The following is a 72,089-nucleotide window of genomic DNA, read 5'->3' as shown; positions in this document are numbered from 1 at the left end:
GGAATGTGAAAAATAAACACAAGCATGTAACTGATTTCCTTTGTCCTATCTTCCAAATCCACTTATTATTAATTGTGTCATCTAAACAGTAAGTTGCAGCAAAAATCATTTAAATTATTCTATAATCCAAAGGAATACATTAAAGATTGGCACATCAAAATGAAGAAAGATTATGTATAAGGTGCAAAGTCACAGAATAATTGAAAATCAATTGTGGACCTGGAATACAGTTGGGTAATTGACACATTCTTGGCAATCACTTCGGGTATGGTTTTCCGCAGACAGAAAAAGCATCATCCCTCTTATGTTGTGAATAGCACCGCAAAGAACTCCTCCTTCCCAAATTCCACCATCATCACCATCAGCACTTCAGTAAACAATTTCTATGTAGCTGAATTTATGGTGCCTGAAATCTGCCCGATAAAATCTCCTTTGAGATGATATTTTTAATTCTATTCAACAAATATTCATTGAAAGGCTATTATGGGTCAAGTGCTAAACTAGACTACAGAATGGTCAGTGATGTATTAAGTCACCCATGCCCTCAAAAAACTTATAGTCCAAGTGGATTGAGCAGGTTGTACCCAAATAAGGATAGGCTGCATAGTTTAATGTAAAACAGAGTGAAATAAGAACTGAGGAAGGAGTTAAATGCTACAGGGACTCAAAGAAAGAGATATAACTTCTGGTTTTGGAGATATGGAACTATTAGTGAAGAAAGTAGTATTTGAGGTAAGTTTTGCAAGATGAGCAGAATTTCAGAACATCTTGAGGTCAGGAAGAATGTCTTCCTACTGCATATCTCCATCTCAAGGCACATATTCATACTTATAAAACAGAACATGTAAAAAATCCAGACTTAGGTGCTTCTTCCTCTTATGTCCTGTATTGTGGTTAATGATATCAGTGAGGGCCTAAGGTTACGAATCTGAGATTTGAGTTTAACTTCTCTTCCCTATCCTACTCCATGCAAATTGTTCCATAGCTTTAGTCTCAGAAACATTACCTGATTGCCATTTTAGGCTTAGAAGATTTCAAGAGTTTAGACTCTAGAAGATTTCAAGAGCTTGGACTCTCTAGCTCCAGTCTTCTCCTGATTTGCAGCCAACCTCCAAGATGGCCCCCAATGATCTCCATCTCCTGTTATAGATGCTCTTGTCTAGCACCCTTCCATATCATAACAAGATTGGCAGCCCTTATAGTATATTATTTATAAGATTAGATTAGGAAAGACACTCTAATGTCTGTCTTGATCATTCTCTTATTCTCTCTTGTTCTTTCTTTGAATGTCATAGGGACACTATTCAGAGGCCTATGTGATAAGCAACTGAGACCTCTTGTCAACAGCCATGTAAGAGAGCCATCTTAGAAGTGGATCCTCCAGCCCCAATCAAGCCTGCAGATGATTGCAGCCACAGCCAACTTCTTGACTGAAACTTCATGAGAGACCCTGAGCTAGGACCATCCAACTGAGGTGTTCCTGCTTTCCTGACTGCCAGAAAATGTGTTAGATGATAAATGTTTGTTGTTTTAAGCTGCATAGTTTTGGGATAAATAGTTATGCTGCAATAGATAACTAATACACTCTTGTGGCTCTTAAGTTTTCATATTAATAGTGGAGTTACCTTCCTAAGAAAGAAAAAAAATTATCCATTTTCCAACATTCTACGATTTAGCACTTCTCATGTTGCATTGTGATAATCTCACTAATGTATTTCTCTATTTAGTACAGAACTTGATGAATAATAACTTTTTAAAGAATTGAAATATGGAGCAAAAAGCATGGAGGAAAGGATATATGGATTATATTTAAATAACAGTTTGACTAGATTATGGAGGAGTAATTGGATATTCCTTGAATAATTCAATATGAAGATATGATGTACAGATTATCAAATATGAGAAGGGAGGGATTTGTAACAAAATTTAATTTAAGTGCAAGAATTTGTGTTATTTCTGTCATCCAGGAGGGAAGAAGAGGTACTTGAGGAAATATGTCAAAGCATTAGTTACTTGGCTGGAAAATGTAAGATAGGGAAAGAAAGAGGGGTGTGAGTGTGTGTGTGTGTGTTCTTGGTACAGGATAGAAACAGAAGTATAAAGAAAAGACAACATAGGAATCTTACGCCAGGTATTGATAAAGTGAAAATTACAGATGAATGCTTTAAAAAACTGTGAATGCCAGAGACTAATTTTTCTATTTTTGAATCTAGCAAATTAAGCAGCAGCAAATGAGAGAAAAAGCATGGTTATTGAAGATCAACAAACTGGTTTGAATCCCAGCTTGCCACCTTTTGGCTGTGTGGTATTAGGGAAGTTAATTAATCTGTATGAATTACAATTGTGTATTTTAAAGATATATTTAAAAAAAACAATACTTTCTTTCCAGGATAAATGTAATGAAGTTTAGCATATAGAAAGGTCCTTGCATGGTGCTAGGCACCTGAGTGTTCATACCAGGGAAGGTCAATGAACCCCCCACAGCACTATCTATCCTGGTCTACATGTGATTGTGAAACTCTGATTCATATTCTAGACCTATTAAACAAATGCACAGATTTATTTAAATTGATGTATTCACTTATTCATGTAAAACGTGCTATAAAAAGAACTTCACCAAAGGAGTTTGGCAGAGCTCATTCTGAAATTTTAGTGCTGTTGGATTTTTTATAGGAAGTGGTCATTATTAGTGCCTCAATTTCTAAATTATACAGCTGATAATTCTACTATCCCTTGTGTTTATGGTGCTTTTCAGTCTTGTATCTTTTGATGGCTTTCCACTTTATTCTTGCTGCCTGTGAGTCTAGACTAGTCATCTCTGAGCTCTTTAATATACTGATAGAAAGGTTAGATGACCTCGTCTCACAATCATAACTTAAGTCTCAGGAATGGTGGTGTTTGTTCTTAAAAACCCTATTACTCTAATGAGACTCACCCAGGATTTTTGAATTAAATACCACTACGTTTATTTAGTAGAGAATATTTTTTAAAGTTTTCATTTCCTATAATGCATAAAACCTGTCCATTATTTTATGTATGTATACAGAGAATTTGATTTCTCCCTATTTACATAATTTTTAGAAAGCTATTTGTCAAATTATAATTTAAGAGTACTGAAACTACATATTAAGATTGACTTAGGATCAATGAGCCATTATAAAAACAACACATGAGCTGTAGTTCTTTATAAGAGAGAAGCAATTCAACACCTTATATTTCAGCTTCCTGCAATGATATAACAAAATCAGCTTGTGAAACTTTATGCTTATAGTGGGCTGGATATATGAAAATGAACTCACAAATTCTTTTCAGTGTGTGGTGATTGAAATTTACTACTGATTATCAAGTACACAATTTTTTGGCAAGGAAAAGGTTAATGACTTCTCTCGCTTGCCTCTGGGAGAAGTAGAAGGTCCTTTTTTTACTTTATCATAGAGTCATATCTTGGAATCTACCCATGCCTCTCTGTGATACAAATTGGATTTTTATATAATTTTCCCCCAAAATTCTGTTTATAGCTTAATGTAAAAAAGAAAAAGAAACTAATAGGGTGGTATGGGTTGGGGAGGGAGATTTTTCTCCTGGCTTTCTCTTTTTATTAGCCATCATAAATGCTGTTGTTTTTTTTTAAAATCCACAATTCATAACCAGGAGCAATAACATAAAAATCAATAAGCAAGGAGCTAGGGTTTTGCCAGCCATCCCAAAGAATTTAAGCCTTTTTTTCACTTCTAGTTTAGAAGATGCCAGTTGAAGGCTAAATCAATGCCTGCTATGTGACTTTTTTGCACTATTTGCTGAGGTAAAAGAAAGAATTGTGCTTTATTTTGTTGGTACCTTCTGTCAAGCAAGACTGGAAAATCCCCAAATAGGCAAGTGTCTCCCTTTCACTTCCTAAAAGGTCTGATATGGTTATTCCTTGCTTCGTTGTTAATCTTTGTAAAACATTAACTGAAGACTCATTTAGATATAATTTCTTCCCAGGATGTTTATAAAATCTCCCTGGTCCCAGTGCTTAAAAAAACAGACTTTGCTGTCAAAAGGTTCAGGTCTAATGGCAGCTCCACCTCTAGCCAGTGTGATGAGCTCCTGTTATTACTATTTCCTCATCTATAAACAAAGATTATTTCTATTTCCACATCATAAACTTGTTGTGAAAGTGAACCAAGATTATATATTAAAAACATTAAAAACTCAATCTCATCAGGGCAACCACTTTCTCCTCTCCATCATCCACCCTCAATAAATGCTTTTTTCTTGCTTTCCTCTCACTCTTCTCAAACTGCTCAAGTTGTATTTCTATTACTTGGAGCCAAAAGTGACCTTACAAAGACAAATTTTGCAAGGAAAAAAAAAATGAAGGGAATAAATGTATGTAAAGGTTCTAAAACAGGATGCACAAAGAGTTTTTACTACTAAATTTACTAGTGCATATTGTCAAGACTTTCGATTAAATTTAAATAGAATTGTACCATTCATTTACTGAATTGCTTTAACTTCTTATTATATTTGCTCTGCTATTATATTGTTATGGTAGTGCTTTTGTTTTTATAGTAAATAATAAATCATTTTCTTTTTGCTTTCAATAAAGTAACTGCAGTTTTTGTATATGCAGAGAGTCCTTTTAAATAGAAGCATAATATTTCCTGGTAAATCTTTTGTAAACTAAACCTCATTAGAAGCGGAACTGGTACTGGAGTAAACTGAAAAACAAAAAATGCCTTTTTTCCTCTGTTTCTCTTTTCTCTGTTTCTCTCTGACCTTCTAATTCCTGTTTCTCTCCTCCAGGCGAGCACATGTTTCAGTTGTGGTATTCCATTTAAACTTGCTCCAGGCTCATAACACTGCATGCATTTTCTTCTTTGCTACTCCTCCTTTATTATAAATACTATTATTTTATTTATAAGATTTTAGCAAGCTGCTAGGAGAAAAGTCTCTTGAAGTAAGACATCTTAACGTGTAAATGACAGTGCAAACATTTCTAGGTGGTGGTTGTTATTATTAAGAAGAAATAACTATATTTTAGAAACATTATTTTGTGAGGACACATAGGGGATGCGGAACAAGATTTTTCTGTGGCTAATTAAGTTGATTGAACTGAGGAATATTTAATGACTTTTGTCATTCCCGTATCTTAGTATTCTTTCATTCTAGACCCTGAAATCTTACAAATTGGTTACTATACTACTGAAAAATTTCAGACCAGTGTAGAGTTTATGGGGGAAAAAAATCATTATTTTAAAAATACTGTAAAATAAGAAAGTGTTTTTATTAGCATTAGACTCTTTCTGCCTTACTTTACACTAACTGTGAAATTTTCTTGTACACTTTTTACATGCAAGGAACAATGAACATGCTTTATAAGAGGTGACCAAGATGAGCCTCAACATTTCCCTCAGCTTGGCCAAACTTGAGACAAGCTTCTTTCAATCTGTAGGCTTTTGACATCGCTTTCTTAAGAACATTTACTGTAGAAAGCTTGTCATTGCAAATTCTTTCTTTGCCCCTTTGAGATGTTAATTTTGATCTGGGAGCCATCCCTTTGAAATGTAATCATCAAGGAAGACAGTATTTCTGTCTCCCGGATCCTATCTCCTGGTCACTGTGGGAGGGTAGAAGCCTACTTTAAGTGGACACTTTTGTTGCAAGCTACCTTTTGTCAGGAGGGCAGGAGAGTTTACTTTTCCTTTAGGTAAGGCCAATTAGCAAACAAAGATGACCTTATCTCTCCCCACCCTCACCCCACCCCAGTTCTTAAAAATTCTCCAGCCCTTTGTTTCAGTAGACTTGAGCTCAGACTGAGTTCTGGCCTATCTACCCTACTGCGATAGCCTTAAATGAAGTCTTCCTTGTCTCTTTTACTTTGTCCACGCAAGTTTTCATTTGACAGTTGGTAAATAAACTTCTTGAACAATATGTACGTTCTGTATTAGAATGGAACTGTTATACCTGCCAAGAACCTTTTAAGGTAGAAAGATTTCTTTATTTGAAAGGATATGTACTTATGTCATTCTGGAAAATACAACACTGGTTCCCGTTTCCAGCAATTACCATTATCCTCATGTAAAACACTTTGAATTATTATTATTTTTTAAATTTTATTATTATTATACTTTAAGTTTTAGGGTACATGTGCACAATGTGCAGGTTTGTTACATATGTATACATGTGCCATGTTGGTGTGCTGCACCCATTAACTTGTCATTTAGCATTAGGTATAGCTCCTAAGGCTGTCCCTCCCCGCTTCCCCCAAACATTTTGATTTCTGTTTTGGATTCCTGGAAGGAAAAGATCTAGCTTTTAAAACATAGATTCAGATGCTCTACTTCCTTTTTTTTTTTTTTTTTTTTTTTTTTTTTCTGGAGACTGTCTCGCTCTTTTTCCCAGCCCACAGTGCAGTGGCGTGATCTAGGCTCACTGCAACCTTCATCTCCCAGGTTCAAGTGATTCTCCTGCCTCAGCCTCCCAAGTAGCTGGGATTACAGGTGCATGCCACAATGTCTGGCTAATTTTTGTATTTTTAGTAGAGACGGAGTTTCACCATGTTGGTCAGGCTGGTCTTGAATTCCTGAACTCAAGTGATCCTCCCACCTTGGCCTCCCAAAGTGCTTTGAGATGTCTCTAATAGGAAGATACTTTATAATTTGTGGGATAAGAGGTAGCAGTTAATTGTAGTGGCTACTTTAAAGGGATTATCATGGTCAGCCTTTAACTCCAACCTCTAAAAATGGCAAAGCTCCATTAATGTTTAATAGTGTTTTTGTCATCATCCGTAATTGAAAGATTTGTGCAATTTCAATTTTTGTTATTGAGAGTGGTAGAAGGCAGACAACTCCTAGGCAGATCAGGGCACACACCCAGTGAAATACCACCTTCAAGGCAAAAACAGTTTAAACCCTAGCTACAAGTCCTAGGTAAATCAACAGACTGGATTGTGAAGCTGTCTTCCCGTTTGGCACACCTTCCTCGGATTGATCCCCACCCTTCACCTATTTTACATATATCTATCCTTGCCTAATTGTTTTTTACATTATAGTGCTCACCTTTGAGTGGTGCCTTTGTTTCAACCTTTTTTGCATACTCACAAACCAATCAGCACACACTCCCCTATTCTGAGCTCGTAAAAGCACTTATCTCAGCCACACTGAGAGAAACCACCAGACTTCGGGTGGGGGACCACCCTCCTGACCCCTGTCTGCTGCGAGCTGTTCCATCGCTCAATAAAATTCTTCTCTGTCCTTGCCACCCTTCAATTGTCAGTGTATCCTCATTCTTGGATGCAGAACAAGAACTCAGGAACCACCAAACGTGGGTATGGGCTATAACACAGGTGTGCTTGGTCACGCTTGGCCCAGCCACAGACCGAGCCAGTGTACAAGCTAGATGTGGCCGAGGTGGGCCAAGCAGGTGGGCTGCCTCCTGTAGCAGGCAGCGTGGCCAAGCGAGGCCCGGGTCGGGACATTGCTGGCCAGAGGTCCCTGGTTGGCAAAGTGACCGAGAAAAATCCTGCGTCATTATTTTTATTGAAAAAATATTTGTGGGCTTATATTATGTAGAACTGAAAGTTCATCCCCAGCAACATGTCAGAGCCTAAGCAGCAGAGAGTTGTTGGCTTGTAGGTGGTAAAGGAACTTACCAACAACAGTATAGGTTTGAAAAGGAAAGTTTTGTTAGAAAGAACGCTGCAGCAGAGTGCAGCAGGGTGCTTCAGGACGAGAGGACTGAGTGCGCTGCAGTGGATTTTCCTTAGGGGCATTTATGCACCTTAAAGTGGGAATTTAGAGGTAATTTACAGGTAACATTAGTCATATAGTTCTGAACTTAGAGGTAACATTAGTCACATAGGTCATGGTAGATGATTACATTTGTAGATATTTTAGTGCCTTGATGTCAGCAAGATTGCACAATGAGTTTTGACATGCTCACATTCAGGAGATGAATAGAAATTCTAATTACTTATAAATTCTTGAGAAAGAAGCTGGATACCAGATGTGGCTTTAGATAATAGGGAAGTTTAATTACTTCCGAATTTCTTAGATAAGGGGCTTTGCCTCCAAATGGTCTACTTGATGGCCACCAGGTAATCTTTGCTCTCTCCTCAGTTTAGAAGTTTAAATTTTTGTTGCTGTTGTTTTTGACTCTTGTCATTGACTCATGGTTGGACTTGACTTCGAATCAGTTGATGACTTTTTTTTTTTTTTTTTTTTTTTTTTGAGACAGAGTCTCACTATGTCGCCAGGCTGGAGTGCAGTGGCGTGATCTCGGCTCACTGCAACCTCTGCTTCCCGGGTTCAAGCAATTCTTCTGCCTTTGCCTCCTGGGTAGCTGGGATTTCAGGCACGTGCCACCACGCCCAGCTAATTTTTGTATTTTTAGTAGAGCTGGGGTTTCACCATATTGACCAGGATGGTCTCAATCTCCTGACCTCGTGATCCACCTGCCTCGGCCTCCCAAAGTGCTGGGATTACAGGCGTGAGCCACTGCGCCCGGCTAGTTGGTGACTTTCTTATTACTGACTTTCCTGCCAAGATGCCCTGGGAAATCACAGGCTATCTGGAAACTACTCACTATTAGTAATAATGAAGAGTGATACTCTAACCTATATGTAATAAAGAAAGAGAAATGTATGAATAAATATGAAGTTGTAGGACACAGAATCAAAGAATACTGCCTTGTTAACACACAACACATACTTACATCAGACTTCTAGAAACTACATTTGCTGTGTCTGTTGATTGCTGGTGTTTACATTGTTATTCAACAAGTTTAAATATAAATAAAGATACACAGCAATATATAAGTATACGCATGTGTATGTGTGTGTGTGTACATATGCATAGACATGCCCAGATACAGATATACATATGATTGTTGATGTTGGATTTTGTTTCTCTTGTGTGATACAGAATGAGTAGAATTTGTAACAGCAACCCTGTTTACCTCATATATCACTAACAAATTTTGGCATCATATTTAGTTTATTGCTCAAATCTAAGGTAACCAACAATCCTAGATTTAAATTTTGTGGTTTTTGTCTTTGAAGGAGTAGATATCCCGAGATCCCCAGATGTAGTTGCTGCACAAAACAAACAATTAAATTACCAAAAAAAAAAAAAAAAAAAAAAAAAAACAGGAACAGTGATAGACTGTGAGTAACCTTGTGAAATATTACATTGGGACTTAACTAATGAGAATGCTTTATGACTAATCAGTATTCAGCCATATGTTATACTTGACCATTTAGAAGTAAGTCCAAAAGCTTAGCAGATTGTGGTAACTTGGATGGAGAGATTTCTTCCCAAGGAAAAGAGAACCTTTTATTCGCATCTGCCATGTGTGATAATAATTTGCTAAAAAAAAAAAAAAAAACAAAAAACAAAAGATAGGCCAGGCATGGTGGCTCATGCCTGTAATCCCAGCACTTTGGGAGACCGAGGCGGGCAGATCACCTGAGGTCAAGATATCGAGACCACCCTGGCCAAGATGGCAAAACCCGTTCTCTACTAAAAATATAAAAATTAGCTGGGTGTGGTGGTGCATGCCTGTGGTCCCAGCTACTCTGGAGGCCGAGGCAGGAGAATCGCTTGAGCCTGGGAGGCGGAGGTTGCAGTGAGCCGAGACTGTGCCACTGCACTCCAGCCTGGGCCACAGAGAAAGACTCTAACTCAAAAAAAAAGATGAAACTTATCCTGATAGCATGATATAGCATGTTCTCTCTTTTCACTTGGGAACTGAGTACCAGAGCTATTATGCATCTCCAGTAAAAGCCAACATGTGGTATATTTCATACCAAAGACTCTATTGTGTATGGATCCTACATTATTAATCGTATATGAATCTCTTTGTAAAAACTGACTTTTCCCTATAACTTTTGTTAATCTCAACTCCAGAGCTCTCAATTGGATTTGCCATAGCCTGCCCTGTCCCATGTGTCTGGGAGGCAACTAGATTCCACATACACACCCAGGCCACTTTTTATTTTGTTCTTCTGATGTTTAGAGGTAAAATTGTAGCTATAAATATAGGAATGATCAAATATTTTTTTCTTGTACTTAGAAGAATTTCAAATAATATTCTATTAACATAACTCTCTGGGGAAAAAAAATTGCATTTACCAAAGGCCAGCATATTTTAAGTGGGAGTTTAAAGTTCAGGTAAAATGCAACAAATTCTTTGTGGACGTTCATAAATCCTAGAATTGTGAGTGAATAAGACAGGTATTAGTCGTTCTGATTAAGGAAGAAAAAGATGTGTTGGTTTGTTCGAAATACAATAATATTTTAAAAGACAAAAAAGTGAGGGTGTGAAAGAAAAGCAGTTTGTAACAGATCAGTAAAAGTGAAATGCTGCGCACAAACCCACTTTTCTAGGAATTTTGCTTGAGAAATGTCATCATACAGAAGCAATGATACAATCTATTATATGGCTCTCTTTTCTTATATCCAGCAATCTCCAAATGTATTGTTTTTTAATCTGGAGATTCCAAGTGAGGAATAAACTATATTTTTTTGAATCACCAATAAATAGCTTCTGCAGTCACCATTTGCTAAAATATGGGGTTCAGTTCACATTTTCAGTTGCTGTAAGAATGAAATCTAGGAGTCAATTAACATTAATTATGCTGGACCAAAATTAATAAAGATAAGGTAGTGGGGTTGCCACCTTATCACCTGGGGGTGAGGGCGGGGGTCAGGGGTGAAAGGTCCTCTGATGAAGCCAGTAGGGAAAATGGACTGATGGGTTTAAAATGTGATTACTCTGTTGTAAATTTAATAAGGATATTCTTTTAGCAAGAAGCATTATAGAATTGTTAACTCTTACAGACAGGGTGATCTTTAAATGTTCACCAGAAAACATGTTGTGGGTTTAGAACTTGTCAGAATGATGGATATTCTGCTTTTCAGAGTCTTCTGTTCTATAAATGTTCACAGTATGCTTTGGGAGGGAAAAAAATCACCCCCAGTCTCTTATAATAAAATAGGTAAGTAATCAAGCAAATAAACAGTTTCTTATTTTAGTTACGTAAAGTCAACCTCAATGAGTACTGTTGCATTAGTTGAATCTGAACTTTAAGACATTAATGGCCTTGTTTAAAAACGCATGCCCAGTAAAATTTGTATTAGGAATAGATGATAACTCTGCCTCACCACCTCTCTGAAGTATTTTCTTTTAAAAAATAATGGAAAAAAATTGAAGTAAAAGAAGAGAAATGAAAGAACATTTATGGAATTCTTGAACACAGTGATACCTCAGCCTTTTATATCTGCCCTCAGAATCTGATTTTTAAACTTGGAGGCTTATTAGGGGATAAAAATGTAGAAATCCTTGGCATTTAAACATTTTAAAAACCTACAAAAAATAACAGTCCAAGTCTGAAATTCTAGTCACAGCCAATAGAGAATGTAAAGAAAAAATATTTTTTCTATTGACTCCTGATTTTTTTTTCAATGATCTTTAGTTACCTGACAAATTGGGAGATATGTTACTGTCCTCCATACTTTTTCTTTCTTTTTTTTGAGATGGAGTCTCCCTCTGTCACCCCGACTAGAGTGCAGTGGCATGAACTCAGCTCACTGCAACCTCTGCCTCCCGGGTTCAAGCGATTCTCCTGCCCCAGCCTCCTGAGTAGCTGGAATTACAGGCACCCACCACCATGCCCAGCTAATTTTTAAAAAAAAATTTATAGTACAGATGGTGTTTCACCATGTTGGCCAGGCTGGTTTCAAACTCTTGACCTCAAGTGATCTGCCTGCCTCAGCCTCCCAAAGTGCTGGGATTACAGGCATGAGCCACCACACCTGGCTATTTTTTTAAAAGCTAATTTGTTACTGGTATGTAAATATGCTACTAATTTGGTACATTGATTTTATATCCCCAAAATTCAGTAAATTTGTTTATTAGTTCTAAGAGTTTTTTGGTGAAGTTTTTAGTTTTTTGTTTGTTTGTTTGTTTTTTAACATATAAGATTATGCCATCTAAAAAGAGGTATAATTTGACTTCCTCTTTTCCAATTTGGATGCCCCATATTTCTTTCTCTTTGCTAATTGTTTTTGCTCTGACTTCCAGTACTGTGATAATAAAAGTGGTAAAAGTAGGCATCCTTGTCTTGTTCTAGTTTTTGGAGAAAAATCTTTCAGTCTTTCTCCATTTAGCATGATGATATCTGTGGTTTTGTCATATATGGCCTTTTTTGTGTTGAATACATTCTTTCTATACCTATATATAGAGAGTTTTTATCATGGAGGATGGTAACTGTTATCAAGTGCCTTTTATGCACCTGTTGAGATGATCATTTGGCTTTTGTCCTTCATTCTGTTGATGTGATGTATCACATTTATTGATTTACATATATTGACTTTTCCTTGTATCCCTGGGATCAATCATACTTGACTATGGTGTATTATCCTTTTGATCTGTTGTTGAATTTGGCTTGCTAGTATTTTGTTGAGAAATTTTGCATCTATGTTCATAAGACACAGTGGCCTATAATTCCCTTTTTTTGTTGTGTTCTTGTCTGGTTCTGGTATCAGGGTAGTGCTGGCCTTGTAGAGAAGTTGGGAAGAATTCTCTCCTCTTCAATTTTTAGGAATAGTTTGAGAAGAATTTATGTTTGTTCTTTACCAGTTTGGCAGATTTCAGCAGTGAAGCTCTCTGATCTAAGGTTTGTCTTTGTTGGGGGACTTTTTAGTATTGATTTAATCTTGCTACTTATTATTGATCTGTTCAGGTTTTTGATTTCCTCCTGGTTCCATCTTGATAGGTTGTATGTGTCCAGGAATTCACCAATTTCCTTCAGTCTTTCTAATTTATTGTCCTATAGTTGTTCATAGAAGTCTCTAACGATCATTTGAATTTCTGTGATATCAGTTGTCATGTATCAATTTTTCATGGCTGATTTTATTTATTTGGATCTTCTCTTATATTTGGTAGTTTGTCTAGCTAATGGTTTGTATATTTTATTTTTTTCAGAAAACATCCTTAATTTTGTTGATCTTTTGTATTTTTTTTTTTTTGGCTCTATTTTGTTTAGCTCTGCTCTGATCTTTGTTATTTCTTTCCTTCTACTAATTTTGGATTTGGTTTGTTTTGCTTCTCTAGTTCCTTGTGAAGTATTTTTAGGTTGCTTATTTAAAATTTCTCTACTCTTAATCTAGATGTTTTGCTATATTCCACGGGCTTTGGTATGTTGTATTTTTATTTTCATTTTTTTCAAGATTTAAAAAAATTTCTTCTAACTTTTCTTATTGGCCTATTGGTAAATCAGAAATACGTTGTTTAATTTCCATGTATTTAGATAGTCTTGAAAATTCCTCATTATTGATTTCTAGTTTTATTCCATTATGGTCTGAAAAAATACATGATATAATTTTGATTTTAAAAAATTTGTTGAGACTTGTTTTGTGGCCTAACAGTCTATCCTGGATAGTGTTCCATATGCTGATGAGAGGAAAATGTATTCTGCAGCTACTGGATGAAATACTTTGTAAATATCTCCTAGGTTCATTTGGTCTCTAGCATAGTTCAAATCTAATGTTTCTTGGCTTTCTGTCTAGATAATCTGTCTAATACTAAATGTGAAGTGTTGAAGTCCTCAACTATTATTGTACTGGGGAAATCTCTCCCTTTAGCTCTAATAATATTTGCTTTATATATCTTATTGCTACAGTGTTAAGTGCACATATATTTACAATTGCTATATCCTCCTGCTGAATTGATTCCTTTATCATTATGTAATGATCTTGTCTCTTTGTATGCTTTTTGACTTAAAATCCATTTTATCTGATATAAATATAGCTGCTTCTGCTTGCTTTTGGTTTTGGATTTCATGGAATATCTTTTCTCATCTCTTCATTTTCAGTCTATGTGTTTCTTTAAAGGTGAAGTCAGTTTCTTGTAGGTAGCATAGAGTTGGGTCTTTTTTTCTTTAAAATCTGTTCAGTGAGTCCATATCTAATTGGGGAATCTAAACTTCAACATTTTTGTTGATAGGTAAGGACTCACTCTTGTCATTTTAAAATTGTTTTTAATATCTTTTATTCATTTTTTTTCCTCTGTTATTGTTTCTATTTGCAGTTTGGCAGTGTTTATGGTTATAACTTTTTTTTTCTGTTTCTCATTTTTGTACCTGCTCTACAGTGAGTTTTACACTTTCATGTGTTTTCATGATGATAGAGATCAGGTTTTTGCCTTCAGATATAGGACCCCCTTAAGCATCTTTTTGTAGAGTAGGCCTAGCAGTGCTGATTTCCTCAGTTTTTTGCTTGTCTGGAAAATAATTTATTTCTTCTTTATTTCAAAAGGACAGTTTTGCTGTGTATAGGATTCTTGGTAGACTAAAACTTTTTAAAAGCAGTTTAAATATATTATCTCATTTTCTCTGGAAATGTAACATTTAAGCTAAGAAATCTTTTGTTAGTCTGATGGGCATTGACTTATATGTAACTTCATCTTTTTCTCTTCTATTATTTATTTATTTCTGAAATCTCTTTTTGTCTTTGACTTTTGACAGTTTGACTATAATGTGCCTTCAAAAGGACCATTTATGAGTTGAATGTATCTAAGAAGCTTTGAGCTTTCTGTATATGGATGTCCATATCTCTTTCAGAACTTGGGGAGTTTTCATGCTATTATTTCATTAAATAGGTTCTTTATTCCTTTTTCCATTTCTTATTCTGAAAATTCCAAAATGAAGACAGTTGTTTGCTTAAGGATGTCCTGTATGTCTCTTAGGCTTTCTCTATTCTTTTTTCTTTTTCTATTATCTTTTTTTGACTGACTGGGTTATTTCAAAAGACCTATTTTTAAATTCAGAACTATTTTGTTAGGCTTGATGTAGTTTATTGTTGAAGCTCTCAGTTGTATATTTTATTCAATTTATTAAAGTCTTCAGTTCTAAGATTTGTTTTTTTAAAATGATGTCTTTTTGTTAAATTTCTCATTCAAATTATTAATTGTTTTTCTGCTTTCATTGAATTGTCTGTGTTCTCTTGTATCTTGCTGAGTTTCCTGAAATTATTACTTTGAATTCCTTTTCAGGCATTTTATACATTTTCTTTTTGGGGGGTCTGTAACTAGAGAATTCTTGTGTCCCTTTACAGGTGTCATGTTTCCTTGCTTTTAAAATACTTCTTGTGTTACTACATTGATATCTTTGCATCTGGTGGAACAGTCAGCTTTTCCAGTTTTATGAGGTAGTTTTTGTAGGGAAAATCTTTCTCCTATAGATATGTCCTATAGTGTTGGTCAAATAGAGTATTTTGACTTTGGTTCTGGGTAGGTGCAATTGTACAGTTTCTGTATGATTTCTTGAGTTCTAATCCACTTCAACAGTGTGTGCTAGTGCCTTGGTGGCCTAGGCTGCAGTTGTTTACCAAAGCTGTGGTATAGCTTTGCTGGGGAGTGCTGATGCCAAGTAGTTCTGTCTTGGGGCTCTGGGCAGACACGCATGAGGCTGTGACAGCTCTGTTGCTGAAGGGGGTGGAGATGCTGCCAATGGCAGGCCCAAGAGACTGGTTCTCAGGTCCTTTCAGGGGTGCATGCAAGGGTGTGTGGCAGCTCTGCAAATGAAGGCAACAGGGCCACCAGTTGTGGCAGTGGGACCCCTAAGAAATACACAGGTGCACCCGGTGGCTCCACTGCTGGAAGGAGCAGGGTATTCAGTGATAACTAGCCTTTGAATTTTTAAAGGACACTGTTTAAAGAGAGAATGCACATTTAGATATTATTTGTAGAATAATTTCAAATTTTGGAAGTAAATTATATTAATAAAAATTTTATATTACTTTTAGTTCCATCTGTGATTTGAGGTTAGGCTCCTTAATTTACGAATGTCACAGGGAGTACATTAAATGGTGGGAAACAAAGTTCCTGGACTCTAAAATAGACAGTTCTCAGTTGCCTCTCTGTCACTCTTTCTAGTCTATGCAAAATTTTATAATGATTCAGGGACACACTGACATGGTAGCCTCATGTGATGGACTCTAACTCTCAGGGCTGCTGGACTCCTGTTTTAAATTTCACTGACTTTCCTAAACTTACTACACTTAGAATCAGCTGAAGAACTTTATTTTTAAAAAATTATTATTTATTCATTTATTTATTTAGTTAGTTAGACACGGAATTTGCTCTTGTCGCCCAGGCTGGAGTGCAGTGGCATAATCTTGGCTCACTGCAACCTCCGCCTCCCAAGTTCAAGCGATTCTCCTGCATCAGCCTCCCAAGTAGCTGAGAGTACAGGTGCCCACAACCATGCCTGGCTAATTTTTTGTATTTTTGGTAGAGATGAGGTTTCACCATGTTGGCCAGGCTGGTCTCCAACTCCTGACCTCAGGTGATCTGCCCACCTCAGCCTCCCAAAGTGCTGGGATTACAGGTGTGAGCCACTGTGGACGGCCTGAAGAACTTCTTAAAGCATAATGTCTAAGCCATATCCCATTCTGACTGAATGTTAATTTTCTGACATTTGAATTCTGGAAGCTAGATTTCTTTAGGAACTATTATTTTTTCACAGCCAGTCCTAATTTGATGAGCATGTTCTATGACATTTTAATGTTTTTGCCCCTCCGCCATATCTCAATCACAGTTCTAGACACTGGGAATCCTCTCTGTATTGTCTTGTAACTTGTAAGTCTTGTGTCCTGTAAACTGTATGTCTTGCTAACTGCTTCAAGAAGAAAAATAAGACATAAACAACTAAACATAATGAAAGTGAAAAATAAATAAGTGTTATATAACACTACTAGCTTGAGTTATCAGAGTGAAGGCCAAACATTCACTAATTCTTATGGGCAAAATCAGAAACAGCTCCCTGGAGAAGATCAGATTCAGCTAGACTTGTGAGATTGGGAGGAAATAAGGCCTCAGGCTCAGAAATCAGACAAGCTTGAATTTGAATTTGTGACCCCACTTCTGTTGGAGATTCAGTTTCTCTTAAGAAAAATGGGGAAAATTAGATAATGCATTAATTAATGAATGTAAAATCTTTAGAAAAATGCCTGACCCCGTGCAAGCCTTTAGCAAATATTAGTGGATAATAATTTCAAAACACAAAGGTGCTTTCTTACTACACCTCTGCCTTTAGCTTCAACAATTTCTTACCTATTTATACACACAAGTACAACCACTCATTCACTTACTGACTCCCATAACTTGTAGACATGTTAGCTAAACACTATGAGAGGGATTAGGGATAAAATTGATACTGTATAAAGAGGATGTATCTCCTGCTGCCTTGGAACTTAGAGTCTAGTGGGGAGACAGAAAAATAAAAGTCATTTTTTAAGAGTGGTAAGTGTGATAAAGAGAGTTATCTGGTACTATGAAAGCTTGTGATGGGGAATGAAAGCCAGCTGGGTAGACAGGGAAAGCTCTCAAGGAATTGACACTTGAGCTAATATAAAGAAGAATAAGTTGTAATTACTTCAGTGAAGAGGGGAGAAAAGGGCACTCCAATGAGAGGGAACAGAGTATATGAAGCATCAGGCCAATGAACTCCCAGCAAAGTATAGGTTTTGGCAAATGAGAAGAAGCAGAGAAATGTGACATGATGCTGGAAAATAAAGTTTAGACTACACAAACCATTAGAGATCATGTTAGGGATTTTGATCTTTCTCCTAACAGCAATGGAAAGTTATTGAAGGGGTTTAAGCAAATAAATGATCAGATTTGTATTTGGAAACTATCACTTTGTCTGTATGCAGTGAGAACAGTTTGAAGGGTGCCAGAATAGAAGTTGGGACTGTATGTGTATACACACAATTACACAAACAAATATACACATATTCTTGCAACTGGACTTGATAATGGAAAGGAGGTATTAAGCATGACTCCTACAATTATTATTATTATAACTGAATAGGTAGTATTGCCTTTGTCTAAAATAGAGGAAAAATGAAGCACTTTATTGATTAGGAGAGATAACCTGAGTTCAGTTGTATATAGCATGCTTTAGAGGTGCCCCTGAGACTTTGTCTTACACAGTTCAATATGCCAGTTTAGTGCTAGGAGGATAAGACTGAGCGGGAGATGTAAATGTAAGAACAATCTAGTTATAGGTAACAGTTGAAGTGATAGGCAGAGATAAAATCACCTGATGAGAAGTTACAGAATGAGGGCAGTGGGGGACCTAGGCATGAGCCTCGTGGAGATCCCAGTACAAGTCAGGGATAATGAATTCATAGTGGAATCACTCTGATCTGTTTCTAGGAACGATGCCTACTCAGGCGTATAAATGAAGAAAAGGGATTCCTGAAAGACGGGATTTTCCCCCGAGACAAGTTGGATAAAAATCCCTAAAGTAAGAAGACAGTTTACAATGTTGGCAAAGACTGTTATTAAAATGATTACCATGAAACCAAAGGTGGATGAGAAAAATGTGAGGACAGTGAGTGCTCCTGAAAGGAAAAGCAGATGTGCCAATAGAGGCATGACTATTACCTTGGCCATTCTCAGGCCCTGTCTTGCACAGCCTCCAAAGACCATTGCTTGACTGAATAGTAGCTCTGTCTATGATGAGAGAGTAACTGGGTAAAGGAGAGAATTTTAAAGGTCAATTTGGCCAAAATCTAAGAAGATTCTGAGATAACTCTTGTAAATAGTTTTGACATCTTAACAGGGTGGCATGAAAGCATTGACCAGCTGGCACATAAAAACCAGTCTGTATCTTTAATGTCATTCCTAGAGAAAAATTCTACATTCTTTCCCAATTTTCTTAGCTTTTCAGAAAAGTTTAGGTAACTGCAAACCTAGACATTCATAACTAGAGATTTTCTTTTTCTTTTTTTTTTTTTAAATTTTTTTTTAATTTTTTTACAATCTCTTCAATTTACTGAAGAAAGCTATCTGGGAATAATAAATGGATGGAGAAAATGTGAACAGCCCATGGCAGCAAATAAAAAATTCAGAAATAATGTTGCAGTGGAGATGGCCTCTGTGAACACCGCAGAGATGGTTTTAAAGTGCAGTCATGAATTCATTTTTTAGATTTAAGAAACATTAGTTATAAACACCAACATGTCAGATTTTGGTTTAAAGACATCTCGCCTATCTGGTAAAAAAAAAATACATTCGATCATATATATACACATGTATGAAGCCCAGAAGGTTTTTTATTTCTCTTTATTTTCTTAAGCTCTATGATTTTTATTATTTTTATTATAAATAGAACTCATTTCAATAAAACCCACCAAAGGAATATGGAACCATAAGTCTCAGCATATATTATTTGAATCCTACCAAGCAGTACAAAAAGAGTCAAAGAGCTTTGCTATGGATTTGAGTAGGCTAACCAATCTTGTCATATGAGTTAAGGCTCTTCAGGTAATTTCAGTGAACCCTACAAGGTAATTTTACTATATTTTTGAAAATTTCATTCAATATATTAAATTAATGAGCTACTAGTGCATATTCAATATACCAGAATATATATATATGTACACGTATATATATGTGTATACATATATATGTGTATATATATATTCATATACATATATATACGTGTATATATATTCATATACATATATAGTGTATATATATATTCATATACATATATACGTGTATATATATTCATATACATATATACGTGTATATATATTCATATACATATATATACGTGTATATATATATTCATATACATATATATATGTGTATATATATATTTCTTTGGCTGTACTTAGCCAATCAATAATTACTTTCCCCTGGAAATTTCTTAGTGTTTTGCTTATTTATTTTTAAGTATGAATTTTATTTAGCTTCTGTTCTTGTTGTGGTTTGTTTGTTTATTAGCTCCTAGCTATGTGAAAGTTATAATTCTCCCTTCCAGTTTATTTCCTTTAAAACAGTATAACTTCTCACTGATTTTACTGGCAGATACAAAATTTGTTTTTTCTATTAGCACATCTTGTTTGCAACAATTATTAAGACCTTACCAACCTTGTAATAATAAAATATTTGTCTTATAAGGCTAATTTGTACACAGTAGTACATGTAGATCCAAATTAGAACAAGAGAAAGCCCCAGTAATATTGGAGAAGATAAAAGTAACAAAAAAAAGAAGGAGATGGGAGAGAGAATGTCTCTTACAAAAAATCATTTGAGAAATGCTCTTCAAACTTTTCATAAGAAATAAACTGAATAAAGCAGTTTTATTTTGTCTGTTTCTTGTTTTATTCATTTTAGAGACGGAGTCTTGCTCTGTCACCCAGGCTGGAATGCAGTGGCACGATCTCAGCTCACTGCAACCTCTGTTTCCCAAGTTCAAGCAATTCTCCCACCTCGCCTTCCCAAGTAGCTACGATTACAGGAACGTGCCACCACGTCCAGCTAATTTTTGTATTTTTAGTAGACACAAAGTTTCACCATGTTGGCCAGGCTGGTCTCAAACTCCTGACCTCAGGTGATCTGCCCACCTTCGCCTCCCAAAGTGCTGGGTAGCATGAGCCACTGCACCTGCCCTGTAAAGCAGTTTTATCACATGCGTTTGAGCATAAGTGACTATGTTATTTAACTACAATGATAATGCTAAATAATTTAAATAAAAATCAATCCTAAGACACTAGGAGAATATTTTGAGTTATTTAAATAGGTACCAAATGAAATTATCTGAAGTGACTAGCTAATCCGCACTAAGCACACAATATCAGATTTTGAATTTCTTGTTCTCAGTAATGCATATTTTTTACTTGATTCCATCAGACTTATTCCTATGTACTTTCCTTTTCTTCCTCATTCTTCTCTGTCCCTCTCTTCTCTTTTCCATGTGTATTCTTGTATGATTCTTCTTTCATTTTCCTTGTTAAAAACTGTAGTTATTAACTAAAGAAGAGCCATTATTGTTCTACTTTTCTTTGGCGGGTGGTGGGTTCTGAACCTCTCTCTTGTCCTTTTACCAAGCTCTTTAGTATCTAAAGTCATTTTGTTTTACTGTAACCATGTATTCCCCATAGTAGTTGTTGAGGGCAATGTATCTTATTTCTGTCTCCAATCTGTGGCAAAATATTCACCAGGTTTATCTTTATTTCTGCACCATCATCCCTGAAATTTGTTTCCTTTAGCCTTGATTGTAAATAAATTAACACTATTATAACATCCATGGGGAGTCTTTGAGCTTTTCTGTATGCTTGCAACCCATCTAATATCAGAGTTAGACTTGAATGATATGTAATTAGTTTAATGTATTTGGGTGATAAATCTTTATAATGGATTTCTATGGTGTGGGAGCTAGCATTAGGAGTTCTTTATTTTTTTTATTTTTCATTTTAAGTTCTGGGGTGTATGTGCAGGATGTGCAGGTTTGTTAAATAGGAAAATGTGTGCCATAGTGATTTGCTGCATCTATCAACACATCACCTAGATATTAAACTCAGCATGTATTACCTATTTTTCCTTATACTCTCCCTATCCCCACCACCCCATCCAACAAACCCCAGTGTGTGTTGTTCTCCACCCTGTGTCCATGTGTTTTCATCATTCAGCTTCCACTTATAAGTGAGAACATGAGGTATTTGGTTTTCTGTTCCTGCATTAGTTTGCTGAGGATAATGGCTTCTAGCTCCATCCATCTCCCTGCAAAGGACATGAACTCATCTTTTTTATGGCTGCATAGTATTCCATGGTGTATATGTACCACATTTTCTCATTGGTGGGCATTTGGGCTGATTCCATGTCTTTACTATTATGAATAGTGCTACAATGAACATAATGTGCATGTGTCTTTATAATAGAATGATTTCTATTCCTTTGGGTATATACCCAGTAATGGGATAGGGGGGTCAAATGGTATTTCTGATTCTAGATCTTTGAGGAATTGCCACACTGTCTTCTAGAATAGTTGAACTAATTTATGTTCCCACCAACAGTTTAAAAGCTTTCCTATTTCTTTGCAACCTTGCCAGCATCTGTTGTTTCCTGACTTTTAATAGTTGCCATTCTGACTGACATGAGATGGTATCTCATTGTGGTATTGATTTGCATTTCTCTAATGATCAGTAATGTTGAGATTTTTTTTTTCCTATGCTTGTTGGCTGCATAAATGTCTTTTGAGAAGTATCTGTTCATGTCCTTTGCCCACTTTTTAATGGAATTGTTGGCTTTTTTCCTGCAAATTTGTTTAAGTTCCTTGTAGACTCTGGATATTAGACCTTTGTCAGATGGATAGATTGCAAAAATTTTCTTTCATTCTTTAGGTTGTCTGTTTGCTCTGATAGTAGTTTCTTTTGCTGTAGCACTAGGAGTCCTAATGCCCAAAGCTCTTCTGGAAAATAGGTTCACAGGGCATTAGGCAGTGGGGATTCCTACCAGTAAGCACAGTACTGAGGCCTAGTTGGCTGGATAGTGTGCTTGCAATTTTCATCATAGTCCCATGTGTTTATTCATTTAATAAGTGGTTATTGATAACCTCTTATATACCAGGCATAGTACTCGGTTCTGGGGTTCCTGTCCTGATCAAGAGTTGATACTTCAATGATAGAGACAGACTACATAAAAGTTAATATCTCTTTGATGGTAAGGCTCAGAAATCTGACTTGGTTTAATTTAAACACAAAGGATATGTGTTATATTGATACTTAAGAGTATCAAATAATCTATGTTTAGAAACATGGATGAGTCTCATAGCAGCTAGAGGTACTTTTAACCAATAGCACACCAAGGATGTTCTTTTCAGAGACAAAGAGAGTTGATGGATGGATTGATTTTTTTTTTTTTTAACAGATTGGCATCCCCAGGTTTTTAGCTCTAAATAATAGTATCTTAATTCGTTAGGACCGCTACAACAAAATACCTTAGACTGTGTAATTTATAAACAACAAAAATTTATTGCTTACAATTCTGGAGGCTGGAAAGTCTAAGACCAAGGTGCCAGCATATTTGCTGTCCCTATGAGGCTTGTCCCTCATAGATGGCACCTTCTATATGTCCTCACGCTGTGTGTGTGGGGGCGGCAAACAAGCTCCCATGAGCCTTTTTTTCTAAGGCCATTAATCCCTATTAGGGCAGTGTCTTGATAATCTAAAAGCTTCACCTCTTAATATACGTTGTAATGGTGATTGAGTTTCAACCTATGAATTTTGGGGGACGCAAACACTCAGACCACAGCAGACAGAAAAAATGACTTCAAACATTTCTCATGCCTTACTCCTTCCACTTTAGGTACTTCAAAGAGTGTGGCATCTCTTTCTTAGTTGCAGCACCAAAATTTCTAGAAAAAGACTAGGACTGACCTTGATTCAAATACCCTTTTTCTGACAGATTAGCACAGGTATTTTGCAGGGAACGCAGAGGGTTCATATGGAGAATTGAAGAAAGCGCGTTATAATAGGCTGTCCCCACTAAAATTATAGGTGAGGATTGGAGGATATAACTAATTCCTAGGTCCTTTCCTACTTGACAGGCACTAACATCATTATCTATCTACTACATACATGTAAAGAGATGTGCACTGCTGAAGGATATGTGTCATAATAGAAAACATGAAGGGAGCATTTGGAGCACAGAGGATTTTACCCCAATTCGGGGATTCAGAGGAGACTTGCTGGAAGAAGTTAAATCTAAGACTGTACTTGGAGCAGGAGGGTGAATAGCCATGTGAACAAAGGAGATGAGGCAGGTACAGTGTTTCAGGCACTGTGGTCAGTATATATAATTAGGTAGCCTTTAAGAGATAACGCCTGTTTAAGCAAAGTAGTAAATAGCTGTTTAAGAGACACTGCTCTCACTGCAGGAGGATAATTGAACGAGGGAGTGAGAGAGGAGTAGATAATTTTATTAAAAAATTAAAAAGAAAAACTATACAATCAGGCTGGGCATGGTGTCTCACATCTGTAATCACAGCACTTTGGGAGGCCAAGGCAGGTGGATCATTTGAGGTCAAAAGTTCAAGACAAGCCTGGCCAACATGGTGAAACTCCCTCTCTACTAAAAACACAAAAATTAGCTGAGTGTGGTGGTGGTCGCCTATAATCCCAGCTACTTGGTAGGCTGAGGCAGGAGAATCGCTTGAACCCAGGAGGTGGAGGTTGCAGTGAGCTGAGATTGCGCCACTGCACTCCAGCCTGGGTGACAGAGGGAGACTCCATCTCATAAATAAATAAATACAACTATACAGTCTTCATTAAACAATAGTAATAATGTGTTGGAAGCAGATATAGTCTAGATATTGTGTAAAGAATTTGACTGAGTGCCCAGGATAATTATTTCCCTGAAGTTATATTTGATATTACAATAATCAATTAAATACTTTGTTAATGTTCATAGAATTATGTAATTTTTATATTTTTATAATTTATGTCTACCAATAAAATATAGCAATTTGCTATTAAATAGTTTAAATAAATATGCACTTTAAAATTATTTTTACCACTCCAATTTACTCAAAAGGTCAAACTTTGGATAATAAATTATATGATCACCTTAGTATTATAGAACTCATATACATTTATTATTTTATTTAACTATTATTAAATAACTTCTTGAAGTAGATAATATTACTTCTATTCTGCCCATGAGAAAACTGAAATCCAGAGAGATTATTTAGGTCAAACATCTAAATTAATCTTTAAGAATTGTTTCAAAATAAATGTTCATATTATTAGAAAATGAGTTGACTTTTTATGACTGTCTTGGTCTGTTTTATCCTGTTATAACAGAATATCACAGACTAGGTAATTTACAATGAATATAGCTTGTTGGCTCATAGTTCTGGAGGCTGGAAAGTTCAATATCACAGGGCCAGCCTCTGGTGAGGGCCTGTTTCTTCACTTTCACATGACAGAAGGACAAAGAGAGAGAGAGAGTCCACTAGGAAAAGCCCTTTTATTAAGGCATTAAACCTGCCAGTGAGGGTGGAGCTCTTATGGCCTAATCACCTCTTAAAGGCCCTTCCTCCTAATATTATTATATTGACAATTAAATCTCAACATGAATTGTGGAGGAGAAAAACATTTGAACCATAACAATGAAATTTTGTATTGCAGAAAATCCTAATATTTCTTTAAAAATGTTCCAACAAGTTTTCTTTTACTAATGAAAGTTACATTAGCATTGAGTAAAAACATACTGAGTCAAAAACTTAAAAAAGAGACTGTAACCATTTGCATTACAGCTTGCAGGACAGAAATGGTATACTTTTTGATAATTTCATATATTATGCTACTAATGTTTTCAATCTTGTAAATCAAAATGCACCTGTCTTCTTGGAAGACGTAATACGAATGTAGTTGTCACCATGGAAACAGGAGTTCCCTCGTAATCTCTTAATTCCTCCCGAAAAAATTCATATCTAGATGATTTTTCCTTTCCTTCTCTGCGGGACATGCTATCTTATCAGAAATTGAAGTGTCTTCATCAATAATTTGCTTAAAATTTGTTGAAATTATTTTATTATTTATCTCTCAAATTCAGGTAATAAACAAAACACAATGTATGTGGAAACAGATTAAGTGAAGGGAACTTTTAATTTTATCAGCATTCCATTCCATTATTTAGGGGGAAAAATAACTTTCTAAAAGATAGAACTTTTTAAAAAATGGCTTAAACTATGCATATATAATTGGAAAATGTAAGCGGAATTTAATTTAGAAAATTAAGCATATGTGTTCACACTTTCCTGGGATGCCACTTGGTTTCCAGGATCCTGTGGAGGAGTTCTGGCAGGGAATGGGGGTACAGCAAGGTGGCAGAAACCAAACTTATGGATCTCAAACTCCCAGCAGTGCTCATCCATCCTTCTCATCCTGGTCATCTCCAGTATATCCTACCTCAGTCAGTCAACTCCTTCCCTTCAGTTATAAAAACCAGAAAACTGGGTGTCCATTATCTATTTCCCACCTATGTTGAATCATACACCAGTATTTTCAGTTTGCTTTCGTAAATTTGTCTTGAATTCACAATTTGTTCTCTACTACCATTTTAGATTAATCTACCATATCTTTCCTGAATTTCTGAATTCTGGAATACCCGATCTTCCTTCATCTATTCTTATTCTCCAAGTCATTCCCTACACAGTACCATAGCAAATGTTGCCAAGCTTAAACTGAATGGTGCCAATGCCTTGCTTAAAATATCCAATGATTTTCCTTTGCTCTGGATAAAAAATAGCTACTTATCCAAGTTCTTCTTGCTTCCACATTCCTTTGCCTTCTCCAGCCCAGATACATTGTTGTAGGATTCTCCTACACTGTCCTTCCATGTGCTCTTCCCTGTACCTGAAAAACTATCCCTCTATACTCATCGCTTCAGGGAAGCCTGTTTTGAATTTCCAGACTATGTCAGATCCCAAAGGAGAGGTGTTCTTTTTTACAGTAGTCTTTTTTTTTCTTCAAAACATTTATCACAATTTTGAATTGAATATCTTTTAGTGATATTATTTGGTAAGCATACACCATGCTTTTATTTTATATTTTGTATGTTAATATATCTTCAGGGCCAAGTACAATGCTATTACATATTAAATGGACTAAATTAGTTAACTAACTTAAATAAAATGAATTATAAATGACCAACTAGATTAAAAGATGAAAAGTGGAGATTAAGAGAGTATTCATTTTATTATATAAAGAAACAAGTGTGCTTAAATGTTGATAGAAAAAACAGTAGAGAGAAAAAGATTGAAGATACGAGAGAGGGTGAAATTCCTCATAAAAGCACAGGTGAAGGGAGTGAGCCGACATTGGAGAAGCAGCACAATTTCTATTAGAACCAGGAAGGAGAAAGAAAAATTAGGTTGTATATGCTAGAATTTTGTAGGATTGTGGCAAGATTTTGCAAGAGTAACTGCCGAGTGTATTCTATACAGTTTTTCTCCATGAAGGAGGAAGCAAGAGAGGGGAGGAGAGGTCTCAGAGTTTGGTGGAACATAAAGAAGGTTTAGGGTAGCTATCATACATTGGAGATTGGGGAAGAATTCTGAAGAAATTAGAATAAATGTTGGATAGTGACCAGGACTCAACTGGATAGGAAACTGAATTGGTAATGGTAGAGTCATGTGTTTGACAGTGTGATATTTTTTAGCAACTCAGGGATAGGAAAGGAGACAAACTATTGGGCTCCAAGGTTGGAATTCGGCTACATTGGTATGATGGAAGAAAAGGCACTGGATGGAAGTGAGGTGCTGGCAAACATTGAAGAAGTCCATTCATTAAAGCAGTGCCTTTCCAAAACTATTACATTTGTTTATTCTTTTACCTCACTGAAATCTTTTCTCAAATATCATTTCATCAGAGTTCTTCCTTGATGATTCTATTCAAAATATCATTCCTCTTTTTATCCTTTATCTTCTTACAAGATTGTTTTTTTAAAATTCTTATCATCATGTGATTTAGTATTGTTTGCTTGTTTATTTACATCTACCTTGTTACATTTATGCTTGTTTATTGTGCATCTACCTCTCATTTTAGAATATACACTACATAGGAGTAGGTACTTTATCAAAAAAAAGTTGTTAAGGGACTTCTAAAAACGTTGTTAAACCCCACCCCTAACTGTTCCTGAAACATAGTAGGAGCTCAATCAATATCAAATGTATTATTTATATAGATAATTATTATAAAGACCCTGAGTATAAAATGACTGTATAGTAGTAAATTGTGGAAGTATAGCAACAAAGAGGTAAATTATTTGTTCAAAGCTAATCAGTACTCACTTCATCACTTCATGTGCAATTGCCTTTTTTTTTTTTTTGGTTTGTGTTAACTTCTGTTTAAATTTTAAAATTTTGAAAGCACTGACATATCTGTTAGCTCATAGAACCTTCACAGTAACCCTTTAAAGTTCCTCTTCTTGCAATTTTATAGTTTGAATTTCAGACCAAACTCTTCTGTGACTTTCTATAAAATTTCCTCATCTCACTGTCATATGTTAGATCCATATTCCCACAAAACATTTTTTCTTATTTTGATTGTTGTTATTACATTGGGCTGAATTATTTATTTATGGTATTTGTCTTTTACTGTATAGTGAATTTTTAAGCTAGATTTCATTTGCATGGTGTTATATTATCACCTCAACACAGAACCTGCCCCTATTAAATTTTAATAAATATGTGTTGAATAAATGAATGAATGAATGAACCTCCATTTGATGGATAAGAAAACTGAGCCCATGGAGTAGTTAATTGATTTATCCAAGGTCACAGAGATGACAAGAAAAGGAGCACTGGCCTTACGATACCTAGGTAAAAGCTCCTTGTAACATATATTATACATATATTATACTTTAGTCATAAATTTACATCCCTAGAGCTGCTATGCGAATTTAATATTTTTGAAGTATCTGAGCATGAACCCTTTAAAGTTTTCAATACAAATAAAAAGCCCATTAAGCTCTCTGTTTTGTTTTTGCACATTTCTTATCCTTCTGCGTAAATGCTTTTCACATTCACGGCTCTAAAGCAAACCAGAATGATTTTATAAACAGCAGTGCAGAGCAGTGTCTTGCAGCTAAATGGGATGCCCTTTTGTACTACAAAAATCCTTAAGGCCTCCAGAATTTAAAATAAAATAAGAAATCTTTTCAAGTAATCTTTTTTTCATGAGTTCCCACAAGAAGTTTTTCTGCCATAAATATTGAAAAGGCCTTAATACAGTAATAGAGGTATTCTGGAAACTGCTTTTAGTCATTGGTCTGTTCCATTCCATTGTTTTGTGAATCAGGGAATCCTCCCTAAGTCAGAATAGAATGCCATTCCCTTGTGGAAAATTGAATCAGGTGAGGGTTGGCAAATGTTAGAAACAGGTAAAAGTCATAGGTTTTCTCAAAAGATCTAGGCAAAGTTTAGGAATTCATATATTTACTTTGCACAGAAGGAAACCAATGGAAATCTAGGAATTTCATGAAAAGTAGTAAACATACAGACCAAACGGGCAAAAGCAGGAGTTAAGAGATATTAAATATAATGAAATATCAAATAGAGATAACATGAATATGCCTGTATCTTGGGAGTGATTCTTCTGTAGTCCCTATTTAGATAAATATCAATCTCTAGGAACTGTTTACCTGGGACCTACTCTTTTTGGGGTTCTTGCCTAGATATAATTAAGGAATACATGAAGGAAGCAATATGTATAAGTGGGGTACAATTATTAGACTAGTAAGTTTCATGACCTAAGGCAAGTAAGCCGATTCCTCTATCTCATAGGCTTGTTGTCCATTTTCTGAAAGACCTACTCCCACCAACTCACATTTCTTCCAGGCCAAAATACTGGTAGACCCTGGAGAAGAGGCAAAATGTCTGATGCAGAAGCAAGTGCCATTCACCCCCAAAATTACAAGTTTTATCATTTTATATTGGAAGAAAATAAGAGTACTTGTATATAAATAAATTCTTAAGCTGTTAGACCAAAGAGAAACACTTCTAAAAATGTTAGATCAAGTTTGAACTGAATTTATTGATACGGGTACACTGTTCAGGACTTATTCAATGTGAAAGTTTAAACTCTAGGGATGGATATAACATTTTACTCTCTGATGACTGAATCCTGGATTTAGTGGTGCATTATATAAAATGAAACTAAAAAGTTACTTCTGTGCATTGTAAAAAATTCAGTCTTAGAGTGGTAGGAATATTGACATATACTTAAGTGATTTGCCCATTCATCCCTAATCATGCCTCCTAGGAAGCTCCAGAGGACATTCCCGTTATCAAGATATTGGGAAATACATTAGCAAGGCAAGCACCAGAATCCTGGAATCCTGGTATATGTTGTCTGCAGACCAGGTATGACAGTGAGAGTTTCTACCATTAAAATGAACTCCTTAATTTCAATGGGGATGTGTTATGGCATTCCAGAGTGGCAGAGGCACATAAACATTATGAGCAGGGGAAGAGGGCATAATTGTAGCTGCAGCTCTCATCAAAATGGTTTGATCTGCAGAAATAGTTATCATGTTAATTAATCATGATGCCCCTGCAACTGAAATAGGTGGCCACACTACTCAACGGTCTCAATATAAGTTAAGAACACACAAATCACAGGAATAACAATCTATTGCTGATGAATGGGGACTGGTTAGAATCACCACTGTGGAGAGTCATGGCCTCTGCCTCAAATCACTGCCCTGCACCAGTTCACAGACCCAGAGCCCCTGAACAGAGTGGACACTGTAAGAAGGAAGAGTCCTCCGATAGTGCAATCAACAGGTCTCTTTCTCTTGCTCTTCCCCAAATGGTACTCTGATCATTTTCTAGTGTGTCTGTGCATGGAATAGAGAAATACCTCGATTTTCTTAAGTCATGGCATACTGGCTGTGAACCTCAAAGGCCTTTGTGAGTTACCAGGCAGAGTAATGACTTTTGGAGACCAGCTGATGTAAGAGCTTTTGCCTGAATCATCTCACAGTAGACTTGGTCCCTCATACCCTGCCCAGTGTTTATTTCCTGTCACTACGGAGGCAAGAAGAAGCTACATCACTTAGATAGGGAGGAAAGGTCATGTTTGCTGACAGCAGATGCTCAGAAGAAATAAGTTTCACTTGTGTAGGTGGTGTCCTTAATGGTGTTAATAATACTATTATTAGTAACAACAATAGTTAACATTTATTGAATAGCTACTCTACGTCAGGTACTGCTACAAACTCTTCATATTAATTAAAAATCAGAAACTGGGTGAAATAATTTTGAGACTCTTTCTAATATTAGGATTATGTCTCTAGGGCCTATTTGGAATTACTGATCATGCCAGTGGCTGCTTTTCCTCATAGTGTTGTACTCTCTCAGTCCTCCTCATAAAAAGAAATTTCAGCTGTGTGCCTATTTATCACTTAAAAAAACATTTTTACTTCAGAGCAATTTTAGATTTATAGAAATATTGCAAAAGTGGTACACAAATATCCCAGATTCCCCCACCCAGTTTTGCCTATTGTTAATTAATGAGCCAATATTGATACATCATTATTGACTAAAATCCATACTTTCCTCAGATTTCCTTAGTTTTTACCTAATGTTCTTTTTCTGTTCCAGGATTCCATCATCAGCATCACATTACATTTGCTTCTCATGTCTCCATAGGCTCCTCTTGGCTGTCCAATTTCCCGATCTTTCCTTGTTTTTTGAGGACTTTGACAGTTTTGAGGAATACTGGTTAGCTATTTTACAGAATATCCCTCATTTGGGATTTGTCTGATTTTTTTTCCTCATTGGAGTGGGGTTTTGGGTTTTGGGAGGAAAACAATGAAGAGGGTAAAATGCCATTCTTATCACATCATATCAACTGTACATACTATGAACTTGTCTTAGTCCATTTGCGTTGCTATAAAAGAATATCTGAGGCTGAGTAATATATAAACAAAAGAGGTTTATTTGGTTCATGGTTTTGCAGGCGGTACAAGAAGCATGTGCCAATGTCTGTTTCTGCTTCTGCCTCAGGCTGCTTCCAGTCTTGGTGGAAGGTGAAGTAGAGCCAGCATGTACGGAAGTCACATGGTGAGACAGAGGGGAGGTGCCAGGCTCTTTCTAACACCCAGCTCCGACGAGAACTAATGGAGCAATAATTCACTCATTACAGCAAGGATGGCACCAGACCATTCATGAGGGATTTGTCCCTCTGTCCCAAACACCTCCCATTAGGCCCCACCTTCAACACTGGGAATCAAATTTCAGCATGAGGTTTGAAAGGGTTAATATCCAAACCATAGCACAGCCTGATTTATCACTATGATTTTGATCAAGGGTCACTTGTCTAGGTACCGCTTAGATCTCAAACAATTCTCCCCTGTAAAGTTTTCTCTGTTCTTTCTCCCTGTCCATACTGTGCTCTTTGGAGGAAGTTGCTGTGCAGAGGCCACACTTGAGGAGTGAGGAGTTATGCTACCTTTCTCAAGGACAGAGTATCTACATATATTATTTGGAATTCTTCTGCATAGATTGTTTCTTCTCTTCCTTCCCTACCCCACCATTTATTAGTATATTTAATCATTTACTCACATAAGTAAATGTCCATACTGAGTGCAGATAATGGATATTTATTTTCTACTTTATAAAACTTTTTATTTTGTTGCTGAAGTTATTTCATCATTAGCCATTGGGAGATCTTTCAGTTGGCTTCTGTGGTCTACCGATACACAATCCTCATCGTTGTGTGTCTTTTTAGTAGCACTTCTTTACTTTCTGGTAGTACAAGATTCTTTAGGCTCATCCTGTATAGTTCCTGTCTCAGTTCTAGAATCAGTCATTTCTCTGAGGAGTCTTGGTTAAGTTTCTTGCAGAACGGTATTAGAAACCAAAATCTGGGTGCTAAAAAAAAAAACCTTTTTTAACATAGAGTATTCTGTGTTTATTTGAAGAAGAGCTCTGCTTAATAACTCCTAAGCTTTGTGTAATGGACTGAATTGTCTCCACAAAATTTATATGTTGATGAGCCATAACCCCCAGTGTGACTGTATTTGGAGATAGGGCCCTTAGGGATGGAAGGTTAGATGAGGTCATTAGGTGGGAATGTAAGCCTACAGGACTAGCGTATTTATTTATTTATTTATTTAGAGACAGGGTCTCGCTCTGTCACCCAGGCTGGAGTGCAGTGGCGTGATCTCATCTCACTGCAACCTCTGCCTCCCTGGTTCAAGCAGTTCTGTGCCTCAGCCTCCCGAGTAGCTAGGATTACAGGTGCCCACCACCACGCCCAGCTAATTTTTTGTATTTTTAGTAGAGATGGGGTTCCACCATGTTGGCCAGAATGGTCTTGAACTCCTGACCTTGTGATCCACCTGCCTCAGCCTCCCAAAATTCTGGGATTACAGGAGTGAGCCACCGCAGACAGCTAGGAATGGTGTTTTTATAAGAAGAGGAAAATACATCAGAGATCTCTCTGTCACCTACCAAGTGAAGACAAGGTGAGAAGAAAACTGTCTATAAGCCACAAAGGGAGGCCTTGCAAGAAACCAACCCTAATGGCACCTTGCTTGATCTTAGACTTTAACCTCCAGAACTAGGAGAAAATAAATTTTTGTTGTATTACGAAAACAGTCTGTAGTATTTTGTACTGGCAGCCTTAGCTCACTAATATATCTTATGCTATAGCATTTGCTTCCAACGTCATGAAAACTGCAGTCTGACTTCCTTCCTGCCTTCAGCTGCCTCATTGTGTAGATGAGATACATTTACTATTTCCAAAGCCCTGATGCAGGAGAAATACAAATGAGGACAAGTAATAGTTGAGCAATTTCTCAGCCTTTGACAGAGAAAGGTATCTACTTCCATTATGCAGTTTACAAAGAAGTTTACATGAATTTACTTCCTTCAGAGTGATATTTGTAAAGCTGGAATATTACTATAATAATCTAATGGGTGAACAAAAATATTGCCATTTCTAATCGTTCAGCAGTGTATTAACCGTAGATGCTTTAAAAGGCAATAGCACCATCACCAACAATAACAACAATAAACCAAATGTGCTACAACTCAAAATATAGCAGTAAAATAGAGTGAGTAAAATGGAGTATGTAAAAGTCATATATACTACATTTCTCTGACTTTCATTTGAACTCAAGTTCATGAGAAGTATGGTGAAGTTCTATTGAGAGATGTAGAAGATATGTCTAAACTAAATTATAAAAATATCTGACTCTGGTTTGATGCTTGGGGAGCTCAGTAAACCAGAGTTTTACACAGAGCACATACAAATGTGAGAATTGGGGATGTCATATCTAGCTGGAGTCATGGAAAGCCAGTTTGGAGATAAAACCAACATAGAGAAGAATGGAGAAGTCAGGGAATTGCAGATAAATGGCACTACAGCCCTGTGATAAACATGCTTAAACTTCCTCTACCTTGAAATGTGTCAGTTACACAAAGTGATATATCGTCTTTATAGGTTATGGTTTAAGACTATTTGTGTCATTTTTTTCTGTTCCTTGCAACTAGATACAATCTTATACATGCCTAACAGAGGTTCTGGAAAGCAGACTATGTAGAAAGAAAACTATGACTACAATTTTAATTTTAACTGTATCATAAAATTTTTAGGAAAAAATAAGTGTAATAGAGATTAAATTAAAATTCACATACAAAATTACTCTAGCAGAGTAATGAGTGATAATCAATGATCAAGTTCTACCACTATGTTTATTCAATTCATTAGCAATTTGCTAATCGGGAGGGACTGCTGTCTGTTAAGAATGGGTCTTGGGTCTTGATATTTGGGTCTTGTTATTCAGTTAGACCTAAGAATCTTCTCATTACAGGAAAAAATTAGGTAATGAAGGCTCTGGGGCATATTGGGAAATAAAAGGCAGTGATTAAGTTGGTAATTTTATGCAAATAAAAATCAAAGCACCAGGAGAGAAAGAATAAGAAAAGGGTAAGACTTTCAGAAAGTGTCAAGCTGTCTCCTGTGATTCTTTTACATAACAAATACAACTTTTTTACTTAATCAACAATGTAGAGAGTAAGTACAAGGATGGCTATACATAAGCTGAACATCTTAGAAAATATTGTAGGGGGAAAAAGAGAGAACTTGCTGATAATACAGTACTTGCAAAACAAGCTTTTGCTATTTCCCTCTTGACACCACGTCTGTTGTCTACTAGGGCAATCATATCCAACAGTAATTGTCTAACAATTGTTCTGCACTGAGAAAATACTTCTGATTACAGACATTAACACGTTTAGGCATTAAACCTCCTCACTGTAATTACCCTTGAGCTTATTCTCACAAATGAATTAATATGCTGATCGCTTGGACTAATACAACCAGCAAAAGGGTGATGAATTGCTTCCAAATCAGATAAAATGAAGCATGACATCATGTAATTAATTTCATGGAAGTGGGGGGTTGAAACAGAAAGAAAACATTTCCACTGGGGCTATCTTCCCAGAGTGCGATGTGAGGTAGGGGCAGGAAGTAGGGAAAGGAAGATGAAACCTAGTGTTACTGAAAACGTCTGAGCTTTTGAGCAGTGGGTTTGTACATTCCAAGGTACCATTTGAAACTGTGATGCTTTTGTAGCTAAATGTATGGAGCACAGCTGATGTGCTAATGGACCCTGCTATGAGTGCCCCGGTGGAAGGTCTGAGAAGGCAAATAAGCTTGCCTGTCGTTTCTGATGCTGAGAATAATTTGCCTTCTTAAATGACTAGCTGGAATTAAAAGGGTACAAATGTCAAAAATGTATTTAGTTCTGAAATACAAAAAAAAAAAAAAAAAATCAAGCAAGCAAACAAAAAGCAAGGGCCCATGAATTAAAAGATGTGCTAACAGGGTATGATTAGAATACAAACTGAATTTTTCCTCTCTCACACCTATCCAGGTAAATAACAAGGTGGCTGGGTATATAGAGCGTGAATGTTCCTGATTTGGATCAAAAGGTGACTTACTTGTGTAACCATAAGGATACTAATTCATCTTCCTGACCAGTGCCCATGTTGTTTAGTCACCCAACAAAAAGAGCTTTAACAGAGCTACTAGCAAATCAATGGTACTTTATTTAGATCATGGCTTGATTTCCTCCACTATCTCCTATCCATTTCTACCTTTTTGAGAAGCCCGAATCACCTAGCTAGGAATTGGTAAGGGTGACACCTGGTAGATTTACGTGGCTTCCTTAATTACCTCTACGTAGAATTTTGAAGCTATCTTGAGGACATAGGACTAAAGTATACCTGTTAAAAGTCCCATGGATAATAAGAGGAAAGAAAAAGCTAAGCATTTTGAGTTATAATTGTTGTCTTATTGGGGAAAACTATCCAGGCCGTTACTGAATACAAAGTCAAATATCATCCAAAACTTGACCCCTCCTGGTCAGAAACAAGGCCTCTTTTTAACCCGGGGGACTGGGTATATCTAAAAACTTTACCTTCAAACAGAAAACTCCTTCAGGCTTTCTAGACTAGACTCCTTCAAATCCTCCCAACCTCTCCTACAGCTGTTAAATTATAGGGAATCTCCCCTGGGATCTATCTTTCTGCATAAAGTCTGCACCAACACTGGCCCACTCACACTTATGAGCCCTTGGAAGATCTATGATTCTTGTTTCATAAACAACCAGGTAACACTAACCTTTTTTTTTTCAGAAACTCTTTGCTGTCTTTATTATCTACTTTCCTTCACCTCCCTTTTCACTTACTTATGTGCTCCAGAAGAGCTTAATGGAAACCCTTGTCAAAACTATTCAATTTAGCAATATCCTTCAATTTTATAATATTATCCTCAATTCACTTACTCTTTATCCAACTATCATTACTTAAAACCCACATACAATTGTTCAACTTGCAGTAGATTTTTATTTGCAAGGCAATTTTTCCCAATACCATTCGTGTATGTTACTGTAATGATATAACCAATGTGGAAAATAATGATTGTGCCACTTATTTTATATTCTATTCATTGCTCATGCACCGCTCTAGTTTTAAACCTCTCCCACTGGGACATAAACATAACTTTTCCTCATGTATGAGGCCTCTCAAAAACTGTCAAAAGACCCCCTTCCCTTTTTCCCAGTATTTAAATCAAACCAATCACATTGTATTACCCACCCCTTCTAGGTTATTATGGCTTTGCGGTACTGTTGATAACTATTTAAACCCTCTTCACGCTTTGGCCCTATCCTACCTTGATAATTCTCTTCATTATGGTGATTGTATTCTGGGTAAAATAGATCCTGCTCAAATCACTATCTTGAACATAGCTTCCAATCTAAAATCCCATTCTAAAAGAAAAAGGGCTCTAGGACTTACTGTGACTGGAGTTATGGGAACTGATACAACTCTCAACTTTTGGGGAAGGTTTTACTTACCATGAACTCACACTATAGGAACTTACTGCCTCCTTAAAATAGCCTTAGCAAAAACTGGCTCAAGTCCATCAGTGCTAGGAAAGTCTTTAGGCTCACTAGCAGGAATGGTTTTAGATAATAGACAAGCTCTAGATTACCTCCTAGCTGAACAAGGAGGAGTCTGTGTTGTCATCAACAAAACCTGTTTCGCCTACATTCATGTGTCTGGAGAAGTGGAAACTAGTGTCCAAGACATTTTCAAACAAGCCAAATGGCTACACATACTTTCCCAAAGTAACCAAGACTGGACCCAAACCCTAACTGATTGGTTTCCAAGAATCACTTTGCTTCTTCCATTCCTTGGACATTTATTCCTAATCATTCTTCTTTTAATATATGGTCCCTGCCTTTTAAATGTGCTAATTAATTTATATCTTCCAGATAACAACAATTCCACCTGCAGATGACTATGCAATCCCAATACCAGCTGGCAACAGGAACTTCCACTTATACGGTGCCTGTTGATGGAATCTAGTCTTCCCACTTTGAACAAGTTTTTCATGACCCCTCATTCCCTTCATGACAGAGAACGAAAAAGGGGAAAACAAAACATATCCCCTCCACAGCCCCTTTCAGCAGGAAGCAGCCAGACAGACCCAATGCTCATCTTCACTATGCTGTTTTCCCTTTCTTGAGACCCTGGTAGGCAGCAGGTGGACATGAGCATAGGGGATTATAAAGGGTCAAAGGTTTGACCGAGATACTTGTCAGGGGAAAAATGAGCAGAGCAAAGTCCACCAGATGGCTATCAAGCAGACCATCCAGAGGCAAAAGTCCTTATCTGAAGAATTTAGAAGTAATTTGACTTCCCTATTATCTAAAGTGGGCATCTGATTTCACATTTTGTTTCCAAAAATTTATAAGTAACTAGAATTTCTATACATCTCTGGAATGCATGCATGTCAAAATTCATTGTGCAGCTCTTGCTGACATTAAGACACCAAAATGTCTACAAATGTAATCATTTGCCATGACCTATGTGGCTAATGTGATCCACATTACCCTTAAGCTCCTGCTTTAAGGTTCATAAATACCTCTAAGGAAAATCCACTGCAGCACACTCAGTCCTCTTGCCTAAGTGCCCTGCTGCACTCTGCTAGAGCGTTCTTTTTATCTAATAAAACTTTCCTTTTCTAACCTATACCATTGTTGGTAAATTCTTCTTACTACCCATGAGCCAATCACTCTATGCTGACAGGACTCTGACACCTTGCCTGGAAATAGTTTTATATTCTTTTTACAGAAAAAAAAATCTTGTTCAATGTTTTTATTACATAACAGTAAACAAAAGCCTATTATAAGATTTTTTTCCATTTTCATTTGTTTTCCTTTTCTTGAGAAACAGTGTATGACTTTGCATGCAGTATGTTCTCAGCAATTCTTGTTAATTAATTAAATTTACATATATGAGAGTACCAGCTTAGTAATCCTACTGTCTGGTTTGAATCTCAGCTAATCGCGGTGTGACTTTAGCCAAACTGTCTGAGTTAAATTTTTTTGACTGTTAAATGAGTTCATTCTACCTTTCTGGCGGTGATGACCTACCTACGAGAACATGCTTCTTGCAAAAGATCTCTTTCATCCCTCTCCAGAAGAGGAGAAAAGGAAACACAAGAAGAAATACCTGGTGCAGAGCCCCAGTTCCTACTTCAGGGATGTGAAATGCCCAGGACGCTATAAAATCACCACGGTCTTTAGCTATGCACAAACAGTAGTTTTGTGTGTTGGCTGCTCCACTGTCCTCCACTTGCCTACAGGAGGAAAAGCAAGATTTACAGAAGGATGTTCCTTCAGGAGGAAGCAGCGCTAAAAGCACTCTGAATCAAGATGAGTGGGAAATCATCTCAATAAACACATTTTGGATTAAAAAAAATGAGCTCATTCTAACACACTTATAAGCTTGTGTAAATTTGATGGGGAAAACATAAGGCAGCTTGCACTCAATAAATATTGATTTTTCTTGTCATCAATTGTAATTGCCAACATTTATTGTTAGCATGATTCTATTAATTTGACATGTTGATCTCACACCAATTTAACAAACACCCACTCCAACACCCGGATACCTCCCTCCTCCCCTCTGGTCCTTGACCTGTCGCTTTTACCCATTTTCAAGCATTTTTTGTTTATTCATTTGTTTGCATAGCAGTGAGAATAATCATTTCAAAATTTGAATTGGATTTATCACTCCCCCTACTTAATGCCCTTTAGTAATCTGACTTTATACTTAAGATGAATTCCAAACTTCTTTCCATGGCTATGTTATTTGACTCTGTGGAAGACCAGAATATACCACACCAAAATAAATTATACCTCTTTGGTATATCAATTTTGTTGAGCTGGAGGCACTTAAGAAGCAGATGCAGAAAAGCTCTCTGCCCTTCCTCTCTTGCCGAAAAGCAGGACATATATTTACAAAGAAAAAAGATATCGCCCTACCTTGTCCTTCTACCAGGGATAACACAGGTTAACTACTGAAGACTACTTTAGACCCATTTTGGGCCTGGAGATAGCACCAGGAGAGTCTACAGTTAGCAAGCTTTACTAACTAGCCTTCATCTGCCATTTGTTTGACTTCTCACAAGTGGCCACCCCCAGAAAATCAAAGTCTTTTTCTTCTGACTTGCCACTTTTCCAAAAATGTACTGTTCTTTATTGAAGATGCTATGTAATTTAAAGCCATCTCTTTGAGAAATTACTCATAGTCTGGGTATCCCCCATGTACGCATGAAGTATGCATGTTGATAAACTTCTATTTGCTTTTCTCTTGTTAATCAGTCTTTTGTTACAGGGACCATTCCCTGTAACTTCTGAGGGTTGATAAAATAATAATTTTTTTCTTCCTCTACCTTCCCAATTCATCTATACTGCTTTTTACCTAACTCCTATTCAAAGATAAAAAGAATGGATAAAAGCAAAAAGAATGAGCACAATGTGGAAAAATCTTCCTGTCCAGTAAGGAACACATGTTAGAATAGAGTCTCAGCTCCAGGTAAGAAGGTTGGACAAGAGGAGAAGTGGGTCTTTTAAAGCCAAAAAATAAAAATTAAAAAAAAGTCAGGGGCAGGGGTATCTCTAGTTGATTTGAGGAGAGCAAAGTCTCTGGTGCTGCAGGTTACATCTAAGCTGGTTGGTTTAGGTGCGTGCTGGGATGGGCTGAGGTGGCTTATGCTGAGCATGTGAAGACCCCATCTAGGATGGCAGCATTCAGCTGCCTCTGCTAATGAGGGTACTATGTCAGAATCAAAATGATGGTGCCCAAAATGATGGTCAGGTCTGCACAATGGCTCCCAGGCCAGGTGGCCAGGTCAGACTTTGTCGTAGCCACACTGGCCTTCTTTCAGTTAAATATACGTGCCTCAAGACTTCTGCACATGCTCTTCCCTCTGTTTGGATGTGGACCATTCTTTTGCTCTTCACGTAACTCTATTTCTTCAGGTTTCACCTCAAATTTCAGCCCTGCAAAGAGGTCTTCTCTGACCACTATTTTTTTTTTTTTTTTTGAGAGGTCTTGCTCTATCGCCAAGGCTGGAGTGCAGTAGCATGATCTTGGATCGTTGCACTCTTGACCTCTGGGGCTCAAGCGATCCTCTCACTTCAGCCTCCCAAGTAGCTGGGACCACAAGGGATCTCACTATGTTGTCCAGGATGGTCTCGAACTCCTCGGCTCAAGCAGTCCTCCCACCTCAACCTCTCAAAGCACTGAGATTACAAGCTTGAGCCACTGCATCCGATCCCTGACTACTTCTTAATCCCCCAGTATCATTCTCTATCTCTGCATGTTTTTCTTCATCATAATTTGAAGACTTTGTAATTATTCTACTTATTTACTTTGCATGTATGTATATACATACATACATATGTATGTATATACATACATACATATGTATGTATATACATACATACATATGTATGTATATACATATATACATATGTATGTATGTATCTATCAGTTCTGTATCCTATTAGTCTGTAGGCTACATATACAGGCTTTAGTAAAAGATAAACAGAGTCATTTATTCATCTAATTTCCTTTAATCCAACAGGCAAAGAAAAAGTTATGATGCTTGAATTGCTGTCAAACAATCTAGTTATATTTAATTCTACATTGAGTTCATAAGTTTTAAAGATATCATTCACATTTTTCAGGGAGTATTAACAGCAGATCAACATGAATATTCCTTTAGGAAAAAAATGAAAGCTTCATGTTTGTATGCATAGTGTTAATATTCATATATTTGTATGCAGTGCCTTTGGAGCAAGCAAATGTCCTCTAACTGCAATTTCAGCCTGGTCAAGGTAACAGACCTTTTTCATTAAGTACTTCCAAATTTCAAATCTATCCATGAACGTGAAAAATCTGTGCTAATTAAAGCCTGTCATATAGGTCAATAGTGCAGGGAGGACCTGGGAGGTTCCCAGGACTTAAAGGAGAAGACTTCGCATTAAATATAACTAGGATTTTCTGCACCACAAGGCAAGATGTCGCTTCATTCTGGTTCTGTTACATGATTTATGGACAGCTGTTCAATTGTTCAACGGGATTTTCACCTTGTAAAATGTTGATCAATTTTTGTGGCTAGAAAAACGGAAACTACCCAATGTAGAGAACATTTGTAGAACAAATTTAGTGGGTAAAAATCCCCACTTCTTTTACATCATCCTGTCATGTGCTTTAAAGATTTCGAACTCAAATGTCTTCAGTGGTCTGGCAGAGTGATTTTATTTTTTATTAACTGGGAGGGTGGTGCGAAATAGCTTAGGGCTAGCGACAGGGGGCAGCCACTGTCATTTCAGGCAAATTCTTGCCATGCAAGAAAAAATGTAATTTTGTCAAATTTTCTAACTTTTCAAGAGGAGCCAGTTACCAATATTTTTCAAAAATTAACTATATATATTAAATACTTGTAACTAATTAAAAATAATTAAAAACATTATATGGATGACATACAGAAGTTTGTGGGCTAAATGATCTCTACCAGCTTGTGACTTCTGCAGTAAGTTTTGATTTTACCTTCTAGTGTTGCTGTTTATTAAAGATACAATGTGACTCACATATGTTGTTTATAATTGTTTAGTAGATACATTTTTTAAAGTTTAAAAAGGTGAAATCAATATAAGTAATGGATTTTAATCCAATATATCCAAAATATTATAATTTCAGCATGTAATCAGTATAAAAATTGAGGACATATTTTACTTTTTTTGTTGTACTACATCTTTGAAATTTGATGTGTATTTTACACTTACATCTCAATTTGGACACTCAGTTTTCATTGGAAATATTCGATCTATATTTACCTTTTATAAAATGTACAGTCGAAAAATAGATTTGTATGTCCAAGTTTTCCCAAACAGCCTTAAGAGTTTTCTAGTAACTGAATTGAGTACTAGTTTTAAAAACTAAATTAAATTAAGTAAAACTAAAAATTTAGTTTCTCAGTCACATTAGCCACATTTAAGGTGCTCAATAGCTAAATGGTGCTATTGACTACCATACTGAACAGTGCAACTCTACGACTCTAATTGTGTGCTTCAGCATTTTCTAAATAAGGAGATAAATGTTAAATACTAACAGAGAGGAAAGATACTAATATCTCCATTTAAATACAAGAAACCAACTCTCTAGGGCCTAAGTCAATTCCCTTTTGGTATTCCAGACTGGAAATTAAACATTGATGAGCAATTCTGAATGAGATTCTCTTTTGCCTCTGGAAACACACAGCTTTGAAAGTCTGAATGATCCTATTTCAGTTTGTCTGAGATGTCACCAAATTCACCTTTGAATTATTCATATTCTAACTTCTTAAAAATTACCGAATGCCTGTTTACTGTTCAAACATATCCTGATAGATGCAATGTCTCAAAAATTGAGTACCACACCACCCAAATACCCAACTCGACTACAAGAGATAAGTTTTATATACATTTTGTGTGCATCCTCTCCTAGCTCACACACATAATTATTTATGTGTTTCAGCGAATACCTGTATCTATCTCAATAGGAAGGATTCAAAGTTGCCTTTAAAAGCTTACTGTGTTTTATGTTGGATGCCCTTGGAGTTCAGCAGAATTTTCTCTTAGGGAGAGAATGGCTTTGTTGATTAGGCAAAACCTTGTTGGAATGCTTTTTAATTGCAAAATGTTAGTACTCTGCATATAGTCTAAAAGGAAAGGGTCATTACAAAAAAAGTTACATTGATTTGCCCAATATAACAGATGAATATTAAAATTTTGAATCCTTTCCTGGAAACCTGTGGTTTGGGATCAGAAACTGATACAATAGTGAGGTACAAAAAGCAGTCTCTGAAGAGAGAAAGCCTGACCAGGCAACAGGACAGAAAAAACCTTTTGGGAGAGAAACTGATCTACAGGTAGGTCTAGGTTACCTACATGTGGTAGACATACCCTCGGGATTTAGAGCTGGAAAGTCTCATATTCAGTATTAATTTGTTGCCTGCTCTGTGCCATGCTATAACCTTCTTTAGATACTTGCAAGCAGCTGTCTTGGGAGTACACAATAGCTGTGTATAATTTTTTTTCTGAACAATGAAGAAAGAGACTATTTCTTGCCTTAGGCAACATGGATTATAGTAATGAGCCAACTCAGAATGTAAAACCAGAATAGGAATCAAGAAGCCTGTAGAAGGAGGGTAAAAAGAATCAACATCTTGATAACCCTTGGGGTATTGGGTAGAGAACTTGACTACCCACAGTACTTGGGATGGGGCTCCATAAGTTTATTTAAATTAAAAAATACCTTAGAGGACTGTGTAACAATAAAGTAGCAGATGTCTAGGTGACATATTTATTTAAACATGTTTTGTTTGTAAATGTTTGAAGTATATGTGTCTTAAAAGCAGTTTCAAGTTGTACAAAATGCTTAGTCATATTCTCCCTATTTTATATTTAATGGCTAAATATTTCACTGCATTAATAAACTATACTTTAATCAGATTGTTAAATATTTAGGCTGTTTCCATTTTTTATTAAAATAAATCATATGTCATGACCATCCTTGTATAGAGTTTTTCTAAGGATAAATTTCTAGACATTTCTGAATTAAAATGGCTAAAAAATTTAATTTAAAAAGCAAATGTGAAAGGTTATGTCAATTTATATTCTGACTCACATTGCATGAGAAAATCCCTTTTTATGTTATGACCATTATCTACCTTTATAACATGACTAATCTGAGAGAGGAAAATTAATGCCTCATAATTTTAATTTTTATTTCTTTTATTACAGGGAATTTGAGTATTTTCATTTGAATATTTATTAGCCAAATGAATTTCTTCTTATCAAGATGGTATAATTAATCTCATTTTGATGCATCTCCTCTAAAACTATAGCAATGTCAGATAAAACACAAATATAGAAACACAGGAAATAATTGAGTTAAATACACATTTATCAAGATAAATGTGATTGGAAAATTTTCCTTCACTCATTCTTATCTTGTATTAATCTTTCCAATATTGGTTTGTTAGGACCATTTACATGTTAAACTATAAACCTTTAATTTACTATGTATATTGCAAATTACGAATTTCAATGTAATCTTTGTCTTTTGATCTTTTTTTGATCATATACAAGTTTTCTTTTTCATGTTATTAAATATTTTTTAGTCATTTCCACTAGGGCTTCTTTTTTGTTTCATGCTTAGAAGTTCTTCAACATTATTTAAAAGTCCAATGTTCTTAATTACTGTACTTGTATAATAATTTCTCAATAACTTTTATATAAAGACTTAAGTCAGTGCTAATAATTAGGAATTGCAGAGTTTGCTGCCATTTGCAATTCCCCCCCACTCATAGAGTATTCTATATGAGATCTAACAATCAGCATGATTTTTTAAAAAACCACTGCCCTATTTTCTATATTAGCAAAATAAGTCAATATTCAAAAGTCAGACATTATTATGAAAATTTTCCAAAATTTTTGATGATAGTTCATAAAATCAACATTTCTTTTGCTTTTTTGCAAAATTAATCATAGGCAGCAAGGATATTTAAAAAACGGAAGCACAGATGTCATCTTGGCTGAAATTAAGAGAAAAAATATGTGTAAATTGTGTCCTAGGAAGTAAAGATTGAGCAGGGATATAGGCAAAAGTAGAAAGAAGATAGCCATGATTGCCACCTTCAAAAAGAACCAGCAAAAGTGCAATTCTCCGAAGTGAACTATATATTCTGAGGTGAAAAATAGAAAATCCTACTTGTAGAAGCAGGACCTAGATGCGTTGAACTTCTCTATACCGATTGGGTTCTGAAAAGCAGGAATGTTGAGCAGAACAAAGAATTTTTAAAATGAACAAACAAAAACATGGGCAAAGTTTCAGGTAGTAACTGTGTCTATTTTGAAGATTAGGGAAATAGAGAGGAAATTCTTTTTAGAGTTTGACAGCTCTCAGCCTTTTTCTATGACTAATGAGAAGTAAAGAATAAAATACCTCCTAAAAAATTTTTGTTAGCCAAGACACAACTCCAGGCTGTTCCTTACAATTGTCTGCAAATAGCTGGAAAATTTACTTTATTGAAAGATGGTTTATTATAGAGAAATTAACAGAAAATTAATACAAACATACTACAAAACATGATGAAAACAAGTGGAAAGCAAATGACAGCTGAAGAATACTCAGAAGGAAAATGTTGTCATAAAGCAGATGAAAACATTACATTTCCCCATGCGTTAAAAACGTAAGCAATCATATCTGTGCAACAAGATTATACAGCATATATACAAATCTTGGGAATAGATGGTGAGAAAACAGAATGAAATATAATAAGACGATGTCCCAAATTACAGGAGCCAAGTTGAAAAAGTTCTCAAAGATGAGATAACATAAGCATGAAATAATAACAGTTTATAATACTTTGAATAAAATAAGAACCAGAGTCTATACCGATAGTAAATACTACATCAATAAATATAAAGCTATTTGTTATAGTAAAATGTAAAATGCCTCACCCCTCTCAATGCATGTAAGTAAAACATAACTAACAATATATGTTACCTAAATAATAAGGTGTATCTAGTAGATGTTCCTTGGTTACCAAGGTGTCTCTAATAGATGTAGGTCAAACTTTATGTTCTAAAAACAGAGGATACATCATCTTTTCATGGGCCCTGAAGTTGACCATATGTTAGCACCTCAAAACTTCCATACATTGTTCAAACGTAGAAATTTTATATTAACTGATGTCAACGCTGTGAAACTATACATTTTTAAAAATTCAGATAAGAAAAAAATGTAGCTCCAGGGGTGGGAAGCAGGAGACACTTGTAACTTGATTCAAAAGCAAAAAGTAAAAATGCTAGACTATTATGATAATAAAGACACCCAAGGACATAGTCAATGTAATGCTCAGTGGGAAATTACTTATATTTAGAAATATTTTAATGCATTTATATTAACAAATGAGAATTAATATGAGAATTAAATGTCCAAATCAACAAGTTTGGAAAAGACTCAAAAAGCAATTAAAGAGAAGGATGAAATTAAAAATACAAAAAGATGCTCAGTCTCACTCATAGTTAAATACTGTGTGTCAGAACACTGTTATCCTGTTTCTAGTCAATCAAATTTACAAGAGTTGAAAATCTGACAACCTTGTTGGCAAGGGTATGCAAAGACTGGCACTCTCTTGCTTGTGGGTGATAATATAAATGGGTATACACTTTTAGGAGTGTATTTTGACTAATGCCTAGCACATATAACTAACACATCCCTTTATATAGAGGAAATCCACCTCTAGGTATTTGTACTACAAGTACACTTGCATATGTGAGAAAGACTCACATGACGTTGTTGTTTGTTGAAGTATTGTTTGTGGTATAACTGTTTAGCAACAACCTAAAGGTATATCAATAAAGAACTCATTAAATAAAGTATATGGTATATCAATCCAAGCAATGGAATACTACGCAACCAAATGAATGAATAAGGAAGTTCTTTTTGTAGTAATATGTATTAATACGCAATTTTATATACCATCGAGTATAAAAATAATACATAGAAAAGATTATAAAATAATCTACCATTTGCTTTAAAAAGCAAAAGAAAAACGTATGTATATTTTTATTTTATAGATGCATAGAATATTTCTAAAATTATTTCTTAAGAAATTGATTACAATAATTGTCTCCAGGAAAGGGATTTTAATAAGTATATTCTGTATATACTTTAATAATCATTTAATTTTATACTTAAATAGAATTAAGTTATTTTCAAAAAGGAATGTAAAACAACAACAAAATAAAGAAGAAAATATATTGTTTCATTATATCTTATGTTCAAGCACTGGAGTCTTACCTCTAGCACATGGGAAATGCACTAAACGCAATGTAGTTAATTAAAATGCCCTCTATATGTTAAAAAGTGAGTAAACAAGCCCAGTGGGTCCATTTTCTTTTTAAAACTCCATTATTATAAATGGTAATTAATCCCTTAGAATAGGGTTTATCCCTGAAATGTCACCACCTGTTTGTTACTGTTTATACAGTATTTTAGTGATAAAAGAATATAATATGATACATTAGCTTGGCCCGTGGCTTATTTCTATTGCTGCTCTTCACAATTGGTAGACTTTGATATTTAAGGACAGATCTCTCAATAACTAGAATTTTTCATGAAAAACTGAAATTTCTATCTAAATTCTAAATGACCATGATTTAATTTAAATTAGAAATAGCATTCTCTCATCATCCTAGAATGGTTGAAACTAACGAGAATCAAGAATGAAGATTTCATTTTTAACTCATATGTGTGCATTTATGTGCATATTTATTTTAACATGTATGTAATACTATGGAAACATATTACTTTCTATGACAGGTAAAGCTGGACTCTATGCAAAGTCCCCACTTTCCAGAAACTTTATGTGAAGCCTCAATATGAGCTTTGATACAGGACAGAATAGAATCAATATTGAAAGTAAATATTGGAAATGTGAACATTGGACGTAAGAAGCCTAGGTAAGGGAGAATTCACTTATGCTTATTGCTGAGAATCTCTCTGACCACATTCTGGAAGCTTCTTAGAAGATGTAGGATTTGAGTTGAATGGAGATGGGAGAGTACAGGTTTCAAAACAAAAGAATATCTTTCTATTTTAACTAATTTAATGGCTGTACCATTTATTAATATGCCTTCAATTAAGAATTTCGTTCTTGTAAGTAGTTTATGTGAATCCAGTATTATAATATAATTGTTAAGAGGTAAGTAGACTGGAGTTCAAATAAGCTCAACCACTGATTAGCTGTGTAACTCTTGAGCAAACTTCTTGCTATTGGAAACCCAGCTTCCTCATCTATTAATTGTTTATAATAACACCTACTAATGAGGTTGTGAAGATTGAATGAGAAAAATTACATAAATGCTCAAAGTAATGCTAAAATGCTAGCTATTAATACACTGTGTTATAGAAATTATTAACATTTTGAATTAATTCATTCTAATTTATTTTAATCTTTAGATTTGTTCATGAGTGTTAGATTACTCATTAAGTCCGTGGTCACTTAGGTTCTTGATGGCATACCAATTAATATTAGATACATAAAACAGCTTTTTGTTTGCTTAGATGGTGAATTTTATTCTATGTTCTTAGGGAAATTCAGTTTTTCTATCTATTCCAAAGATAGGAAACCACTATTTGATTCTTCAACTTGAACTTTATTTGGAAGCTGTCATGTCTGAATATTAAAGTTCAGAAATGATACTCGTGTAGGGGAAACAGAATGTCAGAATGCTTCAGATGGGCCATAGGACTGTAATTCTAATTACTTAGGGTGTTAAATTCTGGTAAATAGCTGTCTTGACTGACTCAGGTTTTTATAAGCACTTTGGATCCAATTTCCCTAAGGTGGTGCTCCAAAGGAAGAAAAAAACCCTCCAAATATTAATATAAACATGTCTAATTATTGGTTGACAGTGAACCAGCAGCACTGTGCAAAGAAAAGTAAACTGGAAAAAAATAATAAAACCAGGAGTGAGTGAGATTAGGTGTATAGCAACCAGATATATCAGCGATGGTACTGCTTTTCCCCATTCATTCTCCTGAGAAGTAGAATTAACAAGTCCAAATATGGATTCCAAAAGTGTACAGTGAAATTAAGTGGCATCACATTAGTACTATTATCCAAAGCAATCCATGATGATAGGGATGGATAGGAATACAGTAATGTTTCTGAGTAGCATATAGTACATCACTATAAAACTTGCCCAATTTTTCAACCCTGCGCAATTTTCAATGTAGCTTTGTAGTTCCTCCCATGAAAAGGTAGCATCTATCTCCCTATTTTTGGCCTGGGCTAGCTTTTTGACTTGTTTTGCTACAAAGAATGTGGTGCAAGTGATAGTGTGTCAGTACTGAGTCTAGCCCTCAAAAGGCCTTGAATTTTCTCTCTCTTGAACTTCTCCTTTCTCCATTAGAACAAGCCCAGGTCAACCTGCTGAAGAAGAATTTAGGTACAGTCACCCTAGAAACTAGACTGCAGTTGATTGCAGATGTGTGACCAGCTAAGAACTAAACATTTTCCTAGCTGAGCCCAGCCTAAATTGTTCAACTCCAGAATTGTGAAGTAAATAAAAGGGGTTGTATTAAGATACTATACTGATAAAATTGGCAAGAGTTATGATTAGGGAAAGAGTTTCTTAACAGTCCTCGAAAATACATCTGGTTTGGACCTACGTCTTAGCCAACACTGAAGAGTACAAAGTGGGATCTTGTTTCAGTAGTAAAGAGAAAATTGGTAAAAGCTAGAAAATTTTTAGAACGCAATCTAGCAGACTAAGAGTAAATGCCAGGGCTAGGTTTCAAGCTTAGCAGGGAACTGGAGTGAAATCAGTAACCTACACCTGAGATATGGTCACCCAAACTGGTAAAAAAAAATAATAATTCCCACTGAAATTCAGTGAAAAGTAGGGAGTTCAGAGCTCACAACAGTTGACAGTTTGATCAATTCTAGGTCCCTCCCACTGGCTGTCTTGAGGCTGACAGCAGGCTTACTAAGAACTGGACAAAGCTAAGCTTGCAGGTGGCAGTCTTCAGTCATTGAAGCTGATGGAGAAAGGTATTAATGAGCAGGGAGATAAGGAGAAAATGAGAAAGTTTAGTGCTATGCAGAGGTGGTAAGAAGAAACTTAGGTATCTTCTATCTGCCTCTGTCTTCTCATTATCACTTCCCTCCTTTATTCTCACCACATTGAATCTATTTTTCAATGTTTTTTTCTACTTATTTAAATTTTAAAAAATAATTTCAACATTTATTTTAGAACCACGGGTGCACGTGCAGAATTGTTACATGGGTATATTGCACCTTGTTGAGGTTTGGGACACAAATGATCCCATCACCAATATAGTGAGTATAGTACCCAACAGTTAGTTTTTCAACCCTTTCCACCCTCCCACCTTCCCCCTCCCTCATAGTGCCCAGTGTCTATTGTTGCCATCTTTATGTCCATGAGTACCCAATGTTTAGCTCCCATTTGTACATGAGAATGTGTGGTTTTTAGTTTTCTGTTCCTGAGTTAATTCACTTGGGTAATATCCTCTAGCTGCACCCATGTTGCTGCAAAGGACATGACTTTGCTGTTTTTTTATGGCTGCACATACTGAGTAAACTTTATCTTATAATGTTATTAAAATGTATGATTATAAGGCAAGGTATTGTCATCAGGTAAGTCTATACATGGCTATTGTGTTATTATAACAGACAAAAAAGAGACATAAGTAATGGATAATACCAAAGAGTTAATACAAATATCTGACAACTTTGTCTTCGAGACTAAATACAGAATGGAATCTTCAGAATGTTCACAGAAACCAACAAGGAGGCCCAAGGATTTGGGTGAATAGCATCAAGTTAACAGATACTGGAGAGGATGCTCTGGATACATCCTCATCTAGGGTAATTATCTTACATTCTGTACAAGTTTTTAAAAAGATCAATAGCACCTGGAACAAATGAATACAAGGGTGTTCAGACTTTGAAAGGTCTGGCAATCCTGATTGTGGGAAAGAATTTGTGACTACGTATAATTTTTAATATAAAAAATAGGAGGCACAAAGTGAAATGGCATGGTCTTTGAATATGTAAAGGTCAGGAGTGTGACTATAGGTTTATTCTGTGTGTCTCCATGGCAAAAATACAGACAGGACAGAGAAGCAGTTATCAGACTGCAAAGGACACAAACTGAGGAAGGGAGAGAGACTTAAACTTTAAAACAAAAATGAAGTTTATTGGAAAATTATTTACTAAGTGAGATTACGTTGTATGACTTGAATTTTTATTGCATAAAACTTGAAAAGTCAAATGGCTTCTTGGAGTAGTCATCCAAAGTCAGGGGAAGCACAACCAACACAGTAGGTTTAAAGAGACAGGCAGAGAGAAAAATGAAGATGCTCCTTGACTACTGCATAAAGTATTTTTCCCATGTAGTGATTGTACAAGGTTTTATGTTTTATAAGATAATGTTTTATTTTCTTACATTTATTATCTTTTGAATTCAGTTAATCAAAGTGAATGGCAAACCAAGAGATATTGTTCATGTAGTGGACCCTAAACATCCCCCGGTTCTGGGTTCTGATCTACCAACAGATGCGGACAACATAAGTTCTAAACCAGTGAAACAGTTTTATCATTCAAATCACACACATTGTTAAAATCAGTTATCTTACCAAGACACCATAACTACTTGAAAAAAAAATCATTAAAGCTAATTTGTACATCATTTTGACTAAAACGCGCACTATAATTTTCTGACATTTTTCTTTAAACTCATTGGGCATTACTTAGGATATATCTATTTGAATTGAAATATAATAGTTTATTATCACTAATAAGGTAAGGGCCCCAAATGCAAAAGAAACACAGATCCAGGTGAACTATTAAGGTCATTTGGTTACATTCTGGAAAATAAAGGAGGCTTGTATACACTCTCGTGTGTCGATATCCATTGAAAGACGCTAGGTACTGTTGAGGTTGAATTTTGACTGTGAAGAAATATAATCTGTATAGCAGGAAAGCATACCCAACTGGAATGCTGGCTCAAACAAAGAGAAAAAAGCAGCCCATTATCTAGTTTTAAAAATAATAATAACATTTCAAAAGGATTTCTTTTTTAGTTAGTTCTTAAGCACACTTGAGGTCACTTCTCTGGGCAGGGAAGTGACTGGTAGTATTAGCAACCCTTCTCTTTTTTTGTCAGGATGTTTTCATGAATATTTTTCATAGTTGATGGGTAATTTGATTCATTTTCTTTGAGGAGCATTATCTTCACCAGAGAACAAAAACAGCCTATATTGGGAAATTAATTTACTTTTCTGAAAGTCTGTGAAAAGTTGGAAAGAATTACCATGAGTCCACTGAGGAATAAAAAGCCCTCAATCTTGAATATAATATACCCATTGCTCTTTCAGGATTTACCTATTTACAACGTCGATCAAGGTTATAGAACTGTATGTTTTAGTTGCTTAGAATCTTCTTGGAATAAAAACAAGCTATATTTCTTTTATTCTACTTGAAGTTATTTATTTATTCAGCCTCAGGAATCACTTCCTAAGACAGAAAAAATCTTATTTTCTCTATACTTTTAAAGTCTTTCTAAGGTGGAATACGTCTTTGGGGTGGAAGAGCATTATTTCATCTATAAGAGAGGAAAGAATAAAGAGACAATAACTATTAACATCACTGTTTTCACTCCTTGAGCAGCTAGTTCATCACAAAGATCCATGCTGTATTTAAAGTTTTCAAATTACTGCCAAGGAATTTGCAAATTATACATATTTTTCAGGGAAATCGTATATTTTCTCTTAAAATTAGGAAAAATATTTTCAAAATTTCTTTTGTACCATCCACAACTATTATGTAATGTGTGGATAAAACTGATTTTTCTTTACAAAATCTAATGCTATTTTCTTTACAGATACCCTTTCTTTACAGATACCCACAGATACACACAGACACACACACACACGCATGCATGCACACAAACACACACACACACACGCATGCACGCACACACACACACACACAAAGACTGTTTTCATTTGAATTACACACAGATAAATAGCAAATTAATTTCATTCAATCAGATGTCCAGAGTCTCACTTGGCTCACCGCTCCCCTAAAAATATAATTATTACTTTAAAAAAGATTTTCAAGATCTAGAAGATTCATTTCTTTCCTAAGTAAATCAAAGTTTCCTTCAGTTTTATATGCAGCACTACAATGCTGATATGGTCTGTAAAATATTTTTCTGATTATTGTTGTGATATTTAAAAATACTTTTGATTTGAGATCCCTCTGTCTCTCTTAACTTCATCTCTCCTTCTCTCTCTTCTTTATTTTTTGCTAAAAGCATGCATTACAGGTCTTACCTGGAAGAAAATGCAGGAGATACCCACTAATTGCCATCAGGCTAATTTGTGACTCAGAAATTGCTGGAATGCAAATATCAATCTGACTTCCTTCTTAAAATAAAAGTCTTTTAAAAATGTCTAAATTACATTGAGACTAAGGAGCAATTTCTCTTATTGAGCCATTGTACTTTTACAAAATGATCAGTGATGCATTACATTTGTGGAAGGAAAATCAGAGGATGTGAGAGAGTAGAACATAAAGTAATCATCTCAACAGCGAGGATCTTAAAAATGCCTAGTAAAGAATAATTCACAAGCAACATTTCCGTTATGGTAAACTAAATTTTCATTAACTCTGCTTAGCCATAAAATGTGGTAATTTTTCATGGATACCTTGGTTATCAGAATAAGTCACAATTTCTCCTAGATTCTTTAGATAGATAGATAGATATGCATGCATGCGTGTGTGTGTGTGTGTGTGTGTGTGTGTGTGTGTGTGTGTGTAGCTACAAAGATAAAGTTTGAATTCCCATTTTAAAATCTAAATGGGCAAACTATTTTTGAAAATGTTTGAAACTGAGGCACAGAAAGTAGAGATAATCATACTTTATTGATTAATTGTTTTATTGATTCATTTTTACACCCCTTCCCTCCCTGTTCCCGTTTCTGACCCTTCATCAACATCAACTCCATTGGTGTGTTAGGTATGCACATTTTAAAAATATGTGGTACTGTTTTGTAATATATATTGAGCTATAGGCTGTTTCTTTTCTTATTATATTCATTCAGCTTGTTTATATAAGATCTACCCATGGCTCTCTGTTTATGTATAGTCCGTCACTTCTAAAAGCTGCAAAGTTTTCCATAGTGTCATAGATTAGGCAAGAATATTGATTTTAAAAGATGGCTATATTCATTTATATTGCTGCTGTGATGAATAACCACCAACTTAGTGGCTTAACACATATTTATTCTTTTATGCTTCTGGAGTTCAGAATTCCAAAATGAGTTGGCAGGGCTGTGTTCCTCCTGGAGTCTCTAGGAGAACCCATTTGTTTGCCCTCTGTAGTTTCGAAAGGCCAACTGTATTCCTTGGCTTTTGACTCCTTCCATCTTTAAATGTCTCTCTGCATTTAAAGATGCAGTGTAGCATCTTTAAATGTCTCTCTCTGATGCCAGTTTCTGTTATCACATCACCTTCTCTGACTCTGATGCTCCTTTCTCCCTCTTATAACAACATTTGTGATTATGTTGGGCCCACCTAGAAAATCCAGGATAATTGCCCCATTTTAAAATCCTTAATCAATCATAGCTGCAAAGTCCCTCTTGCCATGTAAGGTGACATATTCATAGATTCTGGGGATTAGGATGTGGCATCTATGGAAAGCAATTATACTGCCTACCATAATGCCAGAAAAAATGGAGATGGGTCCAGATTTGATCCTTGACTGTTACCATCTTCACTGTTACTCCTTAGGGCAGGTTGTGCTATTTCAAGATGGTACAGAGATTCTCCAGAGAGCAGTGCACCCCACTGACTGCAGACCTGTCATGAACCCCTTGGAAATCTTGTCAAAGCTTCAACATGTGTTCCAAAAGCATCCTTCTTGTTATCATTCCCTTACCAGTGATGCTGCACACCAGTATGTTATGGTTTTCTAACACAGAACCTTCTCAAATGCCATCATCTTGATATTTTAGCAAGCTAACCATTTTTGTCTGGTCTTGCTACTCCTGGCTTCTCCAAGACTTCATTTCCTTCCTGCTCACAGGTTACCCAGCTCCACTGCTTAAATGAGCCTGATCTTTCCTGAACAGAAGACTGGGTGGTACTGTCTGGTATATTCTTCTTTGGGTGTTGTTTTTTGAAATAAACAACTCCTTATAGTTAAGAACGTGAAGATTGAATTACCTTTTTAAGACGGTCAGGCACACTGCTACATCAGTGAGGGGAAAAACAATCACACCAATTACTAAATTAGATCTGCCTACCAAATAAGCTGACATACTTTATTGTTTAATAGTTTTGTTGATTATTTTGGTTATACTAGCTTTGTGGGATTAAGGACAGTAGCCTATGAGGGTACCCAAATCACGGGTGAACACTGAAAATTCCTGCCTATTCAGAGAGACATGTGTAATGTATATTGACATACTTAGAGGTACTGATTATCAGCTTTCTCTGCACCTTGTGCCAATTGACCAACTTTTTCTTCTTTTTGCTACGCTGGTGGAATGCAACGGATTCAAATGCTTTTTCTTTCAAACAATTTTTAACTTCACTTCTGATTGGCTTGTGGCCCCTGCTGATTGACAAGTAAGTCTACAGCTGTGGGTCCTCTTTTGAAGCTATTTTATCTTTTCTCTTTGACTTTTCTTTAATTTGATTCACTCTTGGAGCACCCTGTGGAAGGAACCCTGATTACTCTCTATTCCCCTGAAAGTCGGTAGATGGCAAAGCACACTCAGAGGTCTTATCCCTCCTTTGTTAGGATGGGCTGCCTGCAAAAGCTCTGGGAATGCTTATCTGTGCTGGCAGATAACTGCTCCCAGGTTTAAACTTCAAAGGCAAAACCCAGGCAGCTCCAAAGAAGGAAACTTCAGTCAGCTTCAAGGGGTCAATGAGCTGGCCCTGTGGCTACTTTTGGAAATGTGAAAGGCACACTGAGAAATCAGGCTAGCCTTAAGATCTTGAGGTCACTTTTTTACATTTGTGTGGTAACTGCAGGGTTCTGGGTGGTGGGGGAACCAGCTCCTTCTTTACAGGCAAAGACAATGATACTCTCCACTGGAGGACTGACACTGGGTGCAGGTACTGACTTTGTGACCAAAGAGTCAGAGGGTACAGTGAGAAGGTGGGCTCCCACAGGACCACTCATTAACTGCAACCTGACCAGGAAGTTTCTGCTGAACAGGAGTGATTTACGGCTGAACCTGATAAATCACTTGCATGTAGCAACTATGGCTCAAGGTTCTACGGGAAATTGTCACCAAATATTTTTTCCCCAGGCATGGATATCTGTTAATGTCTGTAGTATATTTTTCTAACCCTAAAGTTTGGATGGCGAGAATGTCAAAGAAACAAATAGTCTCAAGTTCAGCCTCTCCCTGCCACTAAAGATCATAATGACAATTTCTTTTCCATTTTCTCTTCTCTTCTCTCTCACATATATATATTTTCCATATATTTATAGATATAGACATATAAAGTAATTGGACTGACTCATGGAACATACAGTGAAAGGACCCTGATTATTCCCTTTTTCATTGCCAGTATGTAAATATGAAATAAAGAGAAAGAAGAATAGTTAGAGCAAGCCCCTCATTCTCACTGCCCCAAGCCTCTACTTTGTGATAGTCTTTATCCCATAGTCAGTTTCTTAACTTCGCTAAGCATTATTTTGTCTCATCAAAAAAATAAGTGGCATAGTAGTAGTATCAACCTCGCGTGGTTATTGTAAGGAGCTAATGAGAGAATATGATTGAAGTATTCAGCAGGTGTAATTGGTTATCATGATATTTATTGTCACCCCCTTCCTGATTATTCTGAGAAAGGCTCTGGCTCATTGTGTTTGTATGTGTGGGAGCTGAGGTTGAAAAAAAAGGGGAAGGAGGTTAATCTAGTTCACACACTCCCAGCTGCTGTCCATGCCTTATGATTAGATCTCTCTGCCTTGCTGTCTTTTCCTGTCACTTTTCTTTTGATCTTTTGAGCTTTGTCCTCCTACTTGGTTGCTGTCCACTCCATTGTCAATTTCCAGACCACAGATCTTCATGATGCCTACAGGTAGCTGTCAGTGCTAGTGCTATGCCGGCCAAACTCGTCTCTGGGGCTTTTCTTGCTTGGCTAACGGAATGCCTTTCATGAGCAGCTTGTTTCATAGGGGGTTCCCCTACCAGATACTGTAGGCTCCAAATGCCAGCTTTCTTCTTCATGATAAGCATTATGAGTAGGAAGAGGGTAGAATAGAGGATCACGCTGGTAGATGGTCAGAGAGAAAGAGCCTCATGTGACACCTAGAATCACTGAGCTCTTTTACATATGGGCTATTATTGCCCAGTGTACCCACTCTACTTGTCTTTTAGATGAACAGTGAATATTTAAAGGGCTCGTTTTATGTTCTACTAGTCCAGCTATCCATAGGAAAGGCTACTATATCTGAAGCTTAATTGTGAAAAAAGTTACCCACATTTTCCCACAGGGTTTCCGACACTAACATTTGTGTTATTATTAAAAACACTCTCAGGCCTCATGTTGTCAAATCACAGTGAACAAGCTCTCTATATCCAGGGGTTTATCAATAAGGATGCTAAGACTTGCATGAGTACATTGCAGTCCTAATTCAGTGCCTGGAACATGGAAGATAAATGTTACCTTCATATTATGAGCAGAATACCTAGCAATATGTTTTTTATTTCCTGTTTTAGAAATGACATTAGCTATTTACAAATAATGTGTTATGAACCGAGAGTTTGTGTTAATTTAATTCTGTTTACCGGAGGTCCAACAAAATAATAATTAAATAAAATATTAGAAGAGAGAAGTCTGTCATTTCTCTTTATACAAAGCCACTGCTGACACACTGAGGCTTAATCGCAGAGATTTTATTTGTGATTGAGTTCATTCTGTTTTCTTCTAGAACACTCTCCCCCTCTTCCTCCTTATCCCACCATTCAACACCTCCCAAACTCCCTTCTGCATACACAGACATGCACACATCTATGGAGCTCAGCTTTTGCTCTGAGTTATCTGCAGACCCAAAATGTGGACCATATTTGCAGATATAGTTTAGCACAGCCATAGTATATTTCTATGATACTCTTGGCTGTTATCTCACCTTTTTGACCAGGGACTACTGAGGCACATTAGTTGTCTTCAGACAATCTGCCTTCTTGAATCATAATTGTGGATCTCAAGGATAAGTGCTGAACATCAGTCAACAAAGTAAAATCTTAAAATCTACAGTTAAAATATATTGGCCTTGGTTGGAGGAAGTGCAATGAGTTGCAGTTTGGTAGCAGTGGTGATGGGTGAAGTGGAGCTGACTCTATGATATGGCTTGGTTGTGTCTTCAGCCAAATCTCATTTTGAATTGTAGTTCACATAAGCCTAAGGTGTCATGGGAGGGACCAGGTGGGAGGTAATTGAATTAGGAGGCCGTTATCCCCATGCTGTTCTCATGATAGTGAGCTCTCATGAGATCTGATGGTTTTATAAGGGGCTTTTTCCCCTTTGCCCAAGCACTTCTCCTTCCTGCCACCATGTGAAGAAACACGTTTGCTCTCCCTTATGTCATGATTGTAAATATCCTGAGGCCTGTCCAGCCATGCTGAACTGTAACTCAATTAATAAAGTTTATAAAGTTTCTTTTATAAACTACCCAGTCTCAGGTATGTCCTTATAGCAGCAGGGACTACTGAGGCACATTCATTGTCTTCAGACAATCTGCCTTCTCAAATCATAATTGTGGATATCAAGAATGGACTAATACACTCTATTTTTCCTAAAGGATATCATGCAATCAAGAAACAGTTACTTAGTGCATATGGCATGCCAGGATCTGGTATAAGGAGTGGACATGCAACCTTGAATAAGAGAGAAAAGTCTCTGCCTTTGTAGAATTTACCATGTAGTCAGGAATACAGGCAAGTAAAGAAGACATTGTATTTACAATATACTAGAGTGTGTTAAGTGTTCTGATATAAAAAGTGCAGAGTTCTAAAGGATCATATATGAGAAAAGCCTAAGTTTCCTGGATGATTGTATGTTCAGCAGTGGTTAGGAAAAGATGTTTGAAAAAAATGCCACCAAAGCTGAGATCTAAATGATAAGGAGGAGTTAGCCAAGACATAAAAGTGGGGGGCATGTTCCAAGCAAAGAAGCAGGGAGCAAAAGGCAAGAGAATGTAATTCATTCAGGGAACTGAAAGTCATTACATACTGGTAAAGTTGAAGGCACAATTGCAGAAGAAGTGATCAGAGAGGAAACTGGGGATTTGAATAACCTCAGATCATGTATAACCTTCAAATTCATATTAAATAATTTGAACCTTATTCTAAAGGTTTGGAGCTAAGAAGCATATATGGTTAGATCATTCTGCCTGCAGTGTACTGAAAAGATTCGGAGGGGAGTAGAATGGAAGCATGGTGACCAGTTAAGAGAGTCCTGCAGACATTCGATACATGGCTGATAGTGGCCAGAACCATGACTATAGGTAATACAGTAGGTCAAATGATAACCCCTCAAAGATGTCCACCTCTTAATACCTGGAACCTGTGTATATATTATGTTACATGGCAAAGGCAATTGCAGTTACAGATGAACTTTAAAATAATCAGCTGACTTTAAAAGAAGAACATTATTCTGGATTATATGAGTAGGCCCGGCATAATCACAAGGGCTCTTTAAAGTAGAAGGGAGGCAGAGGAGGAAGTTTGAGTCAGAAATTTGAAGATGCCATACTACTTGCTTTGAGGATGTAGAAAAAGGGCTATGAGCAGAGAAATTTAGGAAGCCTTTAGAAGCTGGAAAAGGTAAGGAAATTATTTCTCCCTTAGAAACTTCAGAAGAAATGCAGCCATGTTGATACCTTGATTTTGGTCTAGTGAATCCCATTTTGGATCTCTGACCTCCAGAACTTGAAAGAATAAGTATGTATTGCTTTAAGGCACTAAGCTTGTAGTAATTTTCTATAGCAGCAGGAGGAAACTAAGAAGGGATGGAAAGAAGTAGAGAATGCTGAGAGATATTTAGGTGCTAGGAATGAGAGGGCTTAGTGTTCGATTTAACATGCAAGAGGAAAGTGAGCTAAGAGGGGTCATCTTTTCAAAAAAGTTTTTTTGTTATATTAATCACGAGTAGAGAAGTCTTCATACCAGTGTAACCTATAACATACCAATGTAACCTATAACAATACATTCAAATACTAGATTTGACTCAAAATAGCAGTAAATAATATTACAGATATTAAAGGCAGAGATGGAAAAAATGTATACAATGATCAGTGACTTGTTTCTCTGGATATTTGATATCAATACTTCTCCATTAGACTGATAAAGGATTCATATAGTTCAGATATCGATATTCAGCCAAATGTCACTTATAAGTAAATAAAATGAAATGAAATGTTGAATTTCAGACACATTATATAAATAACTGCTGCCACAAAGTTGTAACATGTTACATGTTCTAGAAAAGCCCAATGTGCCTCTTAAGAGTGATGGACATAATTTAAATACTAAAATAAAACTTTTAGAGAAACTTGGTGAGATTTAATTACTAAATTGAAAAGAAGATAGAAAACAGAATATGAAACACAGAAAGCAATGATTAGTATTATTTTAGAATTAGATAAGCATGACTGGCAGATACACAACCCCAGGGTATTTGTCAGATCAATGGTCTTCTCTTCAAGTCTTTCATGCCCATCTTTTCTCTTCCCTCCCAGAATTATTCTTTGTCTTCTCTGTGGTTCAATGACATGTACCTCTATTATATCAGGTTTCATATTCTTCACTAGATTACAGCTATTTATACATGTGTCCTTCCTTTTCACAAGCTTTCAAACACTTGAAGGCAGGCAATCTTTTATTTTTGTTTCTTCATCTAGCACAATGCCTTCTATGAAGAACCTAGTGAGTGATGAAGAAGGCAGATTCAGTAGCAGAACTGGGTCAAGGATTTAACTTCATGCTTCACTAATTATCAATGTAAGCTTGGGAAACATCATTTCACATCTTGGTGCCTTAGTTTTCTATTTCAAAACTTCATGTCTCAAAACATAAGGCAGAACATTTTAAATGACCTAATTGTTCAGATGAACTGAGTTACGTTACAACTGTGCTTAAAGTATTACTGTTCAGCTAATTACAAATGTTGATGTGCTGAGTTGTGGATACCATTGAACTGCTGAAAAGAAGTTCTATAGGTTATGGAAGGAAAGAAAAAAGAAAGGAGAAAGATGAAAAGACCAGAGGGAAGAGAAACATTGTGGGGGAAAATTGAGATATCTAAAGGAAATTGGATTAAATTTCTTACATGTGTTATGCTATGTAAATTTCCTCTCTGTCTCCCCATGCAGTTTCAGTTAAGTATTATTTTTCTTTTAATGCTTTGTGGAGTTGGATCTATCTTCAGAATACCTCAGAGCTCTGACTGTGTCCTAGAGGCAGGCCCTGGGCAAGAGTAAATGACAGCAGAAAACTGCTGTACACAGCCTAAAGAGCCAATAAATATATGAAACAATTACCCATTAATTATTCTTGCATCTTCTAAAAATAAAATTTTATAACATCCTCCATTTCTTTTTTTGATGTTAGTCAAGACATTGGACTCCTGAGCGTTATTTCAGGCAAATTGTATACTCACGTCTTCAGAGTTTCCTACAGGGGAAAGCTACAAGGATCTGAATTTTAAACAGTGACACAGTGAGGAGTGGTATTGACACACAGACATTGGGATATGGATTTTACTTAACTCTGTTGATAAGTAAGGTAAACACCAACTGTCTTGTTGTTAAATATAATTCCAACTTTCTATTTTAGTAAACTGGGCACATTTTTACAATGTGAGCACACATAGGTTCTCACAATCCAGATCAAGAGAAAGACATTAGTAGCATCTCAGATACCTAGCTAGTGACCTCTCTCAGGCATTACCTGCCCCCCTCCTCAAAGGTAACCATTATGCTAACTTCTACTCCCACCTGATGAGTTTTGCTTGTTTTTGAGCATTGCATGAAATAACTCATTCCTACGAACTCTGGTGTTTGGCACACTTTACCCCTTCGATTTATCCATGGTTTGCAGGTAATAGTAAGCCATTCATTTTTATGTTATCTTCTGTGATACAAATAGTATGCATAATATATGTACGCATTCTACTTCAAATGGCCATTTGGATTGTTATATATTTTAAAGCCATCTAGTTAGGTGTATATAATTTTCGAATCTATGTTTCTATTGAATTGCCTTTTATAAATCTGAGAATATTCCTCTGTATCTTTAATATGTTTTTCCCTAAAATGATATTTGTCTATAAGTAGAATCTTTTCCCCTGGTATATCTTTTTCATTCCTTTACTTTCATTTCTTTATGTTTACTTATTTAAAATTGTATCTTGTAAATGCCATATGGTTGGTATAGGGAAGGAAAAAATAAGTTTTCCTCTACCCTTCCAAGTTCTCAGCTAGAGACCCTATAATAAAAGACAGATTAATAAGATAAAAACAAACAGAAGTTTATTAACATGTATATTGCATAGATACTCGAGAGATACCTATGAGGAAATCTCAAAGAGGTGGCTTAAAAATTCAGCTTATAGATAGCACCTTCAATAAAAAACAATAAAATTTTAGAGAAGTGACAAGACAAAGGGAAAAGGTCTTGGGTCTTTATGGTGGCAAAATGTGGGAAGGCAAATATAGAAATAAACTAATGATAGATAAAGGCTAATTAGGACAGTTTTGTTATGTAGATTTCTGTGGTACCCCCTCAAGGCATATAAGGGTCTCTGGTGATTAATTTTTGTCCTTTCTGGTATAAGAGGGGAGGAGGGATACCTTTGTAAACTTATGTTCTGCTTTTTGGCAAACAGGGGGCAGGAACCTGCTTCCTCTCAATTGCTTTCAATTTAAAATGATCCTATGCCAAAGTGGCATATTTTGATGTACCATATTCTGTTGTAATGAGCTAATATTTTATTGTTTAATTTTCTAATTGGAGTTCTTAGTTCATTTATTGTCATTATTGATTTATTTAAGTGTAACTGTAAAATCTTTTTATTTATTTTCTATTCCATCTTTTTTTCTTTATTCCTCCTTTTTGCTTAATCTTCTATTGACAAAGTTGTTTTATTATTATACACATTCTCCTCTTATTAGGATTTTAGTTACAATTTTACAATTTTTGTATTTCTCTTTCTTTTTCTTTTCTTCTTTCTATTCTTTTCCTTTTTCTTTTCTTTTTTTTTTTTGAGACAGTGCCTAATTCTGTTACCCAGGCTGGAGTGCAGTGGTGTGATCATGGCTCACTGCAACCTCTACCTCCTAGGCTCAAGCAATCCTTCCACCTTAGCCTCCTGAGTATATTATCTCCCTAAAATTAGTACTTTTACCATTTTCTAGCTGATATAAAAATTTACAACAGTTTAACTCATTCAATCCCCTTATTATTTTCATATTTGTATAAGTACATGTTACCAATCTCACAAGATATTTTTATTATTGTTATTTTATCAAGTCATTAATAATTTACATTTGATCATTAAATTTACCATATCTGGTGCTCTTTATTTCTTCTTGAAGCTCTGTGCTTCCATCTGGGATCATTTTCCTACAAGCTTTACTATATATAGAAAGTCAAGTCTTTTGATAACAAATTCTTTTAGCTTTTGTTTTCCTTTGAAAACATCTTTATCTTCATTTTTGAAAAATATTTTGCTAGGTATAGAACTATCACTCCTTTTTCCCCCTAAGGAATGCTCTAATTTTCACTGTGGCTTTTAGATATATTTACTGTAATCTGTTCATTCATCTCAACTATAAAATCAAACAAACAAAAAGGAAGGCAGCTTCTGTTAGCCCTCATAACTGAAACACTCTTGAAGTAAGAGACTAAAAGAGAGCTAGTTATTTTTGATGAAACAAGAACAGGAAATAAAATGGAGAAAGCACAAATTTATTATCAGAAAAGCATGACAATATCACATTTTTGAATTTGGATGTGTGAAGTTAAGGAAGTATAATACAGAATAGCCTGTAAATGTCTCTAAATTAACAGGCAAGTTATCTGCTTGAGAAATAGGAAAATAGTGGTGGAATAGAGACTATCAAGTTATTAGTTTGGTTTAAAAATGGCAAATATGAGAAATTAGAGAGAGAACAGAACCAGGGACTTGAAAAAGAACTGCTTAGCTATGCTGAAAACCCATCTGGAGACCAAATAGTTGGCACTAATTCATACAATTGCTTTATTTTTTTCTAACAGAACTCAGAAGTCTGGGTACAGCAGATAATAAGATGGATGGTCAGACAGATGATCTGAAAAACGTTCATGATTTTTAGGTGAAGGAATGAGAGTGTTAGAATGGCAAGAAAGTTTTTGAAATGAACTATCAAGGTGTCAAGGAAAGGGAGAAAATAAAATAAAACTATGAGAGGGGTTATGTGCTGTGAGTAACTGGAGGGAACGAGAGTCCAAAATTCTCCATGAATAAAAGGAACGGGAGTGGAGGACCCAAAAGAGCAGAAGATTTGGTAGGATGATGAAATTTTGAATTTCAAAATTTCAGGCAAAAGAATTTGAGTGATGACTATTTCAGTATTTCTGTAGCAGTGGTTTGTAGGATTGAAATAAGATCAGAATGTTGATATTAAAGTCAAGTCACTTTGAGGCTATTTGCTGGAAAGGTCATCTACACACTGAAATGGCCCAATTGGTGATGGTTGATTTCATTGTAGGAGTAAAGAAGACTAAAAGCCATATTTCAAAGTCCACAGTGAATAAATGTGAGCAGTCAAGATTACAAAGGATGACATCAATAAAGAGTAGTACATAATGGCATACCCAGTTATGAATCTTAATGAAAGTGTGATTTTTGCTTTAGGATAAAAAAAAATATTTAGGACCTAAGAAATTGCCAATGCTACCTCTAGGCCATCAGATTCTTTAGGGTGAAAAAATAAAAAGCTTGCAGTCAATTGGAATATAAGGAAGGAGGTACTTTCAGGGAAGATCCATGTTTCAAATAAATAAGTAGCAGAAGTTTTCTGTGAAGAGATTAAGGATATAGAGCAGTGTGGTAAAAGTATGCGGGGTTCTAGCAGCCACTGAAAAGAGAAATTGAGAAAGCTAATTGTTAATGGAGGAACCAAGAGGATAATTATGTAATGTGATGCTAAGTGAGAAAATAATTGACCAAAGGCTTTGAATTTGAGTTGGTGGCTAACCAACAGATGTATAGTTGAAGTTAATATCATCTAAGTTACTGCTCTAATAAAAATAGTAGGCAGCAGCCTTTGTTGAATATTCATATAGATTGACACTGGGCAGTTAGGTTTGAAGGGAATTTTCTCCGGACATGCAGAAAGGAAGAATGGTAGTAAAAATGTAATCTAGAAGTATTCCTAAAGCAGTATTGTCAGGCTTAGGAAATGGCTTTCAACAGAGCTCTCCCCAAGATATTTCAGGGGAATATAGATTGTATTTCCCAGAGCTCACACTATAATTCAGTTTGGAGCTAATTCTTACTAATTAGTCTATTTTTACAGCATTAACATGGAACATGTTGGTTGAGGTTAGGAGGCCTCCTTTGAGTTCAATATTCTACCAGCAATGTGGAGGAGTATATGTATTAATATACTTATATCCTCATATTCACCTCTTAAAGAGCCTTGTTGAAGCAGAGTGACAAGAATTTCTGTTGTTGAATTGGACTGAAGAGTTTCTAAATGTCCACTCAATCTGTTCTAGAAAGAGAAGCCAAGGATTTTTTTTTCACCCTACACAATGCGTTCATCTCCCTGCATTAGTCATGTCCAGTATGTAGTCTTTTAGGAAAAAAAAAGTGCAATATTTTACTAAATTTGTTATGTAAGTAGTTAGTGGAATATGAGCAGGGCAGGAGATGGCCCTTCCTGCACGAGGAATGTCAGGCGACCAGCAGGTAATGACTAGGTGGTTGTTACACTGTCTCTCTAAAATAATAATTGGTCACAGCCAGTGCCAGGAAAAGGCAGTCACCCAATAAATAAAAACAACGAAACTGGTAATTAGTAGCTTCCCGATAAGATCTCAGGAGTTGGGTGAGTAGGCTCACACATGTGCATTAAGAGGCAAAATGGTGGCATTTAACTGGTATATGAACTTCCTCTAGAAACACTCAACTGGTAAAGGAAAAATGCCTCAAGTGAGCATGCATATAACTCCAGTAAACACACTGCACATGTGGCCCTTTCGAAGTGTTGGCAAGCGACCGTGCATGCGGAATACCAGCATATAGAAACCCAAGACAAAGGTTAAGCCATCTACTAGATCTCTCAAGTTGCTCACTTGGCCCTCTTCCAAGTGTACTTTACTTCCTTTCATTCCTGCTCTAAAGCTTTTTAATACACATTTACTCCTGCTCTAAAATATGCCTTGGTCTCTCACCCTGCCTTATGCCCCTTGGTTGAATTATTTCTTCCAAGCAGGCAAGAATTGAGGCTGCTATAGACCCATAAAGATTCACCACTGGTAACGTACTTTGGTGCCACGACTGGGATGTGTTCCCTAATGGTAAAAATTTGGCGAACGCAGCCCATTATGTCAAAATTTGGAGTCAAAATGTAATCACTCAATGGATTCTTCTTGCCTGCTCTTCAGATAGAGCTGGATTATCAAGACAGGGGAATTGCAGTAGAAAAAGTTTAATGGACACAAAGCCAGCTAAATGGGAGACTGGAGTTTTGTAACTCTATTCAGTCTTGCAGAAAATTTGGAGACTGGAATTTTTCAAGGATAATTTGGCAGGTAGGGGATGAGGGAGAGGGAAGTACTGATTGGTCATGTCAGATATAAAATTGTAGGGGGTTGATGTGGGTTCCTTTTGCTGTCTTCTCTTCCTTGGCAGAATCACAGAACTAGTTAAGGCAGATTACCAATCTAGGTGGCACCAGCTAGTCCATTAGAATGCAGGGTCTGAAAAATATCTTGAACACTAATCAGGTTTTACAATAGTGATGTTATCTATAGAGGTAATTGGGGAGGTTAGAAATCTTGTGGCCTCTACTTGACTCCTAACCCATAATTTCTAATCTTGTGGCTAATTTGTTAGTTTTACAAAGCTGGTCTGGTCCCCAAGCAAGGAGAGGGCTTGTTTCAGGAAAGGGCTGTTACTATCTTTGTTTCAAAGTTAAACTATAAACTAAACTCATCCTCTAGTTAGTTTGGCCTACATCCAGGAATGAACAAGGGCGGTTTTGAGGTTAAAGGCAAGTTGGAGTTGGTTAGGTCAGATCTCTTTCAGTGTTGTAATTTTCTCATTGTTATAATTTTTGCAAAGGCAGTTTCAAAAACAAATTCTTCCCTTCTCAACCTCTTTAACTAGCATGGCTAACTAATCAAGCTTCCCCAAAACAATAGAAAGACAACACAGTATATATAGTAATTAATTTTTCCCAGCATGACTTTGTCACCAAATTCAGAACCAAGTTTTTGTAGTCAGTTTTGAGCTGATATAACAAAATGGGTAATTTATAACAAATAGAAATCTATTCACTCACAGTTCTAGAGACTAGGAAGTCCATTATCAAGGTGCTGGCGTCTGGTGAGGGACTTCTTGCTGCATCATAGCACAATAGAAAACATCACATGGCAGAAGGCAAAGAGAGAAGGCAAAAGGGGGCTAAACTCATCGTTTTATAATGAAGAAAATCAAAATATTTTACCCCAAAATATATTTCTTTGACATGTCTTGAAATAGATGCAACAGGACCAGCAAACTGAGGTGGGGGAAATTTGCCTCTGTTGAGAATCTCTGTTAAGGAAGCCAGGCCTTCCCTTTCTAGGCCTTTACAAGATCCGGAGAGGTTAACTGAATGTGACACCTTTAAAGGTCTGAAAAGAGATATTTAGGGTCTATTCTGAAGACTGCTATATATGAGGCTTCATCTGCATAACAAGATCACCTTTGCTGGCCAGGTCTCTTCCTTTCTCCCTCTCATATCCTGTCTTGCCACTAAACCTGATTTATCAACATAACCTGTTTTGGGCCATGCTCTGAGCCTGCATTCTTTCTACAACCTCAAGATAGTATCTAAGTTTCTGTACCTCACTGAGAGACTGGGTCCTCATTCTGAAGGCTCCTGTGTATACATGATAAATAAATTTGTATTCCTCTTCTCTGTCTTTTGTGAGTTGATTTTTCAGTGAAACTTCAGAGGGCCAATAAGGAGCCTAATACAACCCATGGGGATGGAGCCCTTATAGCCAAATCACCTCTTAAAGGACCCATCTCTTATTACTGCTATAATGACAATTAAATTTTAACATGAATTTTAGAGGGGACAAACATTCAAGCCATAGCACAAATTAAATCAATCAAGAACACAATGACTTTAAACAAGAACAGATTCTTTCTACTTTTTGAAAAATCAGAGAATTCCTCAAACACTCAGGCATGCAGTGTAGCACAAAGACCATTTTATTAAACGGTATAAATGAAAATAAAAACAGATTAGAGATATGCACCTCACTAATAAGTATAAAGCCCATATTTGATACTACATTAAAGATCAGGAAAGAACAAATCATAGAAGACTATGTTTGGATTATTAACGAAGTCCTGGAAGATTAAAAAACATTATGATTTTACACATTGCTAACACATTTTTATCAATTTGCGTACTTAATTATTTGCCCTACTTTCTTAGAAAGATGAAAATATGTTTATTATTTTAGACTGCAAAGTAAAATCCCATGAGGAAAAATGCAAATACAATCAGATTAGCAATGGTATTTGAACAAGGGGGCTATGACTAAATAGACCATGGGCTGTGTACAACCATGACTGTGTGAAACGTGATTGTCACTTCATTTAAAAGAGAGAGGAATATGAAGTACCTTTGTTATTTAACTAAAACCAAATAATTCCCCTTTTTCTTCTGTTGACAAAATAAAGACGTGTGTATTTCAAAGGTCTTTCTTAAAACTCAAAGGAAAAAGCACAAGGGGACTCACATATATTATGTCTAAGAAATAATCTGATCTTTTAATGATTGCCATTCTACCTAGTGTGAGATGGTATCTCATTGTGGTTTTGATTTGCATTTCTCTGATGAGCATTTTTTCGTGTGTCTGTTTGCTGCATAAATGTCTTCTTTTGAGAAGTGTCTGTTCATATCCTTTGCCCACTTTTTGATGGGGTTGTTTGATTTTTTTCTTATAAACTTGTTTAAGTTCTTTGTAGATTCTGGATATTAGCCCTTTGTCAGATGAGTAGATTGCAAAAACTTTCTCCCATTCTGTAGGTTGCTTGTTGGTGGGAATGTAAACTAGTTCAACCATTGTGGAAGACAGTGTGGGCATTCCTCAAGGATCTAGAACTAGAAATACCATTTGACCCAGCCATCCCATTACTGGGTATATACCCAAAGGACTATAAATCATGTTACTATAAAGACACATGCACACGTATGTTTATTGCGGTGCTATTCACAATAGCAAAAACTTGGAACCAACCAAAATGTCCATCAATAATAGACTGGATTAGGAAAATGTGGCACATATACACCATGGAATACTAAGAAGCCATAAAAAAGGATGAGTGCATGTCCTTTGTAGGGACATGGATGAAGATGGAAACCATCATTTGGAGCAAAGTATCGTAAGGACAGAAAACCAAACACCACATGTTCTCACTCATAGGTGGGAATTGAACAATGAGAACACTTGGACACAGGGTGGGGAACATCACACACCAGAGTCTGGTGTGGGGCGGGGGGTGGGGGAGGGATAGCATTAGGAGAAATACCTAATGTTAATGATGAGTTAATGGGTGCAGCAAATCAACATGGCACATGTATACCTACATAACAAACTTGCACGTTGTGCACATGTACCCTAGAACTTAAAGTATAATACAAAAATAAATAAAATAAAAAAAAATCTGATCATTTAGAAGAGAAAAAGGGCAAGTTGAGAAGAAAAGACTCCAAAATAAAGCAAAAAATTAGAAGGAGATCATGAGTTTGTCACATACATCCATATGAAGAGACCACCAAACAGGCTTTGTGTGAGCAATAAAGCTGTTTATTTCACCTTGGTGCAGGCAGGCTGAATCCGAAAAAGGAGTCAGCAAAGGGAGTTAGGGGTGGGGTAGTTTTACAGGATTTGGGTAGGTAGTGGAAAATTACAGTCAAAGGGGTTGTTCTCTTGCGGGCAGGGGCAGGGGTCACAAGGTGCTTGGAGAGGAGCTCCAGAGACTTATTGTCCAGGAGAAGGAATGTCACAAGGTAATGTCATCAGTTAAGGCAGGAACCGGCCATTTTCACTCCTTTTGTGATTCTTCAGTTGCTTCAGGCCATCTGGATGTATATGTGCAGGCTTGAGCTCAGAAGCCTGACATTCCTGCCTTGTTATATTAATAAGAAAAATGAAACAAAATAGTGTTGAAGTGTTGGGGTGGTGAAAATTTTTTGGGGTGGTATGGAGAGATAATGGGAGATGTTTCTCAGGGCTGCTTTGAGCGGGATTAGGGACAGCGTGGGAACCTAGAGTGGGAGAGATTAAGCTGAAGGAAGATTTTGTGATAAGGGATGATATTGTGGGGTTGTTAGAAGGAGCATTTGTCATATAGAATGATTGGTGATGACCTGGTTATAGTTTTGTATGAATTGAGAAACTAAATGAAAACACAAGGTCCGAATAAGAGAAGGAGAAAAACAGGTATTAAAGGACTAAGAATTGGGAGGACCCAGGACATCCAATCAGAGTGCCTAAGGGGGTTCACTGTGATTATTTGCTTGGTTGGCGAATTTTGGGGCTCTATCCTTGAGGTTTTTTATGTTGGCATATACCAGGCCAGATTGATTTAGGTAAAAACAACACCCTTTATTTAAAAATATACAGAGTCCTCTTTTTCTAGCAGTGAGTAAGTCGAGGCCTATGTGATTTTGGAGGAAAGAGAAATGCAAAGCCAACAATTGCTTGTCAAAGAAGGATTAGAAATGGCTAGGAGAAAGTGAGTGAGATTGATAGTGTGGTGGAGATAGCTGAGGAGAGGTAGAGGGTGGCATAAGAAAGGGAATGAGAATAAGAGTGAGTATAAAAGTAAAGAATAGGACTTTATGAGGGTGAAAGTATTGGAGTGTATCTTGCCATTGAAGAGCTTCCATCCACTTCAAGAGAGACTTAAGGGTGGTGGTTTGAGGTAAAACCAGGAGCCACTGAATACCATGAGCGTGAGAAACTGCTTGGGTGATTTGACTAATAAAGGTCAATCCGTTATCAGACTATATAAAGGTGGGAAGGCCAAACCAAAGAATTATGTCTGACAGAAGGGAAGAAATGACCACAGTGGCCTTCTCAGACCCTGTGGGAAAGGCCTCTACCCATCCAGTGAAAGTGTCTACCCAGACCAAGAGGTATTTTAGTTTTCTGACTCGGAGCATGTGAGTAAAGTTAATTTGCCAGTTCTGGTCAAGAGCAAATCCCCGAGCTTGATGTGTAGGGAAGGGAGGGGGCCTGAACAATCCCTGAGGAGTGGTAGAATAGCAGAAGGAACACTGAGAAGTGATTTCCTTGAGGATAGATTTCCACGATGGAAAGGAAATGAGAAGTTTTAAAAGGCAGGCTAGCAGCTTGTAACCTACATGGAAAAGGTTATGAAATGATGACAGAATAGAATGGGCCTGTGAAGCTGGAAGAAGGTATTTTCCTTGGTCCAAGAACAATTTGCCTTGTGTAGGAAGAGACTGATAGGGGAAGTTTCAGTAGGGGAGTAAGTGGGAGTGACTGATGAGAAGAAGAAAAACTGCCATGAGGGACAGAAGTTGGAAGGCTAGCTGCTTTTTTAGCTACCTTATCAGCATAAGCATTGCCCTGAGTGATGAGATCTGATTCCTTTTGATGGCCCTTGCAGTGAATGACTCCAGCTTCCTTTGGAAGTAAAGCAGCCTTGAGAAGAGTTTTTGTTAAAGAGGCATTAATGATGCAGGACCCTTGCATAGTGAGGAAACCTCTTTCAGCCCACATAACAGCATGGTGGTGCAGGATATGGAAGGCATATTTAGAGTCAGTATAAATATTGACGCATAGTCCCTTTACAAGAGTGAGGGCCTGAGTTAAGGCAATGAGTTCGGCTTGCTGAGAGGTAGTGGAGGGGGGCAGAGCAGTAGCCTCAACGATAGATGTGGAAGATACTATAGCATAGCCTGCCTTTGCTGGTGAGTGGCAATTAGGTTTGGTGGAACTACCATAAATAAACCAAGTG

The 72,089-nt window shown here is 36.3% G+C and overlaps 1 pseudogene; it reads left to right on the top strand.

The window, feature by feature from the left end:
• Nucleotides 38,279-38,623, top strand: RPS27P10 (ribosomal protein S27 pseudogene 10; annotated as a pseudogene).

This window comes from Homo sapiens, chromosome 2 (assembly GCF_000001405.40).
Source record: "Homo sapiens chromosome 2, GRCh38.p14 Primary Assembly".
NCBI classification, from domain to species: domain Eukaryota; kingdom Metazoa; phylum Chordata; class Mammalia; order Primates; family Hominidae; genus Homo; species Homo sapiens.
The sequence above is the reverse complement of the archived record's forward strand: the minus strand, read 5'-3'. Positions and strand labels throughout refer to the sequence as shown.